The 72089-nt window shown below is 43.3% G+C and overlaps 1 protein-coding gene across 4 annotated transcripts; it reads right to left on the minus strand.

Annotated features, from left to right (window-relative positions):
* Window positions 1-29649: 29649 nt before the first annotated feature.
* On the minus strand, window positions 29650-52655 carry lin7c (lin-7 homolog C (C. elegans)). 4 transcript variants are annotated; one of them, XM_070899689.1, is made up of 6 exons: window positions 52573-52655; window positions 42688-42806; window positions 42032-42103; window positions 38281-38298; window positions 35854-36063; window positions 29650-32939 (listed from the first exon to the last, which is right to left on the minus strand). In XM_070899689.1, the coding sequence occupies exons 1-6, from the start codon at window positions 52607-52609 to the stop codon at window positions 32778-32780; spliced, it is 618 nt and encodes a 205-aa protein (XP_070755790.1). In that variant the 5' UTR covers window positions 52610-52655; the 3' UTR covers window positions 29650-32777. The 4 variants fall into 4 exon arrangements, with proteins under 4 accessions (XP_070755790.1, XP_070755791.1, XP_070755793.1 ...); XM_070899692.1 differs by lacking the exon at window positions 29650-32939 and adding an exon at window positions 33771-33863; XM_070899691.1 differs by lacking the exon at window positions 29650-32939 and adding an exon at window positions 34960-35176.
* Between the last annotated feature and the right edge of the window lie 19434 nt (window positions 52656-72089).

Raw genomic sequence — 72089 nt, forward strand, 5'->3', positions numbered from 1 at the left:
ACTCCGAATATGTGGTTAACTGAAAATAATTTACCAATGCTGTATCGACACAGCCCAAAGACAATCATGGTACTTTTTGAATTAAGATATCTACTAGTGGTGTTACAAAATCTCAATCAACAATTAGGGGAGTTGAAATCTATCCAGTGTAATTGATGAGTTGGAACCCGATGAGTTTGTGAACTTAGCCAATAACATTGCTGGAAGGAAAGTACCAAACAGAGGCAGAGAAAAAAAAATATCAGATGGAAAGTCTCTATCAGTTGTTCATTAGCTTCCTTCTTTTAGTGTCAGCTGTGGCTCAGTGGATAGCCCCTTTACCTCTGAGTCTGGAGGTTGTGGGTTCAAGTCCCACTCCAGGAACTTGAGCACAAAAATCTAGGCTGACACTCCAGTGCAGTGCTGAGGGAGTGCAGCACTGCCAGAGATGGCATCTTTTGGATGAGATGTTAAACCGAGGCCCCGTCTACCCTCTCAGGTGGATGTAAAAGATCCCATGGCACTATTTCGAAGAAAAGCAGGGGAGTTAACCCCGGTGTCCTGGCCAATACTTATTCCTCAATCAACATAACAAAAAAAGATTATCTGGTCATTATCACATTGCTGTTGGTGGGAGTTTGCAGTGTGCAAGTTGGCTGCCGCATTTCCCATCATCATCATCATAGGCAGTCCCTCGGAATCGAGGAAGATTTGCTTACAAAAAAAAAAAAGATTTGCTTCCACTCCTGAAATGAGTTCTTTAGTGGCTGAACAGTCCAATACAAGAGCCACAGACTCTGTCGCAGGTGGGACAGATAGCCGTTGAGGGAAGGGGTGGGTGGGACTGGTTTGCCACACTCTCTTTCCGCCGCCTGTGCTTGACCTCTGCATGCTCTCAGTGTTCAGACTCGAAGTGCTCAGCGCCCTCCAGGATGGCCCTTGGCCAGGGACTCCCAGGTGTCAGTGGGGATGTCGCACTTTATCAGGGAGGCTTTGAGGGTGTCGTTGTAACGTTTCCGCTGTCCACCTTTGGCTATAGTCAACATATTTACTGAGGCATACGAAAGCATGGGCCTTACGCTAAACATCCGTAAGACAAAGGTCCTCCACCAGCCTGTCCTCTGTATGGCTCAGAGGCATGGACCATGTACAGTAGACACCTCAAGCCGCATTTCCCACATTACAACAGTGACTACACTCAAAAAAAAGTACTACATTGCCTGTAAAGTGCCTTGAGACGTCAGGTGGTCGTGAAAGGCGCTATATAAATCCAAGTCTTTTTTCGTATCAGCTAGCCAAGAGCAGCATATTGGTGGACCCAGAAGTAGGCTTTCCACACCATCATCACAGACAGGGTAGACTAGCAGAGGAAAATAAAAGTGTAGGTGACCTCAAAGGAGCGTATGCACTCTATGCAAAAAAAATACCTGCAATCAAAATGTACCCTTTTGCCAACGCAATAAGCTATCTTCAGAGGAGAGTTTAATAACATTGACATTTTTTCTAAGTTTCACTTTGTTCTTGCTGGCATGCAACTGGTTCCTCCCCCGCCCCCTCTTGAAAGAGCAATCATCTACATCAAGATAAACATGATTAATGTGGGATAACTCTCAGAAAACTCAACACATCTAGTTAATTTCACAAATTGTTTACCATTCATGCCTTGTGAAAATAAAATAGGAAGAAAAAGCAAAAAGCGGCTCCATCCAAATTATAATTGAGAACAAATTACAAGATTATACAATTTAAGATCTTGTGTGTTTAAATTAATTCAATTTTACTGCAGGTAGTCACTTGTATTTGTGTTGACTTCGGGGAGGTTATTAGCATTTGTTCTGCAACTACTAAAATAAAACTACTACAACAACAACCTGCATTTATGTAGCAACTTTAATGTAGTAAAACATCCCAAGACACTTCACGTGAGTGTTATTAAATAAAATTTAACACCGAGCCACTTAAGAGATATTATGACAATTGACTAAAAGGCTTGGCCAAAGAGGCGGAGAGGTTTAGGGAGAGCATTCCAGAGCTTATGGTCTAGGCAGCTGAAGGCACGGCTGCCAATGGTGGAGCAATGAAAATCCGGGATGTGCAAGAGGGCAGACTTGGAGGAGCGCTGAGATCTCTGAGAGTTGTAAGGCTGGAGAAGCTTTCAGAGATAGACAGCGGTCCCCAGGCAGGTGGAAACAGTTGACAATGGGGGAACAATGGGAATAAGAAAGGTGGGGAGCATCAGAACAGGACTTTAAAAATGCCTTCCACAAATCTAGGCAAGCAATGGGAAGCAGATAGTGCTGCAGAGTTACAGCATGCTCTAGCTTCTGAAGGCCTGAAAAACGAGTAGTAGATAAACTGTACGAATGCAATAAATACAAACCTTAAGTTTAAAAGTCTTACACACACATGTGAATTTGTGACTAAAATGTGACACAGGAATGGAATGTCACAAATAGTTGAAAAATGTTGAATGTATTACCAGTGGATTTCCTGTGGTGTTGCACATGGTAAGTCAGAAGATGTGTCTCATTACCTGTCTCCGTTATCTTTGTGTTATTGTATCGCTCTTCCTTATCTCTGTCTTTCAGCTTTTTTTGCTTCTCTGTGCGTTTTCTTTTTTCTTAGTTTCTGTCTATTTTCTGCTTTACTTTTGGATTGTATGCACAGGGGTGGCATAGGGAGCTGCCAATATTTTATATCATCGTCATATTGCTCTGCATTTGAACTCTTCCCATCCTGTCCCTTCTGTTGTTGCATCTGCTTTGCTGCACTCTTCGGCTTGCCGTTTTTCCTCTACTCCTAACCTGTGGTTTTGCTCTACAGCCTTATAGTTCATCTTGTTCCACTACCATCGCTTATGGCTCATTTGATTTCTGTTCCTCTGTGATCCTGTTGTTTAGCTCCATTGGTTCGTCTATTGTTGCTGTTGCACTAAAATTGCTGTCTCCTGTGCAATCAGCTGTATCCTCCCCTTGACTCGGCAAACACAGTAGTTCATTCATCGTCTGCAATCCTACTAATCACACATCTATTGCACCATCTTTTCTTATACCCTCAAGTGAAATAATATGTGCAAATTTAAAAACACTAAACAGTGAAGAATAAAGCAACATCGATGAAATAGTTCTTTGTAAATGGACAAGCAGCTCCAAGCGACACCTGGTGGCCATAATGTAGAATTGCAGGCAGATTCAAATCAAAATTTTAATCACAGAGCTTTAAGTATCTGTGATTGAACAATGTGACGCAAAGCTCAATGCCGAAAATGGGAAAACTGATTAGAGCATCACCTACAGGTAGCCCATAAAAATGCAATGGGGAATGAACACAATTAACATTGATAAGGGCAAGTTGATAAAGTGGTTAAAAAGCAGATGGGTTATTTGGATTTTTAAATAGATGAATAAAAAGAATATCAAAGCAAAGAGATCATACTAGAAAGTTAGAAATCACTGATTAGACCTCAGCTAGAGTATTGTGGACAAAACAGAGAGTCGGGATAAATGAGTCATTTCCCGGTCGGCAAACAGTGACTAGTGGGGTGCCACAGGGATCGGTGTTGTCCTCAACTTTTTACAATCTATATTAATGACTTGGATGAAGGGACCAAGTGTAATGTAGTCGAGTTTTCTGATGATACAAAGATGGGTGGGAAAGCAAATTGTGAGGAGGACACAAAAAATCTGCAAAGGGATATAGACAGGCTAAGTGAGTGGGCAAATATTTGGTAGATGGAGTATAATGTGGGAAAATGTGAGGTTATCCATTTTGGCAGAAATAATAGAAAAGCAAATTATAATTTAAATGGAGAAAAATTGCAAAGTGCTGCTGTACAGAGGGACCTGGGGGTCCTTGTATGAAACACAAAAGTTAGTATGCAGGTACAACAAGTAATCAGGAAGGCAAATGGAATGTTGGCCTTTATGGCAAGGGGGATAGAGTATAAAAGCAACTGTATAGGGTATTGGTGAGGCCACACCAGGAGTGCTGCGTACAGTTTTGGTCTCCGTATTTAAAGAAGGATATACTTTCATTGGAGGCTGTTCAGAGAAGGTTGACTCAGTTGATTCCGGAGATGAGGGGGCTGACTTATGAGGATAGGTTGAGTAGGTTGGCTCTATACAAATTAGAGTTCAGAAGAATGAGAGGTGATCTTATTGAAACTTATAAAATAATGAGGGGGTTCGACAAGGTGGATGCAGAGAGGATATTTCCACTCACAGGGGAAACTAAAACTAGGGGACATAGTCTCAGAATAAGGGATCGCCCATTTAAAACTGAGATGAGGAGAAATTTCTTAAGGAAAGATGTAAAGGCCGTAGAAAGGGTACGGAGGAAGTTTACCAGGATGTTACCAGGGATGAGGGACTTCAATTATTAGGAGAGGTTGTAAAAGTTAGGACTGTTCTCCTTGGAACAGAGACGGTTAAGAGGGCATCAAACAGGAAAGTAGGGGTGCATGCAATAAAGGTGTAGCAGTTATAATGGGTGACTTTAATATGCACATAGATTGGGCTAGCCAAACTGGAAGCAATACGGTGGAGGAGGATTTCCTGGAGTGCATAAGGGATGGTTTTCTAGACCAATATGTTGAGGAACCAACTAGGGGGGAGGCCATCTTAGACTGGGTGTTGTGTAATGAGAGAGGATTAATTAGCAATCTCATTGTGCGAGGCCCCTTGGGGAACAGTGACCATAATATGGTGGAATTCTGCATTAGGATGGAGAATGAAACAGTAAATTCAGAGACCATGGTCCAGAACTTAAAGAAGGGTAACTTTGAAGGTATGAGGCGTGAATTGGCTAGGATAGATTGGCAAATGATACTTAGGGGGTTGACTGTGGATGGGCAATGGCAGACATTTAGAGACCGCATGGATGAATTACAACAATTGTACATTCCTGTCTGGCGTAAAAATAAAAAAGGGAAGGTGGCTCAACCGTGGCTATCTAGGGAAATCAGGGATAGTATTAAAGCCAAGGAAGTGGCATACAAATTGGCCAGAAATAGCAGCGAACCTGGGGACTGGGAGAAATTTAGAACTCAGCAGAGGAGGACAAAGGGTTTGATTAGGGCAGGGAAAATGGAGTACGAGAAGAAGCTTGCAGGGAACATTAAGGTGGATTGCAAAAGTTTCTATAGGTATGTAAAGAGAAAAAGGTTAGTAAAGACAAATGTAGGTCCCCTGCAGTCAGAATCAGGGGAAGTCATAACGGGGAACAAAGAAATGGCAGACCAATTGAACAAGTACTTTGGTTCGGTATTCACTAAGGAGGATACAAACAACCTTCCGGATATAAAAGGGGTCAGAGGGTCTAGTAAGGAGGGGGAACTGAGGGAAATCTTTATTAGTCGGGAAATTGTGTTGGGGAAATTGATGGGATTGAAGGCCGATAAATCCCCAGGGCCTGATGGACTGCATCCCAGAGTACTTAAGGAGGTGGCCTTGGAAATAGCGGATGCATTGACAGTCATTTTCCAACATTCCATTGACTCTGGATCAGTTCCTATGGAGTGGAGGGTAGCCAATGTAACCCCACTTTTTAAAAAAAGGAGGGAGAGAGAAAACAGGGAATTATAGACCGGTCAGCCTGACCTCAGTAGTGGGTAAAATGATGGAATCAATTATTAAGGATGTCATAGCAGTGCATCTGGAAAATGGTGACATGATAGGTCCAAGTCAGCATGGATTTGTGAAAGGGAAATCATGCTTGACAAATCTTCTGGAATTTTTTGAGGATGTTTCCAGTAAAGTGGACAAAGGAGAACCAGTTGATGTGGTATATTTGGACTTTCAGAAGGCTTTTGACAAGGTCCCACACAAGAGATTAATGTGCAAAGTTAAAGCACATGGGATTGGGGGTAGTGTGCTGACGTGGATTGAGAACTGGTTGTCAGACAGGAAGCAAAGAGTAGGAGTAAACGGGTACTTTTCAGAATGGCAGGCAGTGACTAGTGGGGTGCCGCAAGGCTCTGTGCTGGGGCCCCAGCTGTTTACATTGTACATTAATGATTTAGACGAGGGGATTAAATGCAGTATCTCCAAATTTGCGGATGACACTAAGTTGTGTGGCAGTGTGAGCTGCGAGGAGGATGCTATTAGGCTGCAGAGTGACTTGGATAGGTTAGGTGAGTGGGCAAATGCATGGCAGATGAAGTATAATGTGGATAAATGTGAGGTTATCCACTTTGGTGGTAAAAACAGAGAGACAGACTATTATCTGAATGGTGACAGATTAGGAAAAGGGAAGGTGCAACGAGACCTGGGTGTCATGGTACATCAGTCATTGAAGGTTAGCATGCAGGTACAGCAGGCGGTTAAGAAAGCAAATGGCATGTTGGCCTTCATAGCGAGGGGATTTGAATACAGGGGCAGGGAGGTGTTGCTACAGTTGTACAGGGCCTTGGTGAGGCCACACCTGGAGTATTGTGTACAGTTTTGGTCTCCTAACTTGAGGAAGGACATTCTTGCTATTGAGGGAGTGCAGCGAAGGTTCACCAGACTGATTCCCGGGATGGCGGGACTGACCTATCAAGAAAGACTGGATCAACTGGGCTTGTATTCACTGGAGTTCAGAAGAATGAGAGGGGACCTCATAGAAACGTTTAAAATTCTGACGGGTTTAGACAGGTTAGATGCAGGAAGAATGTTCCCAATGTTGGGGAAGTCCAGAACCAGGGGTCACAGTCTGAGGATAAGGGGTAAGCCATTTAGGACCGAGATGAGGAGAAACTTCTTCACCCAGAGAGTGGTGAACCTGTGGAATTCTCTACCACAGAAAGTAGTTGAGGCCAATTCACTAAATATATTCAAAAGGGAGTTAGATGAAGTCCTTACTACTCGGGGGATCAAGGGTTATGGCGAGAAAGCAGGAAGGGGGTACTGAAGTTTCATGTTCAGCCATGAACTCATTGAATGGCGGTGCAGGCTAGAAGGGCTGAATGGCCTGCTCCTGCACCTATTTTCTATGTTTCTATGTTTCTATGACCTAATACAGGTTTTCAAGACGATGAGAGGTTTTGATCAAGTAAATAGGGAAAAAATATTCCCTCTGGAAAGTGGGCCAATAACTAGAGGTGATAGATTCCAAACCATTGGAAAAAAGTCTAAAGAAGAAATGATGAAAATTTTTTTCACGCAGAGAGTTGTCGGGATCTGGAACGCTCCAATCAAAAAAGTGGTGGAAGCTGATTCTATAAATAATTTTAAAAGAGAATTGGACAGATACTTGAGGCTGAGGAACTTAAAGGATTATGGACAAAAAGCATGAGTCTAAGCATCACTGCTCTTTCAAAGAGCCAGTACAGGCATGATGGGCCAAATGGTCTCCTCTGTGCCATCAGTTTCTATGATTCTATGATTGAAAACTCAATAATGCGTGTTGACAGATGACAGGACATAGAGATTTTAATTCTATAGATTTTTTAATATTTATATATGTTTTTAAAGCTGATCTCCTGTAGCAATGCTCATTATCAGTTGGAGGATATGCTATTTTATTCCACATAACATACCATATCAAGGGATTGATTTGCCATGATAGATTTAGTCAAATTGTGTTTTATGAGAGAGTTCTCAGAGTATTAGTAGTATAATCAGGCTCGAATTCCAAGATTATGTGTATATTTGCATGAAAGCCATGATTGAAAACACTATAATGAGTGTCGACAGATCACAGGACATAAAGATTTTAATCATATAGATTTTTTATATTTATATATGTTTTTATAGCTGATTACTATTATTTTACTATTAAATATTCAGTTAACTGTGCAGTTAATTTGATCTCTAAGCTTTTTCTTAAAGCCCACAAAAAAGAGGAATATGTTACAGAAGAAGATGCTTCAGATTGCAGATAAGTCTGTGGATTGGAGGATTGGTGTGTAGCAGTGCTGAGGAGACTTTGAGAGCTGATAGTGTTAGAACAGTGATCTTGAAGTGTGGGAGCACTTGGAGATAAGAATGCAGGTTGTGTGAGTAGTGGGAAGCCGCATAAGGAGACATTAGGACAGGAAATAGGTAGGTTTTAAAGAATGTCTTAAAGGAGGAGAGAGAGGTAGAGAGTTGGGGAGGTTTAAGGAGGGAATTCTAGAGTTTAGGTTACAGAGCTAGGGAGGGATGAGGCCATAGAGGGATTTGAACAAAAGGATGTGAATTTTAAATTTGAGGCGTTGCTGCACTTGGAGCTAATGTATGTCAGTAAACACATGGTTGATGGTTCAATGGGACTTGGTGCGAGTTAGGATATGGGAAGCAGAGCTTTGGATGAGCTGAAGTTTATGAAGGGTTGATGATGGGAAGCTGGCGAGGAGAGCATTGGAATAGTCGAGTCTGGAGGTAACAATGGCATGGATAAGGGTTTCAGTAGCATATTGGCTGAGGCAACGGCAGAGATGGGCGATATTATGAAGGTGGAAGTAGACAATCTTGGTGATGGAGAGGATAGGGGGAGCCTGAAGTTCAGCTCAGGGTCAAATCTATGATAATAATACAGACAGTGGCCAGGGAAGGGGATGGAATTGATGGCGAGGGACTGGAGTTTGTGGCAGGTACCGAAGGCAATGGCTTCGGTCTTCTCAATATTCATTTGGAGGAAGTTTAGAATCATTCAATACTGGAGGCCAGATAAGTAGCATGACAAATCAGATGCAGTAGTGGAGTTGAGAGAGGTATTGATGAGTTGGGCTGGGTGTCGTCAGCGTACATGGGAAATCTGACGTTGTGTTTTCGAATGATGTTGCCGAAGGGCAGCCTGTAGAAGAGAAATAGCCGGAGGCCAAAGATAGATGCTTGGGGAACTTCAGAGGTAACGGTGCAGGAGCAGGAAGAGAGGTCACTACAGGAGATTTCTTGGCTGCAACTGGATAGATAAGAATGGAATCAGGTGAGGGAAGTTGCATGCAACTGGACAATGGAGGAAAGGAGTTGGAAGAAGACAGGAGAAAGAAGGGATTGCAGAACATGGTGAAAAGACGGGAAAGGTCGGGTTAAGAGAAATCAGAAATGAGAAGCATGCTGGTTCAAATGACCTTTTATTGTTCCTAAACTGCTCGACAATCTTATGTCCTATTTTTTACAATAATTTCAGTATAATGACTATACCAAGACAATGTATGCCTTCATTCCATTTTGTTCAAGTTTGCCATCTATTGGGTCGTAATTATACAGCGCCTAGAATTCAGTAACAATTTGAGTGAACCAGCATCTTTATGAAGGTAATATAAAATAGATTAAGTACTGTAACCCCAATTAAAAATGATTGTTTTACAGGTATAACTATTCTTAAAATGCATCTTTTACTGCTTATAATGACAGCATTTAATGAGAAAACAAAGTTGAAGTGGAAGGAACAAATGGCACCTAAAAATGTACTAATGTCCTAATCATATGGTAGGGTAGCACAAAATTATCACATCCAACATAACGTGCTGTACGATTGCAAGACATGGATTCTCTAAATTCTGTATGTTTCTCTGCATAGCAAGTTCTCAAGTAGACGAGTAGTACAGTCAGCAGGGAATACCAAATAGAGGTGAGAACTTTCTCAGTGATATGTTGTTGGGGGGCGGAGGAAATGAGATGTAAATAATAACAGAATGTGGCTACACTTGAACCAATCAAAGACCAATTGTATTCACCAGAGAGGTAGGACAAGCTGCTGTTTGCAAAGCTACCGGGTGGCTATGCTTTGGTCACACATCCAAATCTGGTTGAGTGGTAGATAGATCATGCTACAAACGACCGCCAATTTATACACCTTTCGTGATTCAAAAGGGAAAGGTGTATAATGAGCGACTGATCATAATATATCGCTCATTTTACTCTATCGCTAAAATTTAAAACTACCACCATTCTATCTGTGAAACCTATATTTTTGAGTAACAGCTAAACCACATCAACCATATGCTTCAGTAAATGATCTGCTACATTTAGGCAGGTTATGAGATCTTTAATCTCCAGCTGAACAGGCAGATGGGGTCCCCGTTTAATGTCTCATCCTTATGACAGTACTACTGAATGCAGCAGTCGCGTGGTACAGCACTGTAGTGCCAGCCTAAATTATATGCTTAAATGCTGGGCCAGAGCTTGGATCCACAGCCTTCTGACTCAGACGAGAATGAACCAAACTGACGAGAACATAAGAACATAAGAAATAGGAGCAGGAGTAGACCATATGGTCCCTCGAGCCTGCTCTGCCATTCAATAAGATCATGGCTGATCTGATCTTGTCCTCAACTCCACTTTCTGCCCGCTCTCCATAACCCTTGACTCCCCTATAGTTCCAGAAATTGTCGATCTCGGCCTTGCATATATTCAATGACTCAGCCTCCATAGCTCCGAAAGATTCACGACTCTCAGAGAAGAAATTCCTCCTCATCTCCGTCTTAAATGGGCAACCCCTTATTCTGAAACTATATCCCCTAGTTCTAAATTCCCCCACAAGGGGAAACATCCTCTCAGCATCTACCCTGTCAAGACCCCTCAAAGTGTCTGATAGAAAGAATCAGAGTAGGAAATACACAATTGTGGGCCAAGAAAGATGATTGTGGGAACATTTTAGAATGTTTTCTGGGAGCAACACAGTGACAAATCAACAGGTTTTAAAGAAACACAATGATGTTGATAAAGGAAAATATGAATGTTGAGAACATAAGAACATAACAACATAAGAAATAGGAGCAGGAGTAGGCTATTTGACCCCTCGAGACTGCTCTGCCATTTAATAAGCTCATGGACTCGGCTTCACTTCGCAGCCTGCTCCCCAGAACCCTTTATCGCTCAAAAATCTGTCTATTTCCGCCTTAAATATATTCAATGACCCAGCCTCCACAGTTCTCTGAGGCAGAGAATTCCACAGATTTAGAACTCCCTGGTAGGAGAAATTAATCCTCATCTCAGTTTTAAATGAGCGGTCTCTTATTCTGAGACTATGCCCCTAGTTTTAGTTTCCCCTATGAGTGGAAATATCCTCTCTGCATCCACCTTGTCGCTCCCACTCATTATATGTTTTGATAAGATCACCTCTCATTCTTCTGAACTCCAATGAGTACAGGCCCAACCTACTCAACCTATCTTCATAAGTCAGCCCCTTCATCTCCGGAAATCAACCGAGTGAACTTTCTCTGAACAGTCTCCAATGCAAGTAAATCCTTCCTTAAATACGGAGACCAAAACTGTAAGCAGTACTCTAGGTGTGGCCTCACCAATACCCTGTACAGTTGTAGCAGGACTTGTCAGCTTTTATACTCCATCCCACTTGAAATAAAGGCCAACATTCCATTTGCCTTCCTGATTATTTGCTGTACCTGCATACTAACTTTTTGTGTTTCATGCACAAGGACCCCCAGGTCCCTCTGTATTGTAGCACTTTGCAATTTTTCTCCATTTAAATTATAATTTGCTTTTCTGTTTTTCTGCCAAAGTGGATTACCTCACATTTTCCCAATGATACTCCATCTGCCAAATTTTTGCCCACTCACTTAGCCTGTCTATATCCCTTTGTAGATTTTATTTGTCCTCCTTACCATTTGCTTTCCCACTCATCTTTGCATCATCAGAAGACTTGGCTACATTACACAGTCACTTCATTCAAGTCATTAATATAGATTGTAAATAGTTGAGACCCCAGCACCGATCCCTGAAGCACCCCACTAGTTACTGTTTGCCAACAGGTAAATGACCCTTTTATCCCGACTCTCTGTTTTCTGTTAGTTAGCCAATCCTCTATCCATGCTAATATATTACAGGTACCACCAATCCTGTGAACTTTTATCTTGTGCAGTAACCTTTTATGTGGCACCTTATTGAATGCCTTCTGGAAATCCAAATACACCACATCCACTGGTTCCCCTTTATCCACCCTACTCATTACATCCTCAAATAATTCCAGAAAATTTGTCAAACATGATTTCCGTTTCATAAAACCATGCTGACTCTGCTTGATTGAATTATGCTTTTCCAAATGCCCTGCTACTGCTTCCTCAATAATGGACTCTAGCATCTTCCCAACGACAAACGTTAGGTTAACCGGTCTATAGTTTCCCGCATTCTGTCTGCCTCCTTTTTTAAATAGGGGTGTTATATTTGCGGTTTTCCAATTCGCTAGGACCTCCCCAGAATCCGGGGAATTTTGGTAGATTACAACCAATGCATCCACTATCTCTGCAGCCACTTCTTATAAGGATACAGGTCATCAGGTCCAGGGAACTTGTCCGTTTTTGTCCCATTATTTTACAGAGTACTACTTCTTTAGTGATAGTGATTGTATTAAGTTCCTCCCTCCCTATAGCCCCTTGATTATCCACTATTGGGATGTTTTTAGTGTCTTCTACTGTGAAGACCGATGCAAAATATTTGTTCAAAGTCTCTGCCATTTCCATATTCCCCATTATTAATTCCCCAGTCTCATCCTCTAGGGGACCAACATTTACTTTTGCCACTCTTTTCCTTTATATGTACCTGTCGAAACTCTTACTATCTGTTTTTATATTTTGGGCTAGTTTACTTTCATAATCTAACTTCCCTTTTTTTCTTATTTTTTTAAGTCATTCTTTGCTGGCTTTTAAAAGTTTTCCAATCCTCTGGCCTCTCACTAGTTTTGGCCACATTGTATGCTCTTGTTTTCAATTTGATACCATCCCTTATTTCCTTAGTTAGTCATGGATGGTTATCCCATCTCTTACAGTATTTCCTTTTCATTGGATTTATTTTTGTTGAAAGTTATAAAATATCTCCTTAAATGTCTGCCACTGCTCATCAACCGTCCCACACTGTAATCTATTTTCCCAGTCCACTTTAGCCAACTCTGCCTTCTTACCTTTGTAGTCTCCTTTATTTGTGCTTAGGACACTGGTTTGAGATCCAACTTTCTCACCCTCCAACTGAATTTGAAATTCAGCCATGTTATGGTCACTCATTCCTAAAGGATCTTTTACTATGAGATAATTTATTAATCCTGTCTCATTACACAGTACCAGGTCTAATATAGCCTGCTCCCTGGTTGGTTCTGCAGCGGACTGTTCAAGGAAACTGTCCTGGATACACTCTATGAACTCCTCCTCAAGGCTACCTTGGCCAATTTGATTTGTCGAATCAATACGAAGGTTAAAATCGCCCATGATTATTGCCGTTCCTTTTTCACAAGCCTCCATTATTTCTTGATTTATATTCCGTCCAACAGTGTAGCTACCGTGAGGGGGCCTAAAGACGATGCCCATCAGCGACTTTTTCTCCTTATTATTCCTTATTCCACCCAAACTGATTCAACATCTTGATCTTCTGAGCCAATATCATTTTCTCACTAAAGCACTGATCTCATCCTTTATTAACAGAGCTACCCCACCTCCTTTTCCTTTCTGTTTGTCTTTCTGAATTGTCAAATATCCCTGAATATTTAGTTCCCAGCCTTGGTCACTTTGCAACCATGTCTCTGTAATGGCTATCAGATCATACCCATTTGTATCTATTTGTGCCATCAACTCATCTATTTTGTTACGAATGCTGTGTGCATTCAGATAAAGAACTTTTAAATGTTTTTTTTTTAAAACGATTTTTTTTCCTGCTTTGACCCCACTTTCTGATTCACTTTTATGTTTATACATTCTGTCCCTTCCCGTCACACTCTGGTTATCATTTCCCCCAGCCTTCTCCTTATTCTTTGACTTTTTAAATTTTCACTGACCTGAACTTTCCCCCCCCCACCCCACTAATTAATTTAAAGCCCTCTCTACAGCACTAGTTATTCAATTCACCAGGACCCTAGTCCCAGCACAGTCTATGTGGAGCCCGTCCCAATGGATCAGCTCCCTCTTACCCAAATACTGGTACCAGTGTCCCACGAACCAAAACCCATTTATTCCACACCAGTCTTTGAGCCGCGTGTTTAACTCTCTGATCTTATTTATCCTATGCAAATTTGCTCGTGGCAATCCAGAGATTATTACCTTTGTGGTTCTGCTTTTTAATTTGGCCCTAGCTGCTCATAATCCTTCAGCAGAACCTCTTTGCTTGTCCTACCTATGTCGTTGGTACCCATGTGGATCATGACAACTGGATCTTCCCCCTCCCACTCCAAGTTCCTCTCCAGTCCAGAGTTGATGTCCTTAATCCTGGCACGGCATGCAGGTACAGCAGGTGGTGAAGAAGGGAAATAGTATATTGGCCTTCATAGCTAGGGGATTTGAGTATAGAAACATAGAAAATAGATGCAGGAGTAGGCCATTCGGCCCTTCTAGCCTGCACCGCCATTCAATGAGTATAGGAGCAGGGAGATCTTACTGCAGTTGTACAGGGCCTTAGTGAGACCTCACCTGGAATATTGTGTTCAGTTTGGGTCTCCTAATCTGAGGAAGGACGTTCTTTATTGAGGGAGTACAGCTAAGGTTCACCAGACTGATTCCCAGGATGGCAGGACTGACATATGAGGAGATACTGGATCGACTGGGCCTGTATTCACTGGAGTTTAGAAGGATGAGAGGGGATCTCATAGAAACATATAAAATTCTGACGGGACTGGACAGGTTAGATGCAGGAAGAATGTTCCCGATGTTGGGGAAGTCCAGAACCAGGGAACATAGTCTAAGGATAAAGGGTAAGCCATTTAGGACTGAGATGAGGAGAAATTTCTTCACTCAGAGAGTTGTTAATCTGTGGAATTCCCTGCCGCAGAGAGTTGTTGATGCCAGTTCATTGGATATATTCAGGAGGGAGTTAGATATGGCCCTTATGGCTAAAGGGATCAAGGGTTATGGAGAGAAAGCAGGAAAGGGGTACTGAGGTGAATGATCAGCCATGATCTTATTGAATGGTGGTGCAAGCTCGAAGGGCCAAATGGCCTACTCCTGCACCTATTTTCTATGTTTCTATGTTTCACTGGGGTAGGCAACACAGCCTTCGGGACTCAGGCTCTCAGCTGCAGAGAGCAGTATCTATCCACCTAATGATACTGTCCCCTACCACAACAACATTTCGTTTTACTCCCCACACTTGAATGGCCCCCTGTATCACAGTGCTGTGGTCAGTTTGCTCATCCTCCCTGCAGTCCCTGCTCTCGTCTACACAGGCAGTAAGAACCTCGAACCTGTTGGACAAGAACAAGAGCTGAGGCTCCTCCAGCATTCCATCCTGAGTCCCCATATCTTCCTCACCCGTAATCACACCCTCCTGCCCCTGACCACAGATCGAATTTGAATTAATTAATCTAATTGGTGTGACTTGCTCCTGGATCACGGCATCCAGGTAATTCTCCCCCTCTCTAATGTGTCGCAGTGTCTGCAGCTTGGACTCCAGCTCATTAACATAAGAACACAAAACATAAGAATTAGGAACAGGAGTAGGCCATCTAGCCCCTCGAGCCTGCTCTGCCATTCAACAAGATCATGGCTGATCTGGCCGTGGACTCAGCTCCACTTACCCGCCCGCTCCCCGTAACCCTTAATTCCCTTATCGGTTAAAAATCTATCTATCTGTGACTTCAATACATTCAATGAGCTAGCCTCAACTGCTTCCTTGGGCAGAGAATTCCACAGATTCACAACCCTCTGGGAGAAGAAATTCCTTCTCAACTCGGTTTTAAATTGGATCCCCCGTATTTTGAGGCTGTGGCCCCTAGTTCCAGTCTTCCCAACCAGTGGAAACAACCTCTCTGCCTCTATCTTGTCTATCCCTTTCATTATTTTAAATGTTTCTATAAGATCACCCCTCTTCCTTCTGAACTCCAACGAGTAAAGACCCAGTCTACTCAATCTATCATCATAAGGTAAGCTCCTCATCTCCAGAATCAGCCTAGTGAATCGTCTCTGTACCCACTCCAAAGCTAGTATATCCTTCCTTAAGTAAGGTGACCAAAACTGCATGCAGTACTCCAGGTGCAGCCTCACAAATACCCTATACAGTTGCAGAAGGACCTCCCTGCTTTTGTATTCCATCCCTCTCACAATGAAGGCCAACATTCCATTCGCCTTCCTGATTACCTGCTGCACCTGCAATCTAACTTTTTGGGATTCATGCACAAGGATCCCCAGGTCCCTCTGCACTGCAGCATGTTGTAATTTCTCCCCATTCAAATAATATTCTCTTTTACTGTTTTTTTTCCCCCAAGGTGGATGACCTCACACTTTCCGACATAGTATTCCATCTGTCAAACCTTAGCCCATTCACTTAACCTATCTAAATCTTTTTGCAGCCTCTCTCTGTCCTCTACACAACCCGCTTTCCCACTAATCTTTGTGTCATTTGCAAATTTTGTTGCACTACACTCTGTCCCCTCTTCCAGGTCATCTATGTATATTGTAAACAGTTGTGGTCCCAGCACCGATCCCTGTGGCACACCACCAACCTGAAAAGGACCCATTTATCCCGACTCTCTGCTTTCTGTTAGCCAGCCAATTTTCGATCCATGCTAATACATTTCCTCTGACTCCGCGTACCTTTATCTTCTGCAGTAACCTTTTGTGTGGCACCTTATCGAATGCCTTTTGGAAATTTAAATACGCCACATCCATCGGTACACCTCTATCCACCATGCTCGTTATATTCTCAAAGAATTCCAGTAAATTAGTTAAACATGATTTCCCCTTCGTGAATCCATGCTGCGTCTGCTTGATTGCACTATTCCTATCTAGATGTCCCGCTATTTCTTCCTTAATGATAGTTTCAAGCATTTTCCCCACTACAGATGTTAAACTAACCGGCCTATAGTTACCTGCCTTTTGTCTGCCCCCTTTTTTAAACAGAGGCGTTACATTAGCTGTTTTCCAATCCACTGGTACCTCCCCAGAGTCCAGAGAATTTTGGTAGATTATAACGAATGCATCTGCTATAACTTCCGCCATCTCTTTTAATACCCTGGGATGCATTTCATCAGGACCAGGGGACTTGTCTACCTTGAGTCCCATTAGCCTGTCCAGCACTAACCCCCCTAGTGATAGTGATTGTCTCAAGGTCCTCCCTTCCCATATTCCTGTGACCAGCAATTTTTGGCATGGTTTTTGTGCCTTCCACTATGAAGACCGAAGCAAAATAATTGTTTAAGGTCTCAGCCATTTCCACATTTCCCATTATTAAATCCCCCTTCTCATCTTCTAAGGGACCAACATTTACTTTAGTCACTCTTTTCCGTATTATATATCTGTAAAAGCTTTTACTATCTGTTTTTATGTTTTGCGCAAGTTTACTTTCGTAATCTATCTTTCCTTTCTTTATTGCTTTCTTAGTCATTCTTTGCTGTTGTTTAAAATTTTCCCAATTTTCTATTTTCCCACTAACCTTGGCCACCTTATACGCATTGGTTTTAAATTTGATACTCTCCTTAATTTCCTTGGTTATCCACGGCTGGTTATCCCTTCTCTTACCGCCCTTCTTTTTCACTGGAATATATTTTTGTTGAGCACTATGAAAGAGCTCCTTAAAAGTCCTCCACTGTTCCTCAATTGTGCCACCGTTTCGTCTGTGTTTCCAGTCTACTTTAGCGAACTCTGCCCTCAACCCACTGTAGTCCCCTTTGTTTAAGCATAGTATGCTCGTTTGAGACACTACTTCCTCACCCTCAATCTGTATTTCAAATTCAACCATACTGTGATCACTCATTCCGAGAGGATCTTTTACTAGGATATCGTTTATTATTCCTGTCTCATTACACAGGACCAGATCTAAGATAGCTTGCTCCCTTGTAGGTTCTGTAACATACTGTTCTAAGAAACAATCCCGTATGCATTCTATGAATTCCTCCTCCAGGCTACCCCGTGCGATTTGATTTGACCAATCGATATGTAGGTTAAAATCTCCCATTATTCCCTTGATTATTGCCCGCCCCACCGTGAAGTTATTATTTGGGGGCCTATAAACTACGCCCACCAGTGATTTTTTCCCCTTACTATCTCTAATCTCCACCCACAATGATTCAACATTTTGTTCATTAGAGCCAATATCGCCTCTCACAACTGCCCTGATATCATCCTTTATTAACAGAGCTACCCCACCTCCTTTCCCTTCTTGTCTATCTTTCCGAATTGTCAGATACCCCTGTATGTTTAATTCCCAGTCTTAGCCACCCTGCAACCACGTTTCTGTAATGGCCAGCAAATCATACCCATTTGTAATGATTTGTGCTGTCAACTCATTTACTTTATTTCGAACGCTGCGTGCGTTTAGGTAGAGTGTTTTAATACTAGTTTTTAAACCATGATTTTTAGTTTTGACCCCTCCTGCAGCCCCTATATATTCAGTGGCCCTTTTTGTATTTTGCCTTGGGTTTCTCTGCCCCCCACTTTTACTCATCTCCTTTCTGTCTTTTGCTTTTGTCTCCTTTTTGTTTCCCTCTGTCTCCCTGCATTGGTTCCCATCCCCCTGCCATATTAGTTTAACTCCTCCCCAACAGCACTAGCAAACACTCCCCCTTGGACATTGGTTCCGGTCCTGCCCAGGTGCAGACCGTCCGGTTTGTACTGGTCCCACCTCCCCCAGAACCGGTTCCAATGCCCCAGGAATTTGAATCCCTCCCTGCTGCACCACTGCTCAAGCCACGTATTCATCTGAGCTATCCTGCGATTCCTACTTTGACTAGCATGTGGCACTGGTAGCAATCCCGAGATTACTACTTTTGAGGTCCTACGTTTTAATTTAGCTCCTAGCTCCTTAAATTCGTCTTGTAGGACCTCATCCCTTTTTTTTACCTATATCGTTGGTACCAATGTGCACCACGACAACTGGCTGTTCACCCTCCCTTTTCAGAATGTCCTGCACCCGCTCCGAGACATCCTTGACCCTTGCACCAGGGAGGCAACATACCATCCTGGAGTCTCGGTTGCGGCCGCATAAACGCCTATCTATTCCCCTTACAATCGAATCCCCTATCACTATCGCTCTCCCACTCTTTTTCCTGCCGTCCTGTGCAGCAGAGCCAGCCATGGTGCCATGAACTTGGCTGCTGCTGCCCTCCCCTGATGAGTCATCCCCCTCAACAGTACTCAAAACGGTGTATCCACCCTCAGCTCCAATTCCGCAATGCGGTTCGTCAGGAGCTGGAGGCGGATACACTTCCCGCACACGTAGTCGTGAGGGACACCGGAAGTATCTCTGAGTTCCCACATGGTACAGGAGGAGCATATCACGTGACTGAGCTCTCCTGCCATGACTTAACCCTTAGATACACTTAAATTGGCAACAACAATGCTAAAGTTTACTCACTGTTATAGAAGAGAAAAAAGAAAAACTACTCACCAATCACAAGCCAATCACTTACCCCCTTGGCTGTGACGTCACCTTTCTGTTTCTCTCTACTTCTTTTTTGCCTTCTCCCTGTAGCTGCACAAGCTGGGCCTTTGTAGGCTTCTCGCCGACCCCGGACTCATGCCTCAGTGACGCACCTCCTGGACAATGCTCCCGACTGCCGCTGCGTTGGGCCTTTATAGGCCTCTCGCCGACCCCGGACTCATGCCTCACCGACGCACCTCCTGGACAATGCTCCCGACTGCCGCTGCGTTGGGCCTTTATAAGCCTCTCGCCGACCCCGGACTCATGCCTCACCGACGCACCTCCTGGACAATGCTCCCGACTGCCGCTGCGTTGGGCCTTTATAGGCCTCTCGCCAACCCCGGACTCACGCCTCAGCTACTCACCTCCTCAACGCTCCTAATGAGGAGCCAAAGTTCCTCAAGCTGCAGACACTTGCTGCAGATGTGGTGGCTGTGGACCTCAATGGGGTGGAGCATCTCCCACATACTGCAGCAGTAACACGCCGCCTACCCTGCCATCCCTAATGTATTTAATTCATTGCCATCGCCCTCCTGGACCAGCTCGCGCTGCTCCCTGGAGTGGTATGTTCCTTTTTAAGGCCCCGACATGCCGCTGATGTTCCCTCGCAGGTCAGGGCCACTACACTGCTTCCAGACAGTGAAGAGGGCGACTGGATTGGACGTCACCAAGGTCCGGGTCGCTGATTGGAGTGCGGGCATTTACAGCAGGAGCAGCGAGGCCGGGGCGAGAGATTGAAGAGCGAAGTGATCGGGGCCCAGAAGAGGCGTGGGCCCAGAGGCAGCACCGGCCAGCCCACACTGTGATATGTGCGCGCCCTACGTCCGTGCAGCAGAGCCCGTCTCCAGTCGTCTTGGTTGATCCTTGCCACTGGCCCAAGACCAAGCTCTGTTAAGCCTGTGGTGTGGTTGGTGTGCATGTTAAAAAAAAATTCACGCACAGGCATCTTCCACCCTTCAATATGCAGTTTGGGACCTGGAATATTAGGTCCTTCATTGTGAACTCATCAAACTCATCCCTTTTTGGCGTGGAAACAAGTCATCCTCAATTCAAGGGACCGCCTAAGAAGAATGTATTTAATTAATTAAGTTTTCAAGTTTTGTTTTTAATCCCAACTCTTAATTCAAACCAATGCCTCAGAAAAGAGAGAAAAACACACTAACCAATCACTTCCCTTCTATCCTGTGACTGCTTGAGAGGATCAAGAAATATAAAACAGATTTTGAAATATGTTTAAAAACAGAAAAAAGTGATATATATCAGTTTTGGCATTGCGGTTATGGAGCACAGATAAAATTATAAGCTTAATTTCAGATACATTTTTCTTGGTAATTTATTTCACATTCACCCTCTTTATATAGAATTCATGACTTATGAATAACACACAAGCAGTTATAAGGAGATCCAGTGGTGTAATCACACAGTTAATACTTTAAACAGGCAGATTGAGTGGGTACAATGTATACCCGCAGTGGGTAAGCATTGAAATTGTTTTGCATACGTCTGTATTGAAACACAACTGGACTAAAATGGTCGCAATAGCAGGCTGAACAAAAGATGCGATTTACAAGGAAGCGTAATGATTATTAAGGTACATGGGTGGGGGTATGTTCAGGAACCACTTACCAGATCCCCAAAATCTTATACTTGCAGCCAACTGAGTGGCACCAGCATCAAATCATGTTCCTTCACTAGTCCTGTTTATACTTGCCCTAATTTGGAAGGAAGAGGTGTACTATACATTTCAGGTTCAATGTAGATTACCATTTGATATCTCTAAAACACAATAGGCTCAGTATTAAGCTCCCCACGATGGGCAGGTCAGGAGGATTAAATTCTAAAAAAGGTGAAATGTGACCCCGACCCGCTGTTTTTACGGTGGTGAGTTACGAGACTTGAGAGTATCCTGTCTTGGAGCGGCGGGACACTTCATTAACATATTTGTCAGGTTCTCACCGTGCAATTGGGAGCCTAATTTAAATGTAACTGCTGCCAGCCCAATTTCCCAGCATTCGGGAAACCAGTCAGTGAAATGGAGGCGGGAGCTGTCGGCTCCAGAAGGTTCGTGTTTTCTATTGCACTACTTGTGGGCCAAGGTGAGCAAGAGTGCTCCCCCCGGTCCCTCAAGTAAGCCTTCGACCTCCCTTCTTCTGCTTGCGGCCTCTCTCTAGCTCCTCCTGAGCTCCCCATTCCACTCCAAGGCCCCAATTGTAGCCTTCCTACCTCCCAATTGCAGCGGACTTTATGTTGTTTTTTCATGCTGGAAGAACAATCAATGACTGTTCGACAACAGTTAGAGATAAAAGAACAGTTACCCACAATGGGTCCCAGCTGCTGGAATCCTTCACACTGAATGTAGCAGTTCTGTAGATCGAGGTGTTTTATTGTATCAGCATCCAATGGCATGAGACAGCTGCAGCCGTCAGTGGAGGTCAGCCACAAATCCTGTGGCCCGAGCCAGTCCTCTATTGTGCGTCTCAAACAGGTAGTGCAATATGTTCATTAGGTCCCTTGTATCAGTTTCACTCTCGGTCTTTCCAATCTGTCCTTGGATATATTCAAGAGGGAGTTAGGTGTGGCCCCTAAGGCTAAGAGGATCAGGGGGTATGGAGAGAAGGTGGGAGTGGGGTACTGAAGTTGCATGATCAGCCATGATCATATTGAATGGCAGTGCAGACTCGAAGGGTTGAATTGCCTGCTCCTGCACCTATTTTCTATGTTTCTCTGTCCTCTAACCTTCCCCTTCACCCAACCAATCTCTCGGCAGGGGGCTGGTTTTCCCGGCCAGCCTGTCAATTTGTCCGGCAGCCGAGCGGGAAAAGGAAGAATTTAAAAAAAAATTCTTAAATATAATTTTTTTTAATTTGGCAGGATCTGTGTTCCTGACCTCACCAGGTTCTTGGGCCACTTTCGGCCTCCCCCGCTCCTTGTAAATCCACTCGTGAAAGTAAATGCAAAACACTGATGCAAGCATAAAATGCTAAATTGTTTATGTATTTATAGCAATAAACAGTTAACCCAATCAAATTTAACCTTAAAAAAAATACCTCACTAGAAATCTAGTTACTTAGTTCACAATTTTTGTTATGTATGTAATAACTTGATAGACTGAATACTGTAAACTAACACAGGTACAAACCTGGCTCTGCTTTATTGGGCCCAAAGTGATTACCTTACATGATGGCTTGCCTTTTATACCTGAGCCGCACACGTGCGTACAGCCCAATGGCCTCAGACCGTGGCACCACCTGGTGGCTAGTAACCCCAAGCATACATATATGACAATATCCCCCTTTAAGATGTTAGTAACAGTCGCTTTACAAATTGAGATGTCCAGGGTTTCCGAGTTGATCGTCACAGTTCAACTCCAGCCTTGGGCGAGAGTTCTGAGTCTGTTATGATTGGGGGCTGGGCAGCCTGTCTGATGGGAGTGACAATGACCAGATCAGGGATTGAAAGTCCAGATTCAGTGATGACAGCGGAGTCCTCTGATGACTGAGGGTAGGTTGGTTGGTCACTAATTGTGTCTTCCTCAGACTGTTACGATTCATCTGTGTGCCGCAGCTTTATCTGATCAACAGGTTTCCTGCATGTTTGCCCATTCTTGAGCTTGACGATAAACACACTGTTACCCTCCTTGACCGTAACAGTAACGGCGATCCACTTGGGACCTTGACCATAATTTAGTACATACACAGGATCGTTAACAGAAATGTCGCATGACACAGCAGCGCGATCATGATACCAATGCTGACTTTGATGTCTGTATTCAACATGATCATTCAAATTAGGGTGGGCAAGAGAGAGCTTGGTCTTAAGACCTCTCTTCATCAATAGTTCAGCAGGGGGGACTCCGGTAATTGTGTGGAGTCTTGTCCTGTAACTAAGCAATATGCATGACAAGCGAGTCTGCAGTAAACCTTGAGTTACACATTTCATACTCTGCTTGATGGTTTGGACAGCACGCTCTGCTTGACCATTAAATACGGATTTAAATGGTGCTGACCTCACATGTTTGATACTATTGAGTTTCATGAACTCTTGAAACTCCAGATTAGTGAAGCAAGGTCTGTTGTTGCTTACGACGATGTCAGGCAGACCATGTAAGGCAATCATGACACGAAGGCTCTCAATGGTAGCTGTGGATGTATTGGATGACATGATTATACACTCTATCCACTTGGATTATGCATCCACCACAACTAAAAACATCTTTCCCAAGAAGGGAACTGCAAAGTCGATGTGGATCCTGGACCATGGTTTAGATGGCCACGACCACAGACTCAGCAGCGATTCCGCTGGTGCTTTACTTAGCTGCATGCAAGTGTTGCACTGATGCACACATGATTCCAGATTAGAGTCAATTCCAGGCCACCATACATGAGACCTGGCAATGGCTTTCATCATGACAATACACCGGTATGAGTGCTATGTAGATCATGTACAAATTTCTCTCTGCCTTTCTTAGGCATAACACGATTACACCATAGTAAACAATCTGACTGAATGGATAGTTCGTCTTTGCGGCAGTTGTAAGGTTTGGTCTCATCACCCATTTGCTTGGGTATTGCAGACCAATCACCACTAAGGACACAATGTTTCACATAACGATAATATCGGGTCCTGGCTGGTCCAGGCCTTAACTTGTTGAGCCGTGACAGGGGTTCCTTCACTTTCAAAAGCATCCATAACTAACAGTAGGTCTGCAGGTTGTGGCATCTCCACCTCCGATGTGGGCAACGGCAGACGGCTCAGTGCATCGGCACAATTCTCGGTGCCAGGTCTATGGCAAATAACATAATCATAGGCAGATAATGTCAGCGCCCACCTCTGGATGTGGGACAATGCATTGGTATTGATTTCATTGTTTTCGGAAAACAAAGGTATGAATGGCTTGTGATCTGTTTCCAGTTCAAACTGAAGACCAAACAGGTACTGATGCATCTTTTAAACCCCATACACACAGGCTAATGCTTCTTTTTCTACCATGCTGTAGGCTCTTTCTGCCTTTGACAAATTTTTAGAAGCATTATCAACAGGTTGTAGTTTACCCAACTCATTAGCTTGTTGGTGCACACAACCAACTCCATATGACAAAGCATCACAGGCCAATACTAGACGCTTACACGGATCATAATGTACCAGCAGCTTGTTAGAGCAAAGCAGATTAGTAGCTTTCTCAAAAAAAATTACCAAAGAACAAATGCAGCTCCGTCACATTCTGAGGCTTGGGTGCATTTTTGATGGCCTTAGTTTGAGTCCGTAGGTCTGATGCCGTCAGCAGCAATTTTCATCCCCAAAAATTCGACTTCTGGTGCTATGAAGACGCACTTCGAACGTTTCAGTCTGAGTCCCACTTTGTCCAGATGATGTGGAACCTCTTCCAGGTTGTTCAGATGTTTGGCGGTGTCACAACATGTGACCAGGATGTCATCTTGGAACACGACGGTTCTAGGGATGGACTTCAGTAGACTGTCCATGTTCCTCTGAAATATGGCTGCAGCCGAGCGAATTCCGAAAGGACAACTGTTGTAAGTAAACAGTCCTTTGAGTATTGATGCACGTAAGTTTCTTCGACGTCTCGACCAGCTCCTGTGTCATGTAGGCCGACGTCAGATCCAGTTTAGTGAACGGCTTCCCCCCGCCTCGGTTAGCATTGCAAACAGGTCATCAGCCTTTGGTAACGGGTATTGATCCTGTTTCGAAACTCGGTTGATCGTACCTTTGCAGTCTCCACAAATCCTGACAGTGCCATCAACGCAGGAACAATGGGCTGGCCCATTTGTTAAATTTGACCGGTGGAGTCTGTCCAGTTTGATTTCGACCTTCTCACTCATCATGTACGGAACCGCCCGAGCTTTATAATGGACGGGTCTTGCATCCGAGTCCATGTGGATCTGCACCGTGGCTCCCATGAAATTGCCGATGCCTGGTTCAAACAGCGAGGGGAACTTGCTCAGCACATGGAGTATCATCCTGTGACGACAACGCTTTGATATCGTTCCAATTCTATTTGATTTTTTTTAGCCAATTCCTGCCGAACAGCGTTGGACCATTGCCTGGAATAATCCATAACGGTCACGCATGAACCGCACCATCATACGACACCTTGACTACTGCACTGCCAATCAGCGTTGAGTTCTATAGTGTACGTATGCAACTTGGCATTGACTGGACTCAGCTTAGGCCTCACAGCCTTAGTATCCCACAGCTTGTCGAATGTCCTCTGGCTCATTATTGACTCACACCCGTGTCCAATTCCATCGGTACTGGCACACAGTTAAGTTTCACATTAATCATTATCGGTTGGCTCTTTGTTCAGAACGAATAGTCCATATACTTCCTCCTCTGGTATTTTGGACTGCATATCCAGATTCGCACTATACTGGTCATCATCCTCCACGTGGTGTGCCGCAGCACGCTTGCTCAGCTGCGGAGATGCCCCAGTCTCGAACAGCCTTTACAAATGTACTGTTTAAACCGACACTAATGAGGCTGATGATTGCCCGCACAACGCCAACACTTGAAATCGGATTAATTCCCATTGGCGGACTTTGCATACGCAGTCGAGTCGGCCCTGCCATAATGCAGCGCTGCCAAACGACAATATAACCTTGTTTACAGTACTTGCTGAGTTCCGCTTTTTCTATGATATCTGCTTTAAGTTTTTGCCCGTCGTCATGCATGCCTGGGCAATCGTGATGGCCTTGCTCAAATCCAGCGTCTCCGCCGCCAGTAATTTACGCAGGATCACCTTGTGGTTGATGCAGATTACAAACAAGTCTCGCAGCACATCCCCAACTCATTTTCGAACTTACACGGTCCAGCTAGACGTCTTAGGTCGGCAATGAATTCCGACACATCCTAGCCCTCAGAACGAATGTGCATGTAGAATCGATATGATCGAGACCGCCTTCTGGTTTGAGATGGTCACGTACCAGAGTACACAATTCTTCATAGTCCTTGTCCGTTGGACTTGCAGGTGAGAGAAGATTCTTTGAGTCCATAGATTTTCGGACCGCGTGAGGAAGACCACCCTGCGCCTAACTGCATCAGTGGGTTCCTCCATTTTGTTGGCCACGAAGTACTGGTCCAGACGAGCTACAAAATCTGCCCAGTCCTCTCTCCACGAATCTCTCCAAAATTCCAATTATGCTCATTTTTGCATGCGAAGGTTCTTAAGTTACCTCGTCGCCAAATGTATGTAATAACTCGATAGACTGAATACTGTAAATTAACAGGTGCAAACCTGGCTCTGCTTTATTAGGGCCCAAAGTGATTACCTTACATGATGGCTTGCCTTTTATAGCTGGGCCGCGCACACGTGCGTACAGCCCAATGACCTCTGACAGTGGCGCCATCTGGTGGCTAGTAACCCCAAGCATACATACATGACATTTTTGTTCAGTGTTTTATATAGTTTAGATCGAATTCCTGAGTTAATGATTAAATAAGCTGCAGAAAATAAATTTCATGACGTCAATATTTAGCTGAAGCTTACAAAAATCCTAATCCAAACATATTTCTTGCCAACAGTTGTGTGTTTATCAGGACTTAAACTATATATTATAGGCTTCTACATTTCATTATTGTGTCCTCTTTTGCGGAATAGACATCACATTGCTGGAATGTACGCTTGTCCAAAATGGTGATGGCCATAAAAACCAGGACTGAGTTGATGGTTGGATGGACTATTATCCAAAAGAACTTGAATTTTGCTTTCATTCAATAAATATGTATGAAACGATGTAAAACATAGCCAAGTGGACATTAAACCACATTCTCAATGCTTTCTCACTATGTGGAAACTGATTTACAAATCCTTATTGCTTAGAAAAACTAGTATATATAGCTCTCAAATCAATGGTTGAGGCAATGATGTGCTCACTCGTGATTTCTTGAGTTCAGTATAACGGTCACATAATATACAGTATTAGTATTTTAAGAAGATTGCATAACTTCGATGTGGTATTTGAATAGTTAGACTTCTCTATGCCTTAGAGTACCAGGTTGGGTGGTTGGGGGACAAACTAAATCCACACATTCATGGAACAGTATACCTCTAGATGTACAAATTTGAAGGTCTTTCTACTCCCATAATTCACTGCAGCCCTGCCAGAGACCAGTCCTCAGTAATTTTGACAATAGCAGCCTCCAATATAAAGTGCTTAAAACAGTGAAATAAACACATTATTAATGTCCAAAAATCCTGCATCAGATGTAACCAATGCGAAAGATGCGAGAGAGGTATGTGGCGAGCTACATTAAAACACCAAAAGTTGGCAAACTTTCATCATTTATCTTCCATATGTCTTAATATATAGTGTTACAAAACTACTTATAACTGGATATCAGCAATATCTTATAGCAATATAGAGCACCTTTAACAGAAAACCATCCTAGGGCACTACACATAGGTTTAATCAGACAAAAATGGACATTGAGTCAGCATTAGGAGTAACCAAAAGCTTCTTCAAATACATGAGTTTTAAGGAGGGTCTTGAAGGAGGAGAGGTTTAGTGAGGGAATCCCAGTGCACAAGGCCTAGATGATTAAAAGCATAGCCACCAATAATGGAGTGAAGAGGGTAGAAAATTCAAAAGAAGCCAGAGTTGGAGGAATGAAGAGTTCGAGGGGGAGGTATAGGGCTGAAGGAGGTTTCAGAGATAGGGAGGGATGAGGCTATGACAGGATTGAAACAGGAATGGAGATTTTAAATTGGAGGTGTTGGGGGACTAGGAGTCCATTTGTTTTGAATACGCTTCTGTGAAGAACCGTGGGAGATTTATACAAAAGCAGGTTGTTGATGTTGAGCTCGAATTGGCGACAGCCTGACACATCAAGGAAGAAGAGAGGTTTCTGGAGCAAGTGTTTCAGAGAGCAGTCAGTTCAAACAAGTTTGAAGCACTGGCTGCCTGTGGGGAGGATAAAGGCTCTGAGCAGGATCATGAAATGGATTACAATGGCAGCAAAATAAAAACATGAAATGGTTTGGGGAGGTGGGGGGTTGTAGATTATTGACTCAGTTAGAAATGCAATAGCAAAAGTAGACTCAATAGTTGAAGAAACAAACACTATGATTTGCAGCCTAGACTACAAAGCTTTGTTGCCTCCCCGATACGGGGCTACTTTGGAACGGGAGGAAGAGCAGTCATCATGGTTCCCATACAATGATATAGGAAAGGCCGGATGTTTAGCCAAAGGAGTTTAGGAAGCAGGTTGATGGAACAAGACTTCAAAGAGGAGCAATCTCTGATCCTCCAGCATGGTGCTAGAATACAGATGGCGTCAGGAAGAGGTTTTCCAGTTTATGGGTTGCCGGTATCAGTTGTGGGGAAGATGGGAGCTATTCCACATCGATGGGCTACATTGGAACAGGGAGCTAACAAACTGGCTAAACAGATAAATAAAGACATGAAGAGTCAGTTAAACTAGGAAGGAAGGAGAGCAGGGGAAATGGCAAATCAGCAAGAGCACGTCAAGGAGGTAGAAATAGGTGAGGTCAATATACAAATAAAGAATTTAGTGAAAAAAATAAAAGGAATAAAGGAAGAAAATCAAAAGGGGAGGCTTGATGCATACACATGGGATATGGGGGGGGGAAGATATCATTAGAGTGGGAGGAGGTTCAGGTGGAGTATAACACCGACACAGACCAGTTGAGCCGAATGGCCTGTTTCTGTGCTATAGATTCTGTGTAATACTATAACCAGTTATTAACAAGAAAAAGGCTGAGATAAAGGAATGAGGTGTGAGCCTGGACAAAACAAGGTAAAAGGAGTAGCTTTCAATACAAATTGAAAAAAGATAAACTGCATGCATTGAAATGCCGAGTGAGAGAAATAAACCTGGGGAAATTAGAAGCAATTATGTCACAGGATGATAGCGTCAATAGCATTAACAGAAACCTGGCTGCAAATTGGGCAGGAGTGAAAAATACTTGGAAGGACTTCCTGACATCAATCCTAAACTGGCCTTTTACTAGTGTCCCTTTGTCCTCGTCTCTCAATTTCGTTTGAAGTAAAATCCAGATTTATCTTTTTCATACTGTTTATATATCTCGATTCTTCAATTTCTCCTTTCAGAACTGAAAAGTCCAAATTTCTCCAATTTTTCATCATAACCAAAATCTGACACGAGGGTTCAGTCTGTTATTTCTGGCCATCCCCTTCATGGTTTGGTGACCAGAACTAAACACAATACTCAAGGTGTGGTCTAAGGTAAACTGTTTTCACTATAACATTTCACCCACTCCCCATCATTTAGACACAATATAAGCTCATGCTTTGTTAAAATTGGTTCATAAATTCTGCAATTAAGCAAAAGTGAATTATATTTAGCAAATGATTCAATTAAAAATGCACTATATGTATTAGAACGAAGATATTTAGAACAAAGTATACCATTTGATGAAGCACGCTGTTACATATATAATTTTATTTGAATTGAGTATAAATTGCAACAGTCACAAATCAAAAGAGACAAAAATCAGATTAAAATATAGCAAAATGCATATACTGAATTTTAACTAGTTACAAACCAAACCCCCAGTGCGGGATGGATCTACCCGTGAGAAAGTTTATGTTACATATACACACGAACAAAATTAGACATTGTTCACAATTACGTTTGGGCTTCAACCACTAGAGGCAGCTCTTTGGGTACTACAGTATCATTTTTCCCACTCAAATCTAGTGCATAATTTTTTTTCCTTCCGTACTAATAATCACGGCTGATTCTAAAAACAAAGGATTTATACACTTATGTTGCTGATCAGATAATTATCAAAATGCCATAGTTTTGAGGCAACATTTTATTAATTGCTGCAATAACATTTTCCTGCTAGGAGACACAACCTTGAATAGCAGATAGGCATTGCTGCAATACAATTCAGGTTACACAGATCTGATCAGAGCCCAAAGCATCAAGTGTCTTGAACCAAATGGTAATGAAGGCTCATTTGTTTCATATTTGGTTTGACATTTGGTGTTGGGACATTTTGGAAAAATCCTCAAAAGGTTAATAAAATGCATTTGAAATCAAGACAACATCAGTGCATGAAGTAAACCAAGTTTTCATGCCATGTTGGAACCAAGAAACACAGATAAATTTGAAGATAGAAAATACAATGTTCTGTAACAAACAAGTTAATATTTCAATAAGACATGATTCGAACATAATCTAATACAAATATTGTACAATAAATGGACTGAAGGCTTTCCAAAACCCAAGTTTTTGGCTTTAAACAAATCTGCGGCTTGTCCTTTGAATAGAGACAAGAAAAAAAATGGTTTAAAGGAACCTCAATCATTAAACTCAGTAAAGTTGTCAAGGTTGTGACATATTTTGGAAAGGTTTATTTCCCATATAACACACTAATTTGTAGGTTCGTGAATTTAAGGAATTGCACTGCTCAGCTACAAATAAGCAATTTAGCCAAACAATCTGGATGTACATTTGAGCAAAAAGAACGATTGTTAACACCAGCAATGTCTAGTCTGATTTCTGTGTAAATGCAAGTATAAAATGGCATATTACACAGCACAGCATAAATTGACTAAGTTGCAAGACAAACAAAGCATATATTTAAAACAAGCAGAATTTAAAAAACATTACAAGGTTCTCTTACAATCAGTTGTATAATATTCTAATTAATTGAAGTAGTCCAGTTATATAGATAAAAATGGAAACAGTACAAAATTATTTTAAGTGAACACAAAAAAGTGTTGGTATTTAGTGTAGTACTAGGTAATTCAAAACAAGCCAATGGGTAGTAGTGCTAGAAAAAGGCTTCTTTTAAATATTTACTTATTTCAACAATCGACAAGCAAAATAATCAGAGATTTGCTTCAGTTCCCATCACCATGAGAGATTTATAACCAATAGATCGTCACATGTTTGAAGGTTTTCAAAGCGTCAAGTGGTTGCTTTTTTGGTCTTCAGTGCATGACTAAAGATTAAAGAAACTAACACATGATTTTTGTGCGTTCAATTGCAGGGCTACTAAATTGCCATTTGTTTTTTTTATATAAAAGTTGTTACAAAAATTAAGATGCCTGAATACAAAAATTGTTCTGTAAAAATGATTAGTTTTAAAAGTGGTAGCAAAGTTGAAGCAAGAAGTCAATTAACAGAAGCCTCATATAAAAGTATATTCAACTTCAGTCTAACAAAATTTAGCAGTCACTGATTGAGGATTCATCTGTGGAGTAAAAAAAATGTTGTTGGAGGAAGAAACTTAGTGATCCCGCAATTAATTTTATATAAATGTGAGCCAATTGTGAAATTAGAATTCCTCCTTAAATTAGCCCTTATACTTGATGCACTGGACAGCAGTTTGGATAGGTCAAAGCTACATGGCTGGGTAGGCCATTAGTTGAGAGCTCGGAATAGTTTAAAAAAAAGATAAAAACAGTGCAAATCAGACCCAAAGTAAAGTCAAGTAGATTTGACTCCCTTTCACTTCTTATAAATAGGGCTGAAGTGACGAATATCGGGCAATTAATAACACGCGACATCAACATGCTGTCACATCACAAATTATTTGGTTTAGACTGTAACTCATTTATTTTTGTTGTCAAATTTACAGGAATGGAAACCTGGATTGCTCTTATTCAGTTACTGAATGGAATGTGATCTCTTCTGGGATAAATAGCGTAACAGATTATTAACTTGAAAAAGTTGTGCATAACATGAACAAATCTTAAATATTTCAAAGAGCAAGTCTCACCATAGAGCTTATTTTAAGTAACAATTAGAAAAAAAATTAGGAACTCTGCATTTCTTCCCCTCCATTTTATTGATAGCTTACTTGGCAAGTGCTGAACACAATTAGGGAAACCACAGGGACGACTAAGCCAAAGTAATACTGGAACAGTCAAAATAACCCTACTCCTAATTTATCCCCGTCTTGCTCTGGTGATGTTAGGCATTTATCATCTGGATATAGACAAACTCAACAACTCCTCTGTTTTCTATAGGTCTTCTTACAATTGGTGGTTAAGCTCCAGGTAAGCAGCACTTAAGTGGAGAACTATAACTTGGTTGGTGTGCTCCCTCTTACTAAACCAGTACCATCCACCCACTTTGGAAGATCAATAGAAAGAGGTGCTTGTTTTCCAAGTCTCTAACTTTTGCTGCTGCAGTTGGGTCCCTGGCCACAGGGGCAGAGCTTGCCTCAGTTATACTATAATGCACTATAGGCAGAGGGAAGGCCTCATTCCTGCCACTAACAGCACACCGTCAACTTAGAAGTGCCTCATGATGTCTTCAACACTTGAGTAGGAAAAAGATACAGGAAAAGGAATTATTCTTTGAATGTGCTTGATTTAAAAATATGATTACTTGAAACATATTTAAACTGACTTCATTGTAAATCTAACACTGGATTAAAAATAAGAAAAAATGCTTTATTCTGATGTACTGTCAGTGTGACTAACTAGTTTGAGGATGATACTGCTCGATCATGTCACATCACTAGCAAGTACAACACATTGAGAAATCCCAGCTGTCATGTAAAACAGCAGCAATTGAGCATTAAAACCATTAATAGTTGATTTGCTGCCTGCGTTTTGCCGACCTCATTTTCTCAAATCGCGATTCCATTTCTTCCAGCACTTTTGGTGTGTATCTAACAACTAACTTAACAGTTCCATGGGCAGCTTTCAGGAGTTCAACTGCTTTTTCATGGTGTTCTCCTTCAACACTCTATATTAAAAAAAAAAGTGGTTTCATTATTACACTACATACGTAGTATGTTATCAATCTCTCAACAAGTGCCAGCTTGGCTCAGTTGGTAGCATTTGCACCTGAGTTAGAGGATTGAGAGTTCAAGTTTCATTCCAGGACTCGAGAACATAATCCAAACTGACACTTCAGGACAGTACTGAGGGAGCTCTGCATGCTGGAAGTGCTGTTTTTTGGATGATACAGTAAAACAGGGTCCACCTGTTAAAGTGGACTTAAAAAAACTCCCATGGTGACATTTGAAGAGGAGCCAAGAGATCTCCAATTGTCCTGGTCTGACAGCAATACCCTAACGCCCACCAAAAGTAGATTAACTAACCACTTATTGCAATGTGTGAGACCTTACTGTATGCAAATTAGCTGCACATTTGCCTACATATTACTGACTACACTTCAAAAATAATTAATTGGCAGTGAAATGCTTTGGGCCATCTTGTGGACATGAGCACTAGATATATGCACTTTGATTTTTAAAAAATCAATAAAGCAGTAGTGTTGTTATGAAGGAACAATGTCCAGGACTGTGCTAGAGTAATGCAAATCAGATTTATTCCCTCTATGCCGATGTGCTGTTCCAGAATAGATTCACATGAGATATGCTAAACAATTGATACAAAAAAGTGCTGGAAATACAGAGGGGTCAGGTCAACATTTCAGGCAGGACCATTCTTCACATCAGAAAACTAAAGCAAGCAATTTTAACAGAATTAGAAAAAAGGGAAAGGAAGAAAATTAGGTCAGCCACCGTTTTCTATTTTAATTTCAGACTTGCTGTATCCTTTTTCTTGCCTCCCCTTCAAGTTCTTCTTACCGTTTAGATTTTGGTTCTGAAGAATGGTCCTGCCTTAAATGTTGTCCTGTCATTTCTCTCCAGAGGTGACTGACCTGTGCATTTCCAACATTTTCAGTTTTTGTTTTCAGCATTTGCAGATTTTTGCTTTTATTTGGGCAGTCAACACAAGCCCCAATATCCCACAAAACGTTGTTATTTTCAACAACACTTTTTAAGAGAAATGCTGTCACTTTTGCACATGCTTAATCACTGAATACAGTTCTTTAGGGCTTCACGGTTTCCTTTAAAAAAAATGTAACCAGGAACTAGGATTAAAAACAAGAGCATTTCAATTTAGCTCAAGCATCAAAATGTATTTATTTCCCCATTGAGTTAGGTTTTCTTGATTTTGAATTGGCTTCTAAATTCACCAGGGAGGGAGGGGAAGCCCAACTTCTTTAGAGACATATGAACGCATAGCTCACCAATGCCTTCAGAATTGTACAACAATTAAATGGAATAGCCAAGTACAGACATCAAATATTGCTGTTAAGTGAAAATGAATCACAAGTTTGCTGATGATTGCACAGTGTTCAATTCCATTTGCAATTCCTCAGATAATGAAGCAGTCCATGCCCACATGCAGCAAGACCTGGATGACATTCAGGCTTGGGCTCATAAGTGGCAAGTAACATTTGCGCCACAATGTTACCAGACAATGACAATCTTCAACAAGAGAGTCTAACCACCGCACCTTGACATTCAACAGCATTACCATCGTCAAATTCCCCATCAACATCCTGGGGGTCACCATTGATCAGAAACTTAACTGGACCAGCAACATAAATACTGTGGCTACAAGAGCAGGTCAGAGGCAGGTCAGTGACTCCCCAAAGCCTTTCCACCATCTACAAGGCACAAGTCAGGAGTGTGATGGAATACTTGCCACTTGCCTGGATGAGTGCAGCTCCAACAACACTCAAGAAGCTCGACACCATCCAGGACAAAGCAGCCCGCTTGATTGGCATCCCACCCACCATTTTAAACATTTACTCTCTCTATCACCAGAGCACCGTGGCTACAGTGTTTACCATTTACAAGATGCACTGCAGCAACTCACCAAGACTTCTTCAATAGCACCTCCCAAACCCACCACCCTTACCACCTAGGACAAGGGCAGCAAGTGCATGGGAGCACCATCACCTCCAAGTTCCCCTCCAAGTCACGCACCACCCTGATTTGGAAATATAATCGCTAATCCTTCATCGTCATATCATCAAAATCCTGGAACTCACTCCCTATCAGTACTGTGGGAGTACCTTCACCACGCAGACTGCAGCGGTTCAAGGCAGCGGCTCACCACCACATTCTCAAGGGTAATTAGGAATGGCCAATAAATGCTGGCCTTGCCAGCGATGCTCACATCCTAGGAAAAAATATTTTAAAAAATAGTTGTACAGAGAATCAGGAACAAATGGCTCTGGATAAACATCTACTTGGCAACCAAATTAAGAGATTGGTGATAAAAAAAACAACTTTTGTAGATATTAGAAACTACCTCTCGTCTGAAGCATAATTTAATGTACACAGAATTTTCTGCCAAATTTCTCCCTGAACATGCTGATTGTTGCTGGAGTAAAACTGGCAGCTCTTCAGATCAGTACCGTGTCCAAATTGTCATTCTTCATGCAAGATTGGATAATGTGTGCCAACAAGTTATTATACTCTTAACACTCGTGGATAGATACTTTCCAGCAGGAATCACTGGATAGTGATCAGGTCTACCAATTATGAAGGATTGTTCGCTCCCTTTCTCAGAGACGCAAGGGTCAATGCAGTCCGATGTGTTGCTCAGCTAATGCTGTAATGACTGGGATTCCAACCAGAGACCTTATGTATGGTGCAATTGCGATACCAAGGACCCCCTTTACTTAAACATTGGAGGAGCCCTCTAATATACCCAGATTTAAATGTACATTTGCCTGCATAACAGTGACTGCACTTCAAAAGGTAATTAATTAGCTGCAAAGTATCTTGGGACCGAGGATGTGAAAGATGCTATATAAATGCAAGTTCTTTCAAGACAGTATCTAAAATACCTACCACTCCATTTACAGATAGGAGCTGGTCCCCACGTTTTAGACCTCCGTGACGATCAGCAATGCCAGCAGGGATTATACGGGATATGTATATAGGAGAGTTTTGCTCCTTTCCGCCCATGATATTGAAGCCTAGTCCTTCGTCTGTTTTGGGTAGTTCTACAACTCTTGGATGCGAGTGACCTTCACTGGCAGCAAATGCTGCCACCGTTGCCTGATGAGACAAATTGCTAGTTTACAATCACATCAAATTCTTCAAAACTCACACGGATACAATACAAATGATATATTATGCACTTACTCATTTCAAACATTACATACAGGACAGTGAACATACAGGGGAGAAATCTCCCAATGGAGTCCCCCTCCCAACTGAGGAGAGAGATAAATTATAATCTTCCCCCAGCTTTAACCCCTTTCCTCATTCTTCAGACCTCCTCTCCCTGCCATCAGCCTCCTTCCTCCTGCCAACTTCTTAATTCAATTCAATTATCCCCATGTTGCAACTCCCCATCTGCATTTGGTCTCTATTCTCAGTGGGCAATGCTATGGAACTAGATTAAAAAAAAATACCCATGTTGTTGAATTCCTCTCTCAAAGCAACCATTTCAAATATCAAATTTGGTATCCCACCTGATGTTTTTTTTGCAATCCTACAAATACGCAAGACTTCGGCACTCAAACATTGACTTAAGTGGAACATTTTAATGTGTTACATTTTCTCAATGATGGGTTTTCAGAAAAAAACAGTAAATATCCCATCACCATTTTTGCAGGTTCAAAAATGAGAATCAAACAAGAATTTTCATAACACATTCTAGAATAATTTCAGACACTTCATTACTTTCTGCAAGTAGCTAGTTAAGAAATCTAGATTTTCAGAATGTTCTGTGAAGTAGCTTTCTCAGAAAAACAAAAAACAGTACTTTCATCTGGTAGTTCTGCACCATATGGAGGGGTATCAATACTGATCCATAATTATACTAGTGCACAAAGGAGTTGTAAAGTACACATCAAGAGTATACCACCACGCAATGTACGATGCATTATATAACAGCTGAACTCATGTGCTGTTGCCCCTGGAAAAAACAATGACTAATTAACAAAATTGTCCATCTTCCTGCAACAAAGTCTCACTCTTTCGCCCAGTAGCTCCATGGCTAATAACTGGGCCAGCAATCTAAAGGTCATGAGTTCTAATCCCACCATGGCAAACTGAAGTTCAAAAAAATCTGGTAAATCAACATAAAAGTTGCTGGATTGTTTAAAAAAAAAGGAAAGGGTTCACTAATGTTCTTCAGGAAAGAGAACTTGCCACATGTACTTGGTCTGAAATACACATGACTCCAGTTCCACACTTGCGTAGTTGACTCTTAGTATCAAGGCACCTAGGGATTGATAATAAATACTGCCTTGCCAGTGTCCACGTCCCAGGAACAAATGGCAACTTTAACTTTTGTAGTTATCTATGTCTTTCTGCTCCTCTTGCACTCTTTTTAACCCTCTTTTTTCTCTGTATGCTAGTCAGACCACTCTTTCATTCCAGTGCCTATTTGTTTCAATCTTTCTTACTTTTTATATAGCAACAAATTCTCCTTCACTGTGTCTCCTCCCAATTGTCTGCATGATTCTTTACCTATTTACTCAATTTCTATGTCATATTCTCTAAAGTACATGCTAGGCAGCAAGATTGTAGGTAATGGTACAAGTTTGAAAGTGAACAATGGAATCAGGCAAGGAAAAACTGGCCAACAGGTGGCAGAAGACATGCAAGTGAGGGAATGTGGGATTTTGGAAACTCAAGCCAGGAACAGGGGTGATGGGGTTTGAAGGAGTGGTGCAAAGGGGGCAGAGCAGATTGGTTGTTGCTTTCTTTGCCTGGGAGCATTTGTGGAGGAGAGAGAATATATAGTTTGGGAATACTAAGAAAGGATCAGGAGCAACTGAGGTGGGCTCGTGCCTGAAGCACTGGTGGTTGGGGGTTGGGAGGATGAGTTCTAGGTCTGGCAGCACAGGGAATGGGGACAGGGAAGAAGGATCCTGGTTTTGTTAGCAATGGGATGAAAAGCAAAGGTGTTCTGTACTTGACAGCAGTTCAAGACGGCACAAAAACAGCTGCAATTGTACAAACAGATCGGCTATGTCTGCACCAGGATCAAACTCCGCAGCAATAACCATGTATGCAAGACACTTCGACTGCGCGAGTTTGAGCAGACAGTAGGGTTGCACATGCAGGGAACTCCAAAGAATTCTGGAAGGGAAGGCCCAACTGAACAATGTCCATGCCTGATAAAGGGTAGACCTCTCGAAGCAAAAACTTATTGGATGGATTTCCAACAGGAACTCAGTAATTTTATGTACAAGTTTATTTATTTATTGCCAATTATTAAGTTTATGTGTGTTTGTTATATATTATGAATTGTATTCTTACCCATATAAAGTCAGTTGGCTGAGGAAACATGGCAACCGAAAGAAATCAGAAAAAAAAAGTTGTTGAACGATTAATAGGTTTTCACACTTGCCTACTGGTGATTGATATGTTTTCTTACTTGACTATATTTGAACAATCAGCATAATTAACAGTCATGTGACCCAATCAGGTGCAAGTGTAACAGACATATCGCATGCATTACAGACGCATGATAAACACAACACATTTAACTATATAGATGCCATAAAAAGTCACATTTGTCTATCTTTCATGCAAGCATTCATATGCACAAAAAGAGGGGAATTGATACATACTAACCATGTGTAATTTAAACTAGCATTCTGAGTGAGCAAAATGGTTAGGCAACACTCCCTGGTCTATGTTAAGACTACCTCCCCAACATATTACACAGCAAAAAATCTTTGCTTAAACTCAAATTTCCTTTCCAATATTCATTGGTGAATTTGCATTTCCAAATTTCCATAAGATCACGCCACTCCCCATTCAGGCAGTGTGCGCCCAGGAAAGGATAAACAAAAACTGCAAAGAGCAGCACAAAATGCATTTTTACCAGCATGTAAAAAAAGACTGTGGCTCATCATAAAAACAGTTTCCTATTCTCCATGAGAACTAATTAATACCAAATATGTTTAATTTTCTGTTAGCAATAAATATTAAACATAGAAACGTGGGGCCCAAGTTTCCACACGCGCCTAGAACGGCGCAGTCCCGACCTGGACGCCCGTTTTTCGCGCCACAAAGTGCGTCTAAAAAAATCCTCTGTATTCTCCACCTACTTGCAGGTCCTCTGGCCCTCGGCGCAGCCAGCACGAGCTGTGGGGGGGCGGGGGGGGGGGGGCGGAGCCAGGTCCCTGCGCTGAAAACAGTGCCGGGACCTCTGCACATGCGCGCTACAGTGAGCACGCAAGTGCAGTAGCTCCAGGCGCCGAACTGTGTGGGAGGGGCCCGAAGCACACAGCCCCTAGCCCTGGCTGAACGGCCTCACTGGGGCTGCGTGAATACATGGCCAGCTCCTGCTCCTGCTCCCCACCCCCGACCGGACCCGGGCTCCTGTTCCCGCTCCCCCCCACCACTGGACCCGACTAACTATCCATCCCTCCCTCCCTCCCTCTTCCCCCCCCCCACTACCCGATCCGAACCGACCCGACCCAACCCAACGCCACCTACCTGTAAATCTGGTGCTGGGGACGGGCCCTGCCCGAAGTCTCAGGCCGACCCGTTCAGCCTTCGGTCCCGAAAGGCCTGCCTGAAGCACTTTCACACAGGTAGGAAGATGGTTTATTTAATCTTTTCTTTGCTTATAAATGTTTATTCAGGTTGGATTTATTTGTATAATATTTGTATAAGTATAAATAAGGATTTATTATAGAATTTAATGACTTCCCTCCCCCCCCCACCTCGTTCTGGACGCCTAATTTGTAACCTGCACCTGATTTTTTAATGTGTAGAACAGGTTTTTTCAGTTCTACAAAAATCTTCACTTGCTCCATTCTACTTTAGTTTGGAGTACGTTTTCACTGTGGAAACTTTCAAATCAGGCGTCAGTGGCCGGACACGCCCCCCTTTGAAGAAAAAATTCTGTTCCAAAGTAGAACTGTTCTACCTGACTAGAACTGCAGAAATAAAAATGCGGAGAATTGCGATTTCTAAGATAGTCCGTTCTCCACTAGTTGCTCCTAAAAATCAGGCGCAAATCATGTGGAAACTTGGGCCCATAGAAACTAGGTGCAGGAATAGAGCCATTAGGCCCTTCGAGCCTGCACCGCCATTCAATGAGTTCATGGCTGAACATGCAACTTCAGTACCCCATTCCTGCTTTCTCACCATACCCCTTGATCCCCCTAGTAGTAAGGACATCTAACTCCTTTTTGAATATATTTAGCGAATTGGCCTCAACAACTTTGTGGCAGAGAATTCCACAGGTTCACCACTCTGGGTGAAGAAGTTTCTCCTCATCTCGGTCCTAAATGGCTTACCCCTTATCCTTAGACTGAGACCCCTGGTTCTGGGCTTCCCCAACATTGGGAACATTCTTCCTGCATCTAACCTGTCTAAACCCGTCAGAATTTTAAACGTTTCTATGAGATCCCCTCATTCTCCTGAACTCCAGTGAATGAGAGGGGATCTCATAGAAATGTTTAAAATTATTGGGCTTGTTTCCTACATCGACAGAGAGGCAAAACAAATTTTGTACTATTTGAACACCAACACATCTAGCAACATGCCTAATTCATCAATCAACTTCAATGTCACAATAGAGTGAATGCCTAAAAATCAAATTCAAGAGGTAGCAAATTATAAACTGCTTAGTTTAAACAAATGATTGTGAGCTTTGATCACGTGGGAGAAGACAACACTAAATTACCACTGTAGTAAAAATAAATCCTGGTATTGACAGTATTTGCATACTGTACTTGTCAATCTGGCTATTCACTAGACCCCCTCTTAAAAGCATATGGAAAATACAACTTAGGTTAAAAAGTGCAAACTCATTGGAGATGTTACAAAGGTGGGAGGAAAAGCAATGTATGAGGGCACAAAAAATCTGTAAAAAGGACAGACAGGCTAAGAGAGTGGGCAAAATTTTGGCAGTATAATGTTGGAAAGTGTGAGGTCATGCACTTTGGCAGAAAAAAAATCAAAGAGCAAGTTATTATTTAAATGGAAAAAGATTGCAAAGTGCTGCAGTACAGCGGGATCTGAGGGTATTTGTGCATGAAACACAAAAGGATAGTAAGCAGGTACAGCAAGTGAGCAGGAAAGCGGAATCTTGGCCTTTATTGCAAGGGAGATGAAGTATAAAAGCAGGGAAGTCTTGCTACAGCTATACAGGGTATTGGTGAGGCCACACCTGGAAAAATTTGGTTTCCATATTTACGAAAGGATATCCTTGCTGTGGAGGCAGTTCAGAGAAGGTTCACTAGGTTGATTCCGGAGATGAGGGGGTTGACTTATGAGGAAAGATTGAGTAGATTGGGCCTCCACTCATTGGAATTCAGAAGAATGAGAGGTGATCTTATCAAAACGTATAAGATTATGAGGGGGCTTGACAAGGTGGATGCAGAGAGGATGTTTCCACTGATAGGGGAGACCAGAACTAGGGGGCATAATCTTAGAATAAGGGGCCGCCCATTTAAAACTGAGACGAGGAAAAATTTTCACTTTTAGAGGGTTATAAATCTGTGGAATTCGCTGCCTCAGAGAGCTGTGGAAGCTGGGACATTGAATAAATTTAAGACAGAAATATCCAGTTTCTTAAACGATAAGGAAATAAGGGGTTATGGGGAGCGGGCAGGGAAGTGGAGCTGAGTCCATGATCAAATCAGCCATGATCTTATTGAATGGCGGAGCAGGCTCGAGGGGCCGTATGTTCCTATTTCTTATGTTACTATAAATCTGTGCAAGCGTAACTCTGTAGAAGAAAATATTCAGAACACAGGTTTACCTCCTCTAAATATATACAAAATAAAATTGTGAGGTTCAATTTGGCAGGGAAAAGGGGACAGAGAGGAAAAAAAAACAGTGCAGTTCGTACAATAAAATTTAATTCATTGTGGTGCTTTCGCAACATGAAGTTGCCATGACAGCCATTTCAAGAAATATTCTTGTTTTAAGTCTCCTTACCATGAAGTAATGTCCAATTAAGTAATTATTCTGAGAATTTAGGTTAATACAAGTTTGTTCCCACAGTACGAGATCCCAATAATCTATTTGCAATATTGTCTCTTACCTTGGCAGTAGCATTGGCTCTCACCTCTGGACTACTGTTAATATCCACAGTCTCATACACGTGCTCATAAACCTGTAGGCAACATAGGGGATGTTACTGCTGGGAATTGACTAAATTCTAGGCTTATAGCACTCATTTATAAATAAGCCTTCTGATTATTTGAGTAGAACAAAATGGGGCAAAACCAACTGCAAGCAAACAAATTTTAAAGCCAAAAATCAAACAAAATATTTGTAATTAAAAATGTAGATGTAATTGGGAAATCACAGCAAGTTAAACACAGCATTCAAAATGAGCCATGTCTTGTAGGTCATCAAACTTGTTTATGGTGGGGAGAAGGTGGAATCATTTTCATTCATGATATTGTTCTGTATGCATTTAGAGTATTATTGAATTAATCTAAATTTAGGAATTCAACTATAAGTGAGTAATTATCAGGTTAAAATCAGAAAGCACCAAGTATTTAAGACTGGAGTGAGATATTCTGCATTAGTTTGACAAATCCATTTCACAATTCTACATTTGCATTGTACGTGATTTTTCTAAAATGTTTGCTGGTAATAAAGTATATAGGCCTATTGAGTGCAATAACATTCAAACAGCGTTCTTACTTTATTATACATGATACAAAGGGGAGAAAATGTACAAGCACATACTTCTCGCACAGCAATGCAGAATTCACTCTGAAGTACTCTTTGCAAAGCCTGGAGCTTCTGGGGCGGCACCTCTCCACTCCTTTGCAACTTCTCCAGCAGTTCAATAGCCCGGGAAACATCTGGAAAGTCAAGCATGGATTCAAGTAGTCAGATACAGAGCCAAAACCAGTTCTTTGCAATCTATTAGTTCAAGTATAGAAAAAAAATTGTCCCACATAATTTATCCCACACACTCCACTGCTAATCAAACAATCTTTCACTTGCTAGTCTTCCTCACCAGTTTCTTAATCTCTGTCAAGCCAACATGACGCATATCTTATTCGACAACAGCATGACTTATTTTCTCCCCATACAGTCTTTTTGAGAAACCCCCGAACTCAACCTTTGGGCTTCTCAACAGAAGATAGTATTAGAGGCATTTCATAAATGGTAGTGCAATTATACAGGCGAGTTTAATCATTTTCTTGTACTTTTTGCAATTGTTTTTATATGCTATAAAACCGTATTGCTAATACTAAGTTTTTCAGTTTAGTCCAAGACGACAGACAAAAGGGGGTGGAAATTCGGTCTTCTGCTGTCCCTCTTGGCACCCCGGAGGGACAGCAATGGCGGCGGAAAGCAGTTGCGCCCGGCTTCCAGTGCCCCGCCGGCACATTTGGTGCCGGTATCAAAGGAGCAGTACCACCGGGGAGAGGCGAGCTAGTGTGCAACGCCCCTGGTTGCAACACCTACTCGATATTTGGATCGCGCCCGATCTGTAGCGCCTGTGAAAGCAGGCGTTCCAAGCTGTAGTGGCTGCACAGCGGTAAGTAATGCCAACCTCAGGTAAGTGTGATAAATTTTTTTTGTGCAATTTATGTTGTGGTGGCGTGAGCTATGTATTGGGAATGTTTTTGGTGGGGTTTTTTCAGGTTTTCCCCCCACCCCACCCTCTGTATGGCGCTCCGAGGCCGGCTGTTTAGCTTGGTATTTTCCCTTGCTCAGCCGACTTAGTGCTCTAAAAGAGGTGTGCAACACCTCCCTTAGAACCCCGCTTCAAACTCCGGGCCCAGCTGCTGAATTTTGCAGCAGCAGACGCAAACCATTTGCCGCCGCAAAATTTACTGTTCTGCCCGGGACACCGCCCAAACTCAGACGCAAATGAATTTCCATCCCAAGGACTAAAAAAAAAATTAAGCAATTTCATTAGTTCAACTCTTGTTTCCAATTGGGAAGTTTTGCTTGCTGCTCATTGTTGATGGGATGTTTCATACAGGCGTACTAAGTTTTCAACTTACGATTGGTACATTCCCTACCCATTTAGTTTTATGAATGTGAAATTTGAGTGCACCATGTACAAGTGTAACATAGACTGTATGTAGATAAATTAGATTTTCTCTTGACAATAAATAACAAAAACCACATTCTGTCACTTATTACTAGAAGTTACTGCATATTGCTGCAACTTTTTCTATTAGTTTTAGCAAATAAAATCTAGTGCTTATTCGGTTGCAGTTCAGTCTTTGTAATATCTAAACACAGCAAAAGCAAAGGCTTGAAATGTGGACATAGTTAGCTACCAAAGTGAAGTAATAAGATTTAATTCTAATCCAGTAATAGGATTATGAAAACTGCTGTACTGTATTTGCACATGTTTTCAAGCTTACAAGGGGCTAGGCCATGTTTCACATTGCTGTCGTGCTGCAGTGAAGATTGGTCCAAGGCCTTTATAACGGTAATATTTTCACATAAACAACTTTTCAAAACTCATTCACCAACTAGTCTCAATTTTGTTTTCCTTTTAAGCAATTAAAAAAAAGTAAACACTGGAAAAAGAAATTAAACACTTTTGTGCATTTTCTGTATGTTTCTATTAATATAAACATCTCAGACAAACCTCGCAACAGTCAGAAGTGCAAATACATTATTCTCTTCAAAAGTTAATGTTTAAGTAGCGGACATGGAAAAGTAGAGAAAGTTTATCGCACTGTATAGTTGTATTGTATAGTGTTAATTAAAAAAAAAAATGATATAGACCCTGAAATTAGGCCATGGGACAGTAGCGTAGCCATTCGCCTGAAATTCCTCTGCTACTTTCACAGGTGCCTTACCCCATTTATTTTAAATGGATTAACACTTCTGCTAAAACAACAGAGGAACTTCAAACAAAAGTGTTTGCTAGTAGACCACCGTGTCATTTCAGGACAATGATTCATCAAATCTCTAGATACAGAACAAATGTGAATGATATTTACAAAAAAAATCTTTCCTGTCTTTATGCAATTTAAACTTCCATGCTATATCAAATAATTGTTTTCTTTTTAAATCCTATTGTTAATTCTTTATTCCAGTTACAAATTAATAAAAGTTAATAAACACAAATAAAAGTGTCTTTTGACTTCAAGATTGGTAAACAATGTTCTAATGTCCATCTATTACCGTCTGTAACTTTAAGTTCCAAAAACAGACAGGAACCAGTTTCAAGCAACTCAATTTTGGTCACCATGAAAGATTTTTCTGCTATCAGTCCAATTTTGGGGAAAAGTCTCACTTTACACTATATTACAATGGTCACGCTATCAGATTCTAGAAACAGTCCTTTGTATACAATATTTTGGATTGTATGGTGATGTGTAAACTCATGAAATGACAGCAACAATGTTATTGCTGTTAATTCAGTGGGTAGTTGTACTGTAATGGTTGTGAGTACAGTTCTCTCCCTTTACAGCACTATCAGTCCTTGGTTTTAATGTCGTCATTATCACACACACTTTCCAAGTCTGACTGCTGCGTACTATTTTGGAAACAGGAATAATATGGTTCGGATTTTGTTGCCAGCGGTGAAGGAACGGTGCTCGCCATTCACCTCCGTGACAGCTGGCGACAGAGTTTTTGGGACTTCTCAGAGTAGATTTCCTCTAGTTCTCCAGCGCATTGCCCTCTACAGGTGGTCTGTGGTGTAACAGCGAGGCTCTTCAACCAAATTGAAGAATCTTCACAGACACGCAAAGTACAAAGCACAAAGCAGGAAATATAAGTTAGATTTAAATGATATACAGAACGCAAAATAAAAATTATAAAACAGATGGGATTAAGGGAGAGAGATAAGAGATTCAGAAAAAGTTAAAAAAATATATATATATACAAATTTCCAACACTAATTTTCTTCTGAGGGAATAAAACACCATAGTTGCAAAATTAATTTTTCAGGGCCGGAGAGATTGTTCAGCAATAATTATCATTTATCACAGCACTAAAAACTCACTTACTCCTGAATGCGCCAGCCATTTTACAGGCATCTTCCACCCTTCAATATGTAGTTCTGAACCTGAAATTTCAGGCCCCTCATTGAAACACCTGTGAACTCATCCCTTTTGGGTGTGGAAGCGGGTCATCCTCGATACGAGGGACTGCCTAATACTAATACTAGTGGGCAAGTAGCTAGAGTTCAAGCCATTGCCATTTCAATGCCAAGTCCTTCAGTGAGGAGTGGAACAGCGCAACATGGAGGGGAACATAAGAACATAAGAATTAGGAACAGGAGTAGGCCATCTAGCCCCTCGAGCCTGCTCCGCCATTCAACAAGATCATGGCTGATCTGGCCGCGGACTCAGCTCCACTTACCCGCCCGCTCCCCATAACCCTTAATTCCCTTATTGGTTAAAAATCTATCTATCTGTGACTTGAATACATTCAATGAGCTAGCCTCAACTGCTTCCTTGGGCAGAGAATTCCACAGATTCACAACCCTCTGGGAGAAGAAATTCCTTCTCAACTCGGTTTTAAATTGGCTCCCCCGTATTTTGAGGCTGTGCCCCCTAGTTCTAGTCTCCCCGACCAGTGGAAACAACCTCTCTGCCCCTATCTTGTCTATCCCTTTCATTATTTTAAATGTTTCTTTAAGATCACCCCTCATCCTTCTGAACTCCAACGAGTAAAGACCCAGTCTACTCAATCTATCATCATCATTCCCTCATCTCCGGAATCAGCCTAGTGAATCGTCTCTCTACTCCCTCCAAAGCTAGTATATCCTTCCTTAAGTAAGGCGACCAAAACTGCACGCAGTACTCCAGGTGCGGCCTCACCAATACCCTATACAGTTGCAGAAGGACCTCCCTGCTTTTGTACTCCAGCCCTCTCGCAATGAAGGCCAACATTCCATTCGCCTTCCTGATTACCTGCTGCACCTGCAAACTAACTTTTTGGGATTCATACACAAGGACCCCCAGGTCCCTCTGCACCGCAGCATGTTGTAATTTCTCCTCATTCAAATAGTATTCCCTTTTTTAGTTTTTTTCCCCCAAGGTGGATGACCTCACACTTTCCGACATTGTATTCCATCTGCCAAACCTTAGCCCATTCGCTGAACCTATCTAAATCTCTTTGCAGCCTCTCTATGTTCTCTACACAACCCGCTTTCCCACTAATCTTTGTGTCATCTGCAAATTTTGTTACACTACACTCTGTCCCCTCTTCCAGGTCATTTATGTATATTGTAAACAGTTGTGGTCCCAGCACCGATCTCTGTGGCACACCACTAACCACCGATTTCCAATCCGAAAAGGATCCATTTACCCCGACTCTCTGTTTTCTGTTAGCCAGCCAATTCTCGATCCATGCTAATACATTTCCACTGACCCTGCGTACCTTTATCTTCTGCAGTAACCTTTTGTGTGGCACCTTATCGAATGCCTTTTGAAAATCTAAATACACCACATCCATCGGTACACCTCTATCCACCATGCTCGTTATATCCTCAAAGAATTCCAGTAAGTTAGTTAAACATGATTTCCCCTTCATGAATCCATGCTGCGTCTGCTTGATTGCACTATTCCTATCTAGATGTCCCGCTATTTCTTCCTTAATGATAGTTTCAAACATTTTCCCCACTACAGATGTTAAACTAACCAGCCTATAGTTACCTGACTTTTGTCTGCCCCCTTTTTTAAACAGAGGCGTTACATTAGCTGCTTTCCAATCCGCTGGTACCTCCCCAGAGTCCAGAGAATTTTGGTAGATTATAACGAATGCATCTGCTATAACTTCCGCCATCTCTTTTAATACCCTGTGATGCATTTCATCAGGACCAGGGGACTTGTCTACCTTGAGTCCCATTAGCCTGTCCAGCACTACCCCCCCAATTGATAGTGATTGTCTCCAGGTCCTCCCTTCCCACATTCCTGTGACCAGCAATTTCTGGCATGGTTTCTGTGTCTTCCACTGTGAAGACCGAAGCAAAATAATTGTTTAAGGTCTCAGCCATTTCCATATTTCCCATTATTAAATCCCCCTTCGCATCTTCTAAGGGACCAACATTTACTTTAGTCACTCTTTTCCGTTTTATATATCTGTAAAAGCTTTTACTATCCGTTTTTATGTTTTGCGCAAGTTTACCTTCATAATCTATCTTTCCTTTCTTTATTGCTTTCTTAGTCATTCTTTGCTGTTGTTTAAAATTTTCCCAATCTTCTATTTTCCCACTAACCTTGGCCACCTTATACGCATTGGTTTTAAATTTGATACTCTCCTTAATTTCCTTGGTTATCCACGGCTGGTTATCCCTTCTCTTACCGCCCTTCTTTTTCATTGGAATATATTTTTGTTGAGCACGATGAAAGAGCTCCTTAAAAGTCCTCCACTGTTCCTCAATTGTGCCACCGTTTAGTCTGTTTCCAGTCTACTTTAGCCAACTCTGCCCTCATCCCACTGTAGTCCCCTTTGTTTAAGCATAGTATGCTCGAGGAGGGATAGCTCTGACCGCAACTTCCAGATATCAATGTATATCTGCGCAAGTGCGGAAGCCAGAAGTTGCTGTACGATTTATCCCGTAATAATGGCGAGTGCTGATAGCCACACCGTTATTATTACTGAAAAATCCAGGCCCAATGTTCCCTTTAAACTGCATGGCCGCGCAGCGGTCTGGAACTTCTGCGCAGCCATCCCTCACTTAGAATAACCGCGCATGTGCGAAAATTTGAATAGGTCGCGCAACCACTTAAAGGGGCCGTGCAACCAAAAAAAGATAGGAAACATTTTCCAGGCTTGTTTTAACTGTAGGATCAAGCTTTTTAGCTTTTCTGTTATGGCAACCTTTATTGTATGATCTGGAATGCGCTGGCGACAACTCTGTCAGGTTTTTTTTCAGTTCTTTTGCTAATCCCAATTCAATTAGTGTCCGGACAGAGTTAGAAGTAGCAGTCCACTGTTGATTTAACTTATTCCATTGAGTTAAAACAGACAACACACCAGCTCACACCTCTTCCTTAGTCACTTGCAGCTGCCAATTTTTCATCAAGAGCCCACTTCCATCATTTCCCAAACTACCAGTCTGTAACAGTACAGCAGATGCCCTTCCCAAACTTCTTCCAACCAACATGCCACTCATAACCAATGCATCAGTTACTCGACGCTCCCAGCTGATCACCACATTTTCCTTACACAACATATTCCAACAACAGCTATCCTTTAAGAACATAAGAAATAGGAGCAGGAGTAGACCATTTGACCCCTTAAGCCTGCTCCTCCATTTAATAAGGTCATGGCTGATCTGGTCATGATCTCAGCTCCACTTCCCCACCCGATCCCCATAACGCTCAAAAATCAGTCTATCTCCGCCTTAAATATATTCAATGATCCAGTCTCCACAGCTCTCCAGGGCAGAGAATCCTACAGATTTACAACCCTCAGAAGAAATTCCTCCTCATCTCAGTGTTAAATGGGCAGCCCCTTATTCTGAGACAATCCCCCTAGTTTTAGTTTCCCCTAGGAATTGAGCTTGTTGAGCCCCCTCATTATCTTGTATGTTTCAATAAGATCACCTCTCATTCTTCTGAACTCCAATGAGTATAGGCCTAACCTACCTTCGTAAGTCAACCCTCATCTCCGGAATCAATCTAGTGAACCTTCTCTGAACAGCATCCAATGCAAGTACATCCTTCCTTAAATACGGAGACCAAAACTGTACGCAGTATTCCAGGTGTGGCCTTACCAATACCCTGTTCAGTTGTAGCAGGAATTCTCTGCTTTTATACGGTATCCCCCTTGCAATAAAGGCCAACATTCCATTTGCCTTCCTGATTACTTGCTATACCTGCATACTAACTTTGTGTTTCATGCACAAGGACCCCCAGGTCTCTCGCTATTGCAGCACTCTGCAATTTTTCTCTATTTAAATTCTAATTTGGTTTTCTATTTTTTCTGCCAAAGTGGATAACCTCACATTTTCCCACATTATACTCCATCTGCCAAATTTATGCCCACTCACTTAGCCTGTCTATATCCCTTTGCAAATTTTGTGTCCTCCTCACAATTTGCTTTCCCACCCATCTTTGTACCAAACTTGGCTACATTACACTCGGTCCCTTCATCCAAATCATTAATATAGATTGTAAATAGTTGTGGCCCCAGCACAGATCCCTGCGGCACCCCACTAGTCACTGTTTGCCAACTGGAATATGATCCTTTTATCCCGACTCTCTAACTAACTAACAAAAAAACAATCATCTATCCATGCTAATATATTACCCCCAACCCTGTGAACTTTTATCTTGTGCAGTAACCTTTTATGTGGCACCTTATCGAATGCATTCGGGAAATCCAAATATACCACATCCACTGGTTCCCCCTTATCCACCCTGCTTGTTACATCCTCAAAGAACTCCAGCAAATTTGCCAAACATGATTTCCCCTTCATAAAACCATGCTGACTCTGCTTGATTGAATTATACTTTTCCAATAGTCTTGCTACTACTTCCTTAATAATGGAATCCAGCATTTTTCCAACAACAGATGTTAGCTAACATCTATAGTTTCCTGCTTTCCGTCTGCCTCCTTTTTTTTTTAAAAATAGGGACGTTACATTGCGGTTTGGAACCTCCAGGGAATTTTGGTAATTACAACCAATGCATCCGCTATCTCTGCAACCACTTCTTTTAGCACTCTAGGATGCAAGCCATCAGTTCCAGGGCACTTGTCTGCCTTTAGTCCCATTATTTTACCGAGTACTACTTCTTTAGTGATAATGTTTGTATTAAGTTCCTCTCTCCCTATAACTCCTTGATTATCCACTATTGGGATGTTTTTAATGTCTTCTACAGTGAAGACCAATACAAAATATTTATTCAATGTCTCTGCAATTTCCCTGTTCCCCATTTATTTGTCTTTATCAGACCCAGTTTTCAGCATATACGAAAGTGCCAACTAGATGCTTGTCCCATACGCTCTCCTTTTAAAATCCCATGATACAATTCTTCCTTTCCAGGATGGTTTGCATAGTCTGTCAGAAGCCAGAGCAAAACTTCGCCTTTTCACACCCCCATTATATAAAAATGCATTAAATGTTTCTCTTTAGTAATCAGTTCCCCTAATAAACATTTCTGGATCAGAAGGTTTGGGGTTTAAAATTCACATTCGGAATTGAGCTTATAAGCTAGACAGATACCTCCAAACACTCCCCAACCCCAAAATAAAAAAATATTGAATATATATTGGTCAGTGTTTTCCTAATTTTACATTAAAATGAACTATATTTGTCCAGCAAGTTTCTGTTTTGAAACAATTTTATCCCTTTATTTTCACCCAAAAAATAAAAGTTTAAAAAAAACAGCAACCCATAGTACTGAGGGTCAGAATACCACACTGTCAAAGATGCAACTCTTCGAATGAGACAGTCCATTTGCCTGTTCCAGTGGAAGTTAAAAAGATTGCAGCATATGATTCCAAGAGGAGCAGGGAGCTCTCGATGTTTTGGCCAAGATTTCTTCCTGAACAATACCCAAAAACAACATGTATTTATTATAGCCCTTAACGTAGTAAAACATTCAAAGGCACTTCACCGGAGCGTTATAAAACACATTTTGACACTGAGCCACATAAGGACAATTAGGGCAGACTTGGTCAAAGAGGTAGGTTAAAGGAGCGTCTTAAAGGACAAAAGAGAGGTGGAGGTGTTTAGGGAGTGAATTCCAGAACGCAGGGCCTCAGCAGCTGAAGGCACAGCCGCCAATGGTTGAGCGAGTAAAATCAGGGATGCACAAGAGGCCAAAATTGGCAGAGCGCAGATATCTGGGAGGGTTGTGGGGCTAGACAAGATTAGAGATAGGGAGGGGCAAGGCCATGGAGGGATTTGAACCCACCAGTATAGGCTGACTTGTCATTCGCACCTTTGCTATTTGATGGGACGGTGGTGGCTCAGAATGGCTTATAGTGCTTGCCCAACATGCCTTTATGTAGCCCCTTTAACATGGCAAAACATCTGGAGGCACTTCACGGGAGCATTATCAAACAAAATTAGACACCGAGCCCGCACAAGGAGAAATTAAGGCAGATGGTCAGAGGTAGGTTTTAAGGACTGTCTTAAAAGAGGAAAGACTTGGATTTATCTAGCATTTCTAATGACCACTGGTCATCTCAAAGCCCTTTACAGCCAATGAAGTACTTTTGGAGTGTAGTCACTGTTGTAATGTAGGCACAAGCAAGCTCCCACAGACAACAATCTGATAATGACCAGATAATTTTTTTTTATGATGTCGATTGAGGGATAAATATTGGATAGAGAGGCAGAGGTTTAGGGAGGGAATTCCAGAGCTTAGGGCTTAGTGCACTTCACAAATAATCCTTTGTGTGTAAAGCACCTTGAGACGTTAACAAGCAGATAGAAAGTGTTCAACAAATGCCTTTGTCTTCCTCACCATTACCTTTGTCTTGCTCAGAGAGTACGCCCCCTCGCGTGTCTGCCGCAGGTGCCCAGTTAATGAAGCACTCTGACCACCCGCCGCCCTGAGGCTGGCTGTAAAACGGCCGTAGGACCCCGCCCCGCACTGCGACAGGGCCCGTCAGCGGCAGCCGACATGCTCCCAGTCGCCGCGTTATTAAAGCTGGGTTCACTCAGGGCGGCGGACACCTTACCTCTGTCCAGCCGGATCGGCTCCATCAGCAGCGCCATTTCCAGCCACTTCCAGCAGGCAAACACCAGAAGTGACGTCAACTCGCTCTCCGGCCCCTCCCCTTCCGCTTGTGTTCAGAACACAGCGCCACCCAGAGGCCCGAAGGGCGCATTACACCGCATTGCAGGCAGGCAGAGCAAAGGTGTGCCTGCACTGGGAATCTAGTCATCATCATCATAGGCAGTCCCTCGCAATCTTAGCATGAGTTCTTAGGTGGCTGAACAGTCCAATACGAGAACTACATTCTCTGTCACAGGTGGGACAGAAAATGGTTGAAGGATAGGGTGTCAGGGAGTCTGGTTTGCCACACGCTCCTTCCGCTGCCTGCGCTTGATTTCTGCATGCTCTCAGTGACAACACTTGAGGAGCTCAGTGCCCTCCCAGATGCACTTCCTCCACTTAGGGCGCTCTTTGGCCAGGGACTTCCAGGTGTCGGTGGGGATGTCGCACTTTATCAGGGAGGCTTTGAGGGTATCCCTGTAACAGTTCCGCTGCCCACCTTTGGCTCGTTTGCCGTGGACGAGTTCTGAGTAGAACGCTTGCTTTGGGAGTCTCGTGTCTGGCATGCGAACTATGTGGCCTGCTCAGCGGAGCTGATCAAGTGTGGTCAGTGCTTCAATGCTGGGGATGTTGGCCTGGACGAGGACGCTAATGCTGGTGCGTCTCTCCTCCCAGGGGCTTTGTAGGATCATGCGTAGACATCGTTGGTGGTATTTCTCCAGCGACTTGAGGTGTCTACTATGGTCCACGTCTCTGAGCCATACAGGAGGGCGGGTATTACTACGGACCTGTAGACCATGAGCTTGGTGACAGTTTTGAGGGCCTGGTCTTCAAACACTCTTTTCCTCAGGCGGCCAGAGGCTGCACTGGTGCACTGGAGGCGGTGTTGGATCACATCGTCAATGCCTGCTCTTGTTGATAGGAGGCTCCCGAGATAAGGGAAGTGGTCCACATTGTCCAGGGCCGCGGTGTGGATCTTGATGTCTGGGGGACAGTGCTGTGCGGTGAGGACAGGCTAGTGGAGGACCTTTGTCTTACTGATGTTCAGCGTAAGGCACATGCTTTCGTATGCCTCAGTAAACACATCGACTGTGTCCTGGAGTTCAGCTTCTGTGTGTGCACAGACGCAGGCATCGTCCGCATACTGTAGCTCAACGACAGAGGTTGGGGTGGTCTTGGACCTGGCCTGGAGCTGGTGAAGGTTGAACAGGTTCCCACTGGTTCTGTAGTTTAGTTCCATCCAACGGGGAGCTTGTCAACTGTGAGGTGGAGCATGGCAGCGAGGAAGATTGAGAAGAGGGTTGGGGCGATGACACAGCCCTGCTTGACCCCAGTCCAGACATGGATTGGGTCTGTGATGGATCCGTTGATAAGGATCACGGCCTGCATGTTGTCGTGGAGCAGGCAGAGGATGACGACATACTTTTGGGGGCATTTGAAACGGAGGAGGACGCTCCATAGACCCTCGCATTTGACTGTGTCAAAGGCCATTGTAAGGTCGAAGGTGGCCATGTATAAGGGCTGGCGCTGTACCCTGCATTTTTCCTGCAGCTGTCACGCTGCAAAAATCATGTCCGTTGTGCCCCGAAGGGGACGAAATCTGCACTGCGACTCCGGGAGGAGCTCCTCGGCCACGGGGAGAAGACGGTTGAGGATGATCTAGCGATGACCTTCCAAGTGACTGATAGCAGTGAGATTCCTCTGTAATTGCAGCAGTTGGACTTGTCCCCTTTTTTAAAGATGGTCACGATCACTATATCTCTAAGATCTCCCGGCATGCTCTCCTCCCTCCAGATGATTGAGATGAGGTCATGTATTCGCGCCAGCAGTGCCTCTCTGCCATACTTCAATGCCTCAGCAGGGATTCCATCTGCTCCCGTAGCCTTGTTGTTTTTTAGCTGTCTTATGGCTTTTTCTACCTCGTGCAGTATTGGGGTCTCACTGAGGTGGTGGCGGCTAGCATGCTGCAGAATGGAGTCGAGAACACTCGAGTCAAAGGCAGAGTCTCGATTGAAGAGATCTTCGAAGTGTTCCTTCCAGCAGGCCCTGACTGCCTCGGTGTCCTTGATGAGTGTTTCCCTATTCTTGGCTGGGAATCTAGTATTGGGCATGTGGACAATGTGGCCTGCCCATCCAAGCTGATCGAGCATCGTCAGTGCCTCGATGCCAAGAGATGTTGGCCTGAGAGAGAACGCTCGATTTATAGGCCCCAAGTTTCGGCCCGTGCCGAAAACGGTACACCTCCGAGCTGGGCGCCTGTTCTTTGCACCTAAAAGTGTGCTAGAAAAAAACTGCAATATTCTCCGGCTCCTCGGAGCTCGATCTCAGCTTGGCGCGACGCGCTCTTCACAGCGGGGGGCGGAGCCAAACACTCGCGCCGATTCTGTAAGTAGTGGGGGGCGGGTCCAGTTTAAATGAGCCAATGTGGTGCCAGCAATCTTGCGCGTGCGCGTTGGAGCGTGCGTGCATGCGCAGTGTCAAACAAACATTGGCACTCGGCCATTTTTAAAAGCACTCGGCTGCCGTCGAGCCACTGACGCCACCCCTTAAGCGTGGCCGAATGGCCTCAGCCCCCTTGAAAAGCTGCATGCGCCTGGTGTTGATCCTTCGGCTGCCGGCCAGCCACTGACGCTGCTCCTATCCCATGGCCGAATGGCCTCAGCCCCCTTGAAAAGCTGTGTGCATCCGGTGTTGATCCTTCGGCTACCGGCCAGCCACTGACTCTGCTCCTATCCCATGGCCGAATGGCCTCAGCCCCCTTGAAAAGCTGTGTGCATCCGGTGTTGATCCTTCGGCTGCCGGCCAGCCACTGACGTCGCTCCTATCCCATGGCCGAATGGCCTCAGCCCCCTTGAAAAGCTGCGTGCCTCCGGTGTTGATCCTTCGGCTGTCGGCCAGCCACTAACAGAATGAAGGCCTGCCTGCAGCACAGCAGCTCAGCTCGAAGGCTGCTTGCTGCCGCTGTTGGGGCTGACGTCGAGACACTGACGCCACACCCCTGCCTGTCTCCAACATGAAAGGCCTGCCTGAAGCACAGCAGCTCGAAGGCTGCTGATGTTTCACACAGGTTTAATGGTTTATTTAATCTTTTCTTTCCTTATAACTTTTTATTCAGGTTGGATTTATTTGTATAATATTTGTATAAGTATAACTAAGGAGTAATTGTAGAATTTAATGCCTTCCCTTCCCCCCCTCCCCCCCCACCTCGTTCCCTATGCCTAACTTGTAACCTACGCCTGATTTTCTGAAGTGTAGACAAGGTTTTTTCGAGCGTACAAAAATCTTCACTTACTCCATTCTAAGTTATTTGGAGTAAGTTTTCACTGCCGAAACTTTGAAAACAGCCGTAAGTGGCTGGACCTGCCCCCTTTTGAAAAGAAAATTCTGTTCCAAAGTGTAATTGTTCTAACTGATTCGAACTGGAGCAAACTAAATGCCGAGAATTTGAATTTGTAAGATACTCCGTTCTACACCAGTTGCTCAAAAAAATCAGGAGCAACTGAGGCCGAAACTTGGGCCCATAATGACTATTGCCTATGTAAACTTATACAACAGCAAAATACCACAGATGCTGTAAATCTGAAATAAAAATAGAAATTGTTGGAAATACTCAGCATCTGTGGAGAGAAAAACAGTGTTAGCATTTCAGGTCAATGATTCAGGAAAATGATGGAATCAATTATTAAGGATGTCATAGCAGCGCATTTGGAAAGAGGTGACATGATAGGTCCAAGTCAGCATGGATTTGTGAAAGGGAAATCATGCTTGACAAATCTTCTGGAATTTTTTGAGGATGTTTCCAGTAGAGTGGACAAGGGAGAACCAGTTGATGTGGTATATTTGGACTTTCAGAAGGCTTTCGACAAGGTCCCACACAAGAGATTAATGTGCAAAGTTAAAGCACATGGGATTGGGGGTAGTGTGCTGATGTGGATTGAGAACTGGTTGTCAGACAGGAAGCAAAGAGTAGGAGTAAATGGGTACTTTTCAGAATGGCAGGCAGTGACTAGTGGGGTACCGCAAGGTTCTGTGCTGGGGCCCCAGCTGTTTACACTGTACATTAATGATTTAGACGAAGGGATTAAATGTAGTATCTCCAAATTTGCGGATGATACTAAGTTGGGTGGCAGTGTGAGCTGCGAGGAGGATGTTATGAGGCTGCAGAGTGACTTGGATAGGTTAGGTGAGTGGGCAAATGCATGGCAGATGAAGTATAATGTGGATAAATGAGAGGCTATCCACTTTGGTGGTAAAAACAGAGAGACAGACTATTATCTGAATGGTGACAGATTAGGAAAAGGGGAGGTGCAAAGAGACCTGGGTGTCATGGTACATCAGTCATTGAAGGTTGGCATGCAGGTACAGCAGGCGGTTAAGAAAGCAAATGGTATGTTGGCCTTCATAGCGAAGGGATTTGAGTACAGGGGCAGGGAGGTGTTGCTACAGTTGTACAGGGCCTTGGTGAGGCCACACCTGGAGTATTGTGTACAGTTTTGGTCTCCTAACTTGAGGAAGGACATTCTTGCTATTGAGGGAGTGCAGCGAAGGTTCACCAGACTGATTCCCGGGATGGTGGGACTGACCTATCAAGAAAGGCTGGATCAACTGGGCTTGTATTCACTGGAGTTCAGAAGAATGAGAGGGGACCTCATAGAAACATTTAAAATTCTGACGTTTTTAGACAGGTTAGATGCAGGAAGAATGTTCCCAATGTTGGGGAAGTCCAGAACCAGGGGTCACAGTCTAAGGATAAGGGGTAAGCCATTTAGGACCGAAATGAGGAGAAACTTCTTCACCCAGAGAGTGGTGAACCTGTGGAATTCTCTACCACAGAAAGTTGTTGAGGCCAATTCACTAAATATATTCAAAAGGGAGTTAGATGAAGTCCTTACTACTAGGGGGATCAAGGGGTATGGCGAGAAAGCCGGAAGGAGGTACTGAAGTTGCATGTTCAGCCAAGAACTCATTGAATGGCGGTGCAGGCTAGAAGGGCTGAATGGCCTACTCCTGCACCTATTTTCTATGTTTCTATATTTCTATCTTCTGTCAGGACAGCGTTCTGATGAAAGATCATCGACCTGAAACGTTAACTCTGTTTCTCTCTCCACAGATGCCTATGTAAACTCGTTGGGCTGTAATTCCACCCTCCAGTGGCACTGCAGCATAAAGGAGCAATGCTCCTTTGAAAAATCCATCATCAGAACACTTGCAAGATCGTGGGCCACGCCGACCTGAGAACACCTCGGTGAGTCGGGGCTACAAAAAGAGCTGTAGAGGCCACTACAACTTCCAGCGTGAGCTGGTCCAAGTGTGCGAGGGCTTCAAGGTGGGCGACTAGGTGATGTCATCAGTACCCAGGTCGCTGTTTGGAGCGTGGGCAGGAACATCAGCGGGGTCCAGGTACAGCAGAGGAGCGGGAAGGTTGTGGCGAAGGTGCGGCAAGTGATCGAGGTGGAGGAGCGATGAGGGATCGTGGCTGAGATTCGGTGGGTGATCGTGGCAGAGGTTCGGCGAATGTTTGGTGTGGAAGTACGGTGGGAGTTCGTGGCGGAGGTGCGGCAAATGAGGGTACGGGGCCCAGAAAAGCCAAAGTCCCAGGGGCAGCACGGGCCAGCCCACACTGCGATATGTCCTTGCAGCAGAGCAGGTGTCCAGTCATCCTGGTTAACCCTTGCCACTGGATAAAGGCCTAGCTTTGTCAAGTACATGTAGTGGCTGATGTGCAACAGTCACCACACATTAAAAAAATTCACGCACAGGCATCTTCCTTCAACTGCAGTTCAGGACTGGAATGTCGGGTCCTTCATTGAAACATCTTTGAACTCACTGTGAACTGGAAGCCTGTCATGCTCGTTTGAGGGACTGCCTATGATGATGATGATGAGCATAATACTTTAAATAAAAGAAAGACTTGCATTTATATAGCGCCTTTCACGACCACCAGACATCTCAAAGTGCTTTACAGCCAATGAAGTACTTTTGGAGTGTAGTCATTGTAATGTAGGTATATACTCATCGATCTCCCATGGCACTGAACATGGGGAATCAAGACCCAATACAGCCTTCAGGGGAAGATCATCCATTCTGTTCTTATTTTTGTATTTCGATTGTAAATTTTTAAGTTTGCTTTCATAATGGAAGCTACCTATGTAAGCTTGTCATGCTGTAATTAGGCCCTCCTGCTGTTGATCGTGCTGCAGCATCTCCACTGGGGGAAGGGCGTAATTGCAGGGTGACAAATTTTACAAGGGAAGTTTTCATTATCAATGTAGACTTCAACACCCTTTACCTAAGAAAATGCTTTAGACTCATGCCCACATACAAAATGTGGAAAAGCTGACAAACAGCCTTGAAAATGTTAACAGAACACCAAAAATATCTTGACAACTCAAAAAAAATGCGCAACTGGAAAATATCCCTGAATAAAAGCCGATGACTAAAGCTACTTCTTCAAGGTGACTAGATAATTTAAATTCCTTTTTATTACACATATATTTGCCAAATACAGACATATAAAAATGACAGACAGGAAAGGATGCTCTGGTCCATCTAGCATCTCCCATTTAGATGTGATGCCTAATGCATCACAGTATAGACACACCGTACCCACCCAAGTGCAAGTAATCTCCCAGGAGAAGCTAAAAACCCAGGCCAATTAGAGAAAAGAAAATCTGGAAAATTCCTTTTCAGCTCTTTTAGGTGATCAAAACTGGTCCAGAAGGTCACTGTGACCCTGATTTATATTACAGGGTACCTAACTTTTGCAGAAGGTGATCTCCGCCCCAGCTTGAAACAGGTCTGCCTTTTGTGTGAATGTCAACTTTTCCAGCCCCTGGTTACACTGGTTTCTTCGCAACAATCCAATTATGTTACAGCCATAGAATCATGGAAGGTTACAACATAGAAACAGGCCAAGTGCTACCTAGTAGCTGGACATGAGAGTATGCAATCATAAATTCAGGGTTTGGTGCCTATAATTGGGTCATAGAGAGGGTAACAAATGATGCTGAAGCTCCACCTTTCTAATTGGTCGAAGTATGGTGAGCACAATGTGGTCGCAGTTATACCTCTCACCATGCCATTCATAAGGAATTCATGGTTTCTGCTGTTCACCTCTCAAGGGCTCAAACCCATATTTGTCAGTCACCGAATGACCATCTAGTGATTATCTCCCTTGAGAGGAAGGCAAAAAGTGTCTCCTCAAATTCAAAATGGGGCCAAATTGACACTCCTGATGATGGCAATTTGGAACCAAGTAAACTCTCTGTGCCAAACTGTTATCTGCTACCTAAATCAGGCTGGTATGTATTCCTCCAACACACTGTTGATTAACCAGCCAGCCTGACTCATTAATTGGATTTGGCTCTGGAACCAAAAATTCTTCCTCTTCAGCTCCAGATAACCCTGCAAACCTATTCCCCAACAGGTAGATCAGTCTTTGTTGGACAAGTGGAGGGAAGCCCATTAACATTCTGTGATAGTATACAGCACTGTTTCTCTGTTTAAGCTTCAGCAGTACTTCTGGGCATACCTGGGGGTCCCTAAGCATTGGGTGTCGTCAACCTGCATTCAAACTTTAATACTTTGGTGAATGGGTGTGTCCCTACAGGGAATGAACTTGTATTCCATAACAAGCAATCAGAAACTCTATCTGTGGCTTTCTCAGTAACTTGGTTTGGAGACTCCTAAGCATGACAATAGGGTTTAGTATGTGTCAGATGTCTGACTAGGGTTGCCAACATTGGTTGGACATATTACTGGAGTTTCATCACATGACCTTCCACCTCCAACAACCTCGCCTGGTCAAACAGCCTTTTTATTCCCTCTCCAACATTTTTATAACTAATAATAATAATAACACCTTTTATTTATATAGCGCCTTTAACGTAGTAAAACATCCCAAGGTGCTTCACTACAATATTAAAGACAAATTTGACACTGAGACACAGAAGAAATGAAGGCAGGTAATCAAAAGCTTGTTTAAAGAGGTAGGTTTTAATGAGCATCTTAAAAGAGGAAAGAGAGGTAGAGAGGCATAGAGGTTTAGGGAGGGAGTTCCAGAGCTTAGGGCCCAGGCAGCTGAAGGAACATCCACCGATGCTTGAGTAGTTGTAATGAGGGATGTTCAAGAGGCCAGAATTTGAGGAGCGCAGACAGCTTGTGGGTTGTGAAGCTGTAAAAGATTACAGAGATAGGGAGGGGCAAGTCCATGGAGTGATTTGTAAACAAGGATGAGAATTTTGAAATCGAGGCTTGTTTAACTGGGAGCCAATGTAGGTCAGAAAGCACAGGGGTGATGGGTGATCTTGACTTGGTTCGGGTTAGTACACGGGCTGCTGAGTTTTGGATGACTTCAAGTTTACGTAGTGTAAAATGTGAAAGGCTGGCCAGGAGTGAGTTGGAGTAGTCAAGTTTAGAGGTAAGAAAGGCATGAATGAGGATTTCAGCAGCAGAAGGGCTGAGGCAGCGGCGGAGGCGGGCAATGTTACAGATGTGGAAAAAGGCGGTTTTAGTTATGTCGTGGATATGTGGCTGGAAACTCATTTCAGGGTCAAATATGTCACCTAGGTTGTGAACAGTCTTGTTCACCCTCAGATTGATGCTCGAGAGAGGGATGGAGTCAGTGGTTAGGGAACGCAGTTTGTGGTGGCGACCAAAGACAATGGCTTCGGTCTTCCCAATATTTAATTGGAGAAAATTTCTGCTCATCCAGGACTGGATGTTGGACAAGGAATCTGACAATTTAGATACCAAGCAAGGGTCGACAGAAGTTTTGGAGAGGTAGAGCTGGGTGTCATCAGCGTACATGTGGAAACTGACTCCGTGTTTTCGGATGATATCCCCCAGATGAGAAATAAGAGGGGATCAAGGACAGATCCTTGGGGGACAACAGAGGTAATGATGCGGGGGTGGGAAGAGATGCCATTGCTGGAGATTTTCTGGCTATGATTAGATAGATAAGAATAAAACCAGGCGATGCAGTCCCACCTAGCTGGACATTGGTGGAGAGGCATGGGAGGAGGATGGAGTGGTCAAATGTGTCAAGGCTGCAGACAGGTCCAGAAGGACGAGGAGGGATAGTTTACCTTTGTCACAGTCATAAAGGATGCCATTTGTGACTTTGATGAGAGCAGTTCGGTACTGTGGCAGGGGAGAAAATCAGATTGAAGGGATTCAAACATGGAATTCATGGAAAGATGGTCACAGATTTGGGAGGCAACAACACGTTCAAGTAATTTGGACAGGAAAGGGAAGTTGGAGATGGGGCGATAGCTAGCAAGCAAAGTGGGGTCAAGGGTTGGTTTTTTGAGGAGAGGGGTGATGACAGCAGATTTGAAGGAGAGGGGAACAGTATCTGAGGACAGAGAACCATTAGCAATGTCGGCTAACATGGGAGCCAGAAAAGGAAGTTGGGTGGGCAGCAGTTTAGTGGGAATGGGGTCAAGTGAGCAGGAAGTGGATCTCCTGGATAAGATGCATTTGGAGAGATTAAGAGGGGAGATCAAAGAGAAACTAGAAAAAGATATGAGCTTAGGGCTGGGGCAGGTGGGAGCCTCAGGTGAAGTTCGGCCCTGTGGACTAGGTGAAGGAAGGGAACTCGCAGAGGCAGCTGATCGGATGGTCTCAATCTTTGATATAAAGAAGTCCATGAGCTCTTTTTAATAAACAACAGTCAAAGAAAGTTAAAAAAAAACAATGTTTTTAATGCCCCTATGAATTTTCTCCTGGTTTGCACACGGCAGTGTCCAAGAGATTAATCTTTCATTCCTAGAGACGCCAAAGTTTGGCAATCCTATGCCCAAAAGCAATTCAAATAACCTCTCAGTTTTATTTCTGCTCTGTTTTGCATCTCTTGTGTCTTTCTGATGTCCTTTTCCTTTAATACTGTTTGCTTCAAGTTAATGACAGGGGAAAGGTAATGCAATTTATTGCAGTAAATGTTCCACATAAAAATAATATATGGAATGCACTGTAGAACTGGTATGCACCCTCGAGGTGAAAATTACATTTGAAGAAAAGCCTTAATTCCAGACCAGAGTCTGAAATGGAAAATTCAGTGTACTAACAATAAACAGACAGGAAAATTGCCCCATTAGCAGAAAAACTGTGCAAAACACATACTCGGTAACACATTGCTCACTGTAATACTTTTTTCTAGATCCTAATTGTAGGCTTATAGAAAAAAATTCAATATAGTTTGTGTTCCTTATACATTTTAGAATGACATTAAATTTGAAAACAGATGGTTGTGCATTTAGCAATCTATGTTCTATTATTTTACACATTTTAGTAGTAAAGAAGAGGATTATGGGATTATTCTGTCTGAGTTGTGCTTTCATGTGTCCCTTATGTCACAAACACTTTGAGTTCAGAAATCCATTAGCTAATGAGTTGGCATAATATGCACTTACTTCTATTCAGTTATTAACTCAGTGCTTGCAATTTAGTTACTTAGTTTTCATTCTGAAAGGTGCTTTGCTTTGTGCTATCTATAGCATCCTATAGATAGCACAAAGGAGGAATGTAGAAAATAATAAAATGCAGAGGTTGAACCTCTGTAGCTGCATTCTTTGAAGATTAACTGGCTCTGGGCATTCTTAGAAATGCTTTATCATTTTCTGTTCATTTTTAAAAGACTATTTATATGAGACTTTTTTATTTTGCATCCACAGAAGTTTTTCATATTGTGCACCAGTTTATATTTGCTCTGATTTTCAGCACATATAATGATACAAAGAATTAAACAGACACTATAGTAAATGATCTGTATAATGGTACAAATTCAGAATATGATATGGGCAATAACTGACAACATTTAATGGTATTTGGTGTGACGTAAAATAATGGAAGAATGTGTGTCTCTACATTCACTACAAGATTCCTATGGGATTGTGATAGACTTCAAATCAAACATTTATAGAAGGGACAAATGAATTGCATCCAAACAGATGTACGAATGTATTAATGTAGCTTATAGGGGTTAGACATGCCGCCTAAACAAGACTTGTTATAGCATATGCAATTTGAACGAAACAAAGCCAAAATAAACTCGAGTTGACACTAACCATTGTATGATCCTTGGAACGAATGCATAGTTTCTCATTTCATTGGTTTTACAAGATGGAAAATATATGCTCTATATTTTTTTCATTGCTTCAGTTCATAAAAGTCTTAAAAGAAGTGCCTGCACAGACAGTGGATGCATTGGTTGTAATCTACCAAAATTCCCTGGATTCTGGAGAGGTCCCAGCAGATTGGAAAACCACAAATGTAACGACCCTATTTAAGAAAGGAGGGAGACAGAAAGTAGGATACTATAGACCACTTAGCCTAACATCTGTCATTGGGAAAATGCTGGAATCTATCATTAAGGAAGTAGTAGCAGGACATTTAGAAAATGATAATGCAGTCAAGCAGCGTCAGCATGGTTTTATGAAAGGGAAATCATGTTTTATAAATTTGCTGGGATCTTTAAGGATGTAATGAGCAGGGTGGATAAAGGGAACCAGTAGATGTCGTATATTTGGATTTCAAGAAATCATTTGATAAGTTGCCACGTAAAAGGCTACTGCACAAGATAAGAGCTCACAGAGTTGGGGTAATATATTAACATGGATAGAGGATTGGTTAACTAACAGAAAACAGAGAGTTGGGATAAATGGATCATTTTCAGCTTGGAAACTATAACTAGTGGCATGCCACAGGGATTAGTGCTGAGGTCTCAAATATTTACAATCTATATTAATGACTTGGATGAAGGGACCAAGAGTAATGTAGCTAAATTTGCTGATGATACAAAGATAGTTGGGAAAACATGTTGTGAGGAAGATGCAAAGAATAAGAACATAAGAACAAAAGAAATAGGAGCAGGAGGAGGCCATTTGGCCCCTCGAGGCTGCTCCACCATTCAATAAGATCATGGCTGATCTGATCATGGAGTCAGCTCCACTTCCCTGCCCGCTCCCCATAACCCTTTATTCCCTTATCGCTCAAATCTCTGTCAATCTCCGCCTTAAATAATGACCCAGCCTCCACAGTTCTCTGGGGCAGAGAATTTCATAGATTTACAACACTCTGAGAGAAGAAATTACTCCTCATCTCAGTTTTCAATGGGAAACCCGTTATTCTGAGACTATGTCTCCTAGTTTTACTTTCCCCTATGAGTGGAAATATCCTCTCTGTATCCACATTGTTGAGCCCCCTTATTTTATATGTTTCAATAAGATCACTTCTCATTCTTCTGAACTCCAATGTGTATAGGCACAACCTACTTAACCTATCTTCATAAGTCAACCCCCTTATCTCCGGACTCAACCTAATGAATCTTCTCTGAACAGCCTCCAATGCAAGTATATCCTTCCTTAAATATGGAGACCAAAACTGTACGCAGTACTCCAGACGTGGCCTTACCAATACCCTGTACAGGACATCTCTGCTTTTATACGCTATCCCCCTTGCAATAAAGGCCAACATTTCATTTGCCTTCCTGATTATTTGCTGTACCTGCATACTAACTTTTTGTGTTTCATGCACAAGGACCCCCAGGTCCCTCTGTACTGCAGCACTTTGCAATTTTTCTCCATTTAAATTATAATTTGCTTTTCTATTATTTCTGCCAAAGTGGTTAAGCTCACATTTTCCCATATTATATTCCATCTGCCAAATTTTTGCCCACTCACTTAGCCTGTCTATATCCCTTTGCAGACTTTTTGTGTCCTCCTCACCATTTGCTTTCCCACCCATCTTTGTATCTCTGCAAACTTAGCTACATTACACTCGGTCTTGTCATGTATCCTACATGGTTACTGCTTGTACTATTACAAGATGCGCCACCAGAGGGCACCGCAGTGGGAGACTTGCAGGTTACCTGTACAGGTATGCCTGGCCTAGTATAAAAGGCAGGCCACCAGGTGTGATCCTCACTCTGGAGTTATCAATAAAGGACTAAGATCACTACAGTTCAAGTACAACACATTGCCTCGTGGAGTCATTATCAGAGCGTCGAAAGATATAACAATTGGCGATGAGATTACGGACCTTCACGTGAAAATGGCTACCCTTGGTACGTTGCAGCAGTTCGTCGATATTGTGTTCCTAACACAGATGAGTGTTTGCTAGTGCTGTTGGGGAGGAGTTAAACTAATATGGCAGGGGGCCGGAAACTTATGCAGGGAGGTAGCGGGAAATAAAAGGGATATAGAGGCAAAAGATAGAAAGGAGAATAGTAAAAGTGGAGGGCAGGGAATCCCAAGGCAAAAAACAAAAAGGGTCACATTACAGCAAAATTCTAAAGGGGCAAGGTGTGTTAAAAAGATAAGCCTGAAGGCTCTGTGCCTCAATGCGAGGAATATTCGGAATAAGGTGGACGAATTAACTGCGCAGATAGCAGTTAATGGATATGATGTAATTGGCATCACAGAGACGTGGCTCCGGGTTGACCAAGGCTGGGAACTCAACATTTAGGAAGGATAGACAGAGAGGAAAAGGAGGCGGGGTGGCGTTGCTGGTTAAAGAGGAAATTATTGCAATAGTAAGGAAGGACATTGGCTTGGATGATGTGGAATCGGTATGGGTGGAGCTGCGGAATACCAAAGGGCAGAAAACGCTGGTGGGAGTTGTGTACAGGCCACCAAACAGTAGTAGTGAGGTTGGGGACAGCATCAAACAAGAAATAATGGGTGTGTGCAATAAAGGTACAGCAGTTATCATGGGCGACTTTAATTTACATATAGATTGGGCTAACCAAACTGGTAGCAATGCAGTAGAGGAGGGTTTCCTGGAGTATATTAGGGATGGTTTTCTTGACCAATATGTCGAGGAACCAACTAGAGAGCTGGCCATCCTAGACTGGGTGATGTGTAATGAGAAGGGACTAATTAGCAATCTTGTTGTGCGAGGCCCCTTGGGGTAGAGTGACCATAATATGGTAGAATTCTTTATTAAGATGGAGAGTGACACAGTTAATTCAGAAACTAAGGTCCAAAACTTAAGGAAAGCTAACTTCAACGGCATGAGGCATGAATTGGCTCGAATAGACTGGCAAATAATATTTAAAGGGTTGATGGTGGATAGGCAATGGCAAACATTTATAGATTACATGGATGAACTTCAACAGTTGTACATCCCTGTCTGGAGTAAAAATAAAGCAGGGAAGGTGGCTCAACCGTGGCTAACAAGGGAAATTAAGGATAGTGTTAGATCCAAGGAAGAGGCATATAAGTTAGCCAGAAAAAGCAGCAAACTTGAGGACTGGGAGAAATTTAGAATTCAGCAGAGGAGGACAAAGGGTTTAATTAGGGGTGGGGGGGGTGGGGGAGGAAATAGAGTACAAGAGGAAGCTTGCCGGGAACATAAAAACTGACTGCAAAAGCTTCTATAGATATGTGAAGAGAAAAAGATTAGTGAAGACAAATGTAGGTCCCTTGCAGTCGGACTCAGGTGAATTAATAATGGGGAACAAAGAAATGACAGACCAATTGAACAAATACTTTGGTTCTGTCTTCATGAAGGAAGACACAAATGACCTTCCGGATGTACTAGGGGACCAAGGGTCTAGTGAGAAGGAGGAACTGAGGGATATCCTTATTAGGTGGGAAATTGTGTTGGGGAAATTGATGGGATTGAAGGCAGACAAATCCCCGGGGCCTGATAGTCTGCATCCCAGAGTGCTCAAGGAAGTGGCCCTAGAAATAGTGGATGCATTGGTGATCATTTTCCAACAGTCTATCGATTCTGGATCAGTTCCTATGGACTGGAGGGTAGCTAATGTAACACCACTTTTTAAAAAAGGAGGGAGAGAGAAAACGGGAAATTATAGACTGGTTAGCCTGACATCAGTAGTGGGGAAAATGTTGGAATCAATTATTAAGGATGAAATAGCAGTGCATTTGGAAAGCAGTGACAGGATTGGTCCAAGCCAGCATGGATTTGTGAAAGGGAAATCATGCTTGACAAATCTTCTCGAATTTTTTGAGGATGTAACTAGTAGAGTGGACAAGGGAGAACCAGTGGATGTGGTGTATTTGGACTTTCAAAAGGCCTTTGACAAGGTCCCACATAAGAGATTGGTGTGCAAAATCAAAGCACATGATATTGGGGTAATGTACTGCCGTGGACAGAGAATTGGTTGGCAGACAGGAAGCAGTGAGTTGGGATAAACGGCTCCTTTTCGGAATGGGAGGTAGTGAGTAGTGGAGTGCCGCAGGGCTCAGTGCTGGGACCCCAGCTCTTTACAATATACATTAATGATTTGGATGAAGGAATTGAGTGTAATATGTCCAAGTTTGCAGATGACACTAAACTGAGTGGCGGTGTGAGCTGTGAGGAGGATGCTAAGAGGCTGCAGGGTGATTTGGACAGGTTAGGTGAGTGGGCAAATGCATGGCAGATGCAGTATAATGTGGATAAATGTGAGATTATCCATTTTGGTGGCAAAAACATGAAGGCAGAATATTATTTGAATGATGGTAGATTAGGAAAAGGGGAGGTGCAACGAGACCTGGGTGTCATGGTTCATCAGTCATTGAAAGTTGGCATGCAGGTTCAGCAGGCGGTGAAGAAGGCAAATGGCATGTTGGCCTTCATAGCTAGGCGATTTGAGTAAAAGGAGCAGGGAGGTCTTACTGCAATTGTACAGGGCCTTGATGAGGCCTCACCTGGAGTATTGTGTACAGTTTTGGTCTCCTCATCTGAGGAAGGACGTTCTTGCTATTGAGGGAGTGCAGCGAAGGTTCACCAGACTGATTCCAGGGATGGCTGGACTGACATATGAGGAGAGACTGGATCAACTGGGCCTTTATACACTGGAGTTTAGAAGGGTGAGAGGGGATCTCACAGAAACGTAAAAGATTCTGACGGGACGGGACAGGTTAGATGCGGGAAGAATGTTCCCGATGTTGGGGAAGCCCAGAATCAGGGGACACAGTCTTAGGATAAGGCGTAGGCCATTTAGGACTGAGATGAAGAGAAACTTCTTCACTCAGAGAATTGTTAACCTGTGGAATTCCCTGCCGCAGAGAGTCGTTGATGCCAGTTCATTGGATATATTCAAGAGGGAGTTAGATATGGCCCTTATGGCTAAAGGGATCAAGGGTATGAAGAGAAAGCGGGAAAGGCGTACTAAGGTGAATGATCAGCCATGATCATATTGAATGGTGATGCAGGCTCAAAGGGCCGAATGGCCGACTCCTGCACCTATTTTCTATGTTTCTATGTTTCTAAGAGACTGCACACAGGGAGGTTAAAGTAACAGTCTTTATTAAGATACTCCAGTGTGAGGAACAGGCCTTAGGGGCCGGCTTATCTACAGTGCTCCCAAGGGATGTTGGGATCCCTTGGGACTTCAGGGGAAGTGCTCCCTGGTGGCGGAACATGGGAGTGCATGCTTTACAGATACACAACATCACTCCCCCTCCAAAGTCAAAGTGAAAATTATTTGCAAGGTGAGGCGGTCGGAAGCCTCTCTTTCCCTGGTGGAACGCCTCGGTACAAATGTCTGTTCTGGTGTGTTGGCTGTGCCCTCGCTGGGCTGGTGTGTTGTTGGCCCTGCAGGGCTGCTGGGTGAGTCTGGCCTTGCTGGGCTGTTGGGCGTGATGGGTTCAATTTCCTGGTCCGGGGTGGTGTCTGTTGATCCTTTGGGTGTCTGTTGTGGGCTTGAAAAAGGTGGTGTCTGCTGTGGGTTGTTCAGGGTAGTCTGTGAACCTCGTTTGGTCCAGGTGCTTTCTGCAAATTTGTCCATTGTTCAGTTTGACGACAAACACCCTACTCCCTTCTTTATCTATCACCGTGCCCGCAATCCACTTGGGACCATGTCCATAGTTTAGCATATAAACAGGGTCATTCAGATCAATTTTCCGTGACACAGTGGCGTGACCATCGTTTACATTTTGTTGCTGCCACCTGCTCTCAACCTGATTATGCAGGTTGGGGTGAACCAGCGAGAGTTTGGTTTTAAGTGTCCTTTTCATGAGTAGCTCAGCCGGGGGCACTCCTGTGAGTGAGTGGGGTCTTGTGCAGTAGCTGAGCAGTACTCGGGACAGGCGGGTTTGGCGTGAGCCTTCTGTGACTCGTTCAAGGCTCTGTTTGATTGTTTGTACTGCCTGCTCTGCCTGCCAATTGGAGGCTGGCTTAAACGGGGCCGAGGTGACATGTTTGATCCCATTGCGGGTCATGAATTCTTTAAATTCGGCACTGGTGAAACATGGTCCGTTGTCACTGACCAGTATGTTAGGCAGCTCGTGGGTGGCAAATATGGCCCTCAGGCTTTTAATGGTGGCGGTGGCGGTGCTTCCCGACATTATTTCACATTCAATCCTTTTTGAAAAAGCATCCACCACCACCAGGAACATTTTACCGACAAACGGGCCCGCATAGGCGACATGGATCCTCAACCATGGCCTGGAGGGCCAGGACCACAAAATTAGTGGTGCCTCTCTGGGCGCGTTGCTCAACTGAGCACACATGCTGTATTGCCGTACACAGGACTCTAATCAGAGTCGATACCGGGCCACCACACGTGGGATCTGGCTATCGCTTTCATCATTACTATACCCGGGTGTGTGCTGTGGAGATCTGAGATGAATGTCTCCCTGTCCTTTTTGGGTAGCACTACGCGATTACCCCACAACAGGCAGTCTGCCTGAATGGACAGCTCGTCCTTTCTCCGCTGGAACGGCTTGATTAGCTGTTGCATTTTAACGGGAATGCTGGCCCAGTTCCCATGCAGTACACAGTTTTTTACTAGGGACAGCAGAGGATCTTGGCTGGTCCAAGTCCTAATCTGGCGGGCCATGACAGGTGATTTATCATTTTCAAACGCTTCCATGACCATCAACAAGTCTGCGGGCTGCGCCACCATCAACAAGTTTGCAGGCTGCGCCATTTCCACCCCTGTAGTGGGCAATGGTAGCCGACTGAAAGCATCCGCACAGTTCTCGGTGCCTGGCCTGTGGCGGATGGTATAGTTATACGCTGATAGAGCGAGTGCCCACCTTTGTATGCGGGCTGAGGCATTCGTATTTATCCCCTTGTTTTCAGCGAACAGGGATATGAGGGGCTTGAGGCCAAACTGGTACTGTAGCATTTTCTTTACCCTGAACACACACGCTAATGCCTCTTTCTCAATCATGCTGTTGGCCCTCTGAGCCTTAGACAAGCTCCTGGAAGCATTGGCAACAGGTTGCAACTTCCCCGCAACGTTAGCTTGTTGTAATACACACCCGACTCTGTACGACGACGCATCACATGCTAGCACAAGTCTTCTACATGGGTTATATAATACAAGCTTGTTGGAGTATAAAATGTTTCCGGCTTTCTCAAAAGCAATTTTTTTTTTTTTTCTCCATACCCAGTTCTCATCTTTACGCAATAACACATATAGGGGCTCTAAGAGGGTGCTTAACCGCGGTAGGAAGTTTCCAAAATAGTTGAAGAGTCCCAGGAACGACCGCAGCTCCGTGACGTTCTGTGGCCTGGGCGCGTTCCTGATAACCTCTGTCTTGGTATCTGTGGGCCGAATGCCGTCCACCGCGATATTTCTCCTCCAAAATTCCACTTCTGTTGCCATGAAGACGCATTTCGACCTCTTCAGCCGCAGCCCTACGCGATCCAGTCGCTGGAGGACCTCTTCCAGGTTTTGTAGGTGCTCGACAGTGTCCCGACCCGCGACCAATATGTCGTCCTGAAAAACCACTGTGCGTGGGACCGACTTGAGTAGGCTCTCCATGTTTCTCTGGAAGATCGCTGCAGCCGACCGAATTCCAAACGGGCATCTGTTTTAGCTGACCAGTCCCTTGTGCGTGTTGATACAGGTGAGGCCCTTCGAAGACTCCTCCAGCTCCTGCGTCATGTTGGCCGAAGTCAGGTCGAGCTTGGTGAACGTCTTGCCTCCTGCCAGCTTCGCAAATAGGTTGTCTGCCTTAGGTAGCGGGTATTGGTCCTGTAGCGGGAAACGATTAATAGTCACTTTATAATCGCCACAAATCCTGACCGCGCCATCACTTTTGAGTACTGGAACAATCGGGCTGGCCCACTCGCTGAATTCCACTGAGGAGATGATGCCCTCACGTTGCAGCCTGTCCAGCTCGATTTCCACTCTCTCCCTCATCATGTGAGGTACCGCTCGCACCTTGTGGTGAATGGGCCGTGCCTCTGGGACCAAGTGGATCCGCACCTTTGCCCCGGAAAAGTTTCCAATGCCTGGCTCAAAAAGAGAAGGAAATTTGTTTAGAACCTGGGTACATGAGGCCTCATTGACATGTGATAGCGCTCGGATGTCATCCCAGTTCCAGCGGATTTTGCTCTGCCAGTTCCTTCCAAGCAGTGTGGGGCCATCGCCCAGGATAATCCAGAGTGGCAGTTTGTGCACCGTGCCCTCGTAGGTGACCTTGACCATGGCGCTGCCCAGGACAGTGATGAGCTCTTTGGTGTACATTCTCAGCTTCATATGGATGAGGCTCAGGGCTGGTCTGAGTGCCTTGT

Source organism: Pristiophorus japonicus, chromosome 14, assembly GCF_044704955.1.
Source record: "Pristiophorus japonicus isolate sPriJap1 chromosome 14, sPriJap1.hap1, whole genome shotgun sequence".
Lineage (NCBI taxonomy): Eukaryota > Metazoa > Chordata > Chondrichthyes > Pristiophoridae > Pristiophorus > Pristiophorus japonicus.

Bases quoted from the DNA above. Each gene is read 5' to 3' on its own strand.
- lin7c (XM_070899689.1), bottom strand. From the start codon at position 52,609: ATGGCGCTGCTGATGGAGCCGATCCGGCTGGACAGAG. The intron at 42,807-52,572 runs GTAAGGTGTCCG...TTGACTTTCCAG, and splicing joins GCCGATCCGGCTGGACAGAG to ATGTTTCCCGGGCTATTGAA. The intron at 32,940-35,853 runs GTAGGTATTTTA...TTTTTAATATAG, and splicing joins TCCTATCTGTAAATGGAGTG to AGTGTTGAAGGAGAACACCA.